A 70079-nucleotide genomic window follows, 5' to 3' on the forward strand; every position below is an offset into this window, starting at 1 on the left:
AAGATATGGAATTACTTGAGTTGGCAGCCTCTGGTCTTGCTTATCTGTCTTTTTGATGCACTTTTTTATTTGTAGCAGCGTCTCTGCAACAGCTGACAATAAATCTGGAGGAAAGCCTGACATGCGCAATCGCTCAGTTTGCATTTGGACACTTTCAAACATTTGATGATGACATGACTTTTTCAAAGCGGAATTGAGGCAATTCATGGCTATTGCTCTTTTGATTATTTTTGAATGAGCACTACTGTAAGAGAGGAGTGCCTTTTGTGAGCTAGGATTGTACATCCAGCATATATGCCCTTCCAAGAAATGAATTCTCAGGTCAAGGAACTGTATACTGTTTCCACTAGGGAGTTCAAAGGTAAAATTTAAGCCTTTTGCAACCGTTTTGAACGATGCGAGAACATCAGCAACAGCTTCGTCAATAGATAAAACATGAGGCTTGTCCATTATCACCAAATAATCGTCAACATATCTAAAAATGCGTAGGTTAGGAAGTAAGCTATGCAAGCTTTTGTCAATGCAGGAAAGAAAAATGTCAGAAAGAACGGGAGCTACGCAAGATTGTTCCGTGACTACAAGAAATTGGCTGCACAGAGTACGGAGTTCTTGTGGCATCGGGTCCGCCATTCCCTTCCAGCAAGGAGGAAAAACCAGACGGCACCTAGCAAGGTCGACGTCGTGGGTGACGTGGAGCTCTCGGGCGAAGTTCGCGGAATCCTTGAGAAAGGTCCAAAATTCTGCTTTGAGCCGAATGCCGGAAAGCTTGAACTACTGGCTATGGTGCGGCATATAGCCGGAAGAACCAAGGAGCGAGACAAAGACAAAGCCATTTCTGATGGAGCTCAATCCGTGGCAAACAAAGTGAGTCGAACTTCAAAGCGCGTTCCTCAACAGAAAAAGGTTGTCAGCTACCTAAAACGACACCGCTTAATGATAGTACAGTCCGACAAAGAGGGTGGTTTTGTTGTGCTGCCTAAAGGAATGTATGAACAGAAAGCTATTCAAGCAATCGAGAAAAATTTCAAAAAGACCAAATTTAAGAAGAGAATACAGAAGGCTACAGCGCTCAAGTTGCTGCAGGATCTTCACCTGGAATCACTTGCGAGTAGTGTCAAAAATTCGGATACTTGCACCCTGGAAGCATTCTTCTCTTGCAAAACGCACAAGCCCGATTTCCCGTTTAGGGCTATAGTTTCAGAAAAGGGTAGCTGGCAGTCAGCTATAGGAAAGTACCTCCAGAAGCAGCTGGCGACATTGACGATTGAAGACCCCTTCCTTGTTAGAAGCTCTCACAAGTTAGCCGAAGAACTGAAGCAAGGGCTCAGCATGACTTCACCAGCCACCTTCGGGTTCTCCATTGACATAGAAGATCTTTATTACTCCATACCCACAAAGAACTGTTTAAGGCGGTTAGATCCGTAATTGAGGATTCGGGAGAAGTGCCTTTTCAAAACAGGGCGGGTGTGAACATCGACCGTTTCTTAGCCCTTTTAGAGTTTTATCTACAGTCAACTGCCATTAATTTTAACAACCGGCTTTACACACAAAAAGCAGGAATATGCATCGGGTCGTGCGTAGCTCCCGTTCTTTCTGACATTTTTCTTTCCTGCATTGACAAAAGCTTGCATAGCTTACTTCCTAACCTCGGCATTTTTAGATATGTTGACGATTATTTGGTGATAATGGACAAGCCTCATGTTTTATCTATTGACGAAGCTGTTGCTGATGTTCTCGCATCGTTCAAAACGGTTGCAAAAGGCTTAAATTTTACCTTTGAACTCCCTAGTGGAAACAGTATACAGTTCCTTGACCTGAGAATTCATTTCTTGGAAGGGCATATATGCTGGATGTACAATCCTAGCTCACAAAAGGCACTCCTTCCTTACAGTAGTGCTCATTCAAAAATAATCAAAAGAGCAATAGCCATGAATTGCCTCAATTCCGCTTTGAAAAAGTCATGTCATCATCAAATGTTTGAAAGTGTCCAAATGCAAACTGAGCGATTGCGCATGTCAGGCTTTCCTCCAGATTTATTGTCAGCTGTTGCAGAGACGCTGCTACAAATAAAAAAGTGCATCAAAAAGACAGATAAGCAAGACCAGAGGCTGCCAACTCAAGTAATTCCATATCTTCACAGAGTTTCTCATAATCTTAAGAAAGTTGGAAACAGATACGGTGTTAACGTGCTCTTCTCCGCCCCAAGCAAGCTATCAAAAGTTTGCCCAATGATGATTAGTAATAAATGGCCGATTTGCACTATACACCACCAACTTGTATTCACCCGTTGCACTACTAAGGTAATGTACAGCATTCCGCTCACTTGCAATAGAGTGTACATTGGTCAAACGGGACGCTGTTTTAATGAGAGAGCTAGGGAGCATTATAATCTGGTGAAAGAAGGGAAAAGTGGCCATCTTGCTATCCACTGCCAGGATTGTAAGTGTAAACCCATATTTCGGAAAGCTAAAATTCTTGGGCGTGGAAGAGATCGGATGGAAAGAGAGATTATTATTGCATATCACATTAGAAAAGCAGGTGGTCAGCGTGTCAGCACCGCTTCCTTGTCTCTACTTGATAATGAAATGACGTTTTTGAATCATTGCCGTTGATTGCCACAAGGCGATAGCAGCGCTGCACTTAAGCTTGGTATTCTCAATACAAATCAGTTGGAAGTGCAGCATTCGTCCTATCGTATGTGTGTCTTTTTCGTCCCCGTTTTTTCGTGCTCCTTCGTTTTCTCAAGATCAATGTACTACCTAGGTGTGCTGACGACGTGTCTCAGCCGCACTGCTTCGTTCACCGTTGCCGTGGGCACCAAAGCAGCGAGGCTTGCATGCGGGCCTGTGGCGCAATGGATAACGCGTCTGACTACGGTCATTCTACTTCCGGCAACCGTTCGTTGCGGACGCAGAATCATGAGCTCCGGCGGAGCGGCGATAGCGGCCCTTGCTGGCCGCGGAAACAGGTTTGCTGCCGACGCAGATAAGGACTACGAGATTGTTCTGCCTACTCTGCCAACAACGTGTTGTTCTTAACACAGTGTTTCTGCGCGGTGACGTGCGAGCGAGGCCCTACAGGTTGGAAGATTTTCGGGACGCCCTCGCCAACGCTGGTGCGCTCCCAGACGTCTTGGCGTTGGGAGCGTATCAGATTAATCATGTGTGGCCGGTGACGCTCAGCAGTGCTGAAGCCATGAAAAAGCTTGCTGCGTTGAAGGAGCTTCAAGTGAAAGGACGCCGGTGCATCATTTTCGACCCGGAGGATCAGCAGGTAAAGCTGCGCCTGCATTGGATGCTGCACGGTGTGGCTGACGACGACATCCGGACTGCTTTCGCGGCGTTCGGAAACGTGACGGAGGTGACGCGGGAGCGTTGGCGCGTCCAAGGGATGAAGGAGAAAGGCTCAACGACCAGGACCGTGCTACTCAAGTTGAAGCCGGGAATGAAGGTGGATGATTTGCCACACCAGTTGCGAGTAGCCGGCGAGCTGGCCTTCGTGGTTGTGCCCGGGCGACCGATGCAGTGCTTGCGTTGTCACGGCACGGGAGACGTTCGCCGCGACTGCAAGGTGCCCAGGTGTTCCCAGTGCAGGCGCTATGGACACGCGGACGCGGACTGCGTCCGTACCTACGCGTCGGCTACCGGGCTCGGAAAGGCGAACGACACCACGGAAGTCATGGACGTCGCCGAGGCGGAGGAAGCAGCGACTGGCACGGACGAGGCGGGCAAGCCGGCTTCAACGCTTGCCACGTGTGTGAGCTCCGGGGACAGCACCAAGGCCGCCGACGAACTATCGAGCCAACCGCCGACGGCAGACTCCCTCCGCTTCGCTAACGAGACATCTGGGAACGGGGCGTGTCCAACAGAGCCCGAGGGCGTTGAGGCAAAAGAGCTGAACGAGGACAACCACGAGAAGAGCGGCGCCCGCACAACTAGCGTCACGTCCCCTCCACCACACCGGCGAAGCGTCCCCACGACCAGACCGGCCCCGATGGGGACAAGGTGGTAGCGCCTGGCGTCGAGGAACCCCCGGCAAAGACTGCTCAAGCCCGGCGTCCGAAGTTCCGGCCGCGCCCGAACCTTTCGGATGACAAGCGGGCCGGCGACAAGGTACTCCTCGAGCAGGCCGATGTTCTTCCGCTGGATGATACCGGTTGCAACATTGGCGTCTAGCCGCGCGCTAGACGTGGGAGGTAAGCACCATGCTGTTGGGTCCTTCCCCTTGAGTTAAAATGGTTCCCGCTCCCGCCTTTAAAGTCGCTACGCTAAATGTCAGGGGCCTGGCGACCAGGAAAAAACAAGGTCAGGTGTATCGACTTATTACGGAGCGCGAGATAGATGTATTGGCCGTGCAAGAGACGAAAGTGGACGGCAACGAAGGAACCGACAGCATGGGGCGACGTTTCACGACTAGATTTTTTGCTGTCTTCAGTCATGCAGTGGGGACATCAGCCGGTTGCGTGCTCTCTGTAAAGAAAATCCCAGGGCTATGGGTGCAAGCTTATTTTTCGTGCGTGTCTGGCCGGTGTATTGTCCTTGACATTTCACTGAACAGCATTGAGTGGCGCATTGTAGTCGTGTATACGCCGAATGTGGTTGAAGAAAGAGTTGCTTTTTCCCAAAGCCTCCAAGAGCGCGTTTGCACGGAGAGGCAGCTCATCATCTTAGGCGACTTCAATTGTGTCCTAAATGCGCGCGACAAGTCAAGCACCCGGGGGTTTCGAGACAGGAGCACTGAAGTGTTGATCAGAATGATTGAGAACGGAAACCTCGAGGATGTGGCTGAATGTCTTGAGGGTGCGCGGGCAGTGAAGTTCACCCATTTTCAGGGCTCAAGCCATGCATGGCTGGACCGCATTTATACATCAGTTGACCTTGCCCCTGAATGCAGCCAGTACGAAGTTGTGGGAGTGTCCTTCTCAGACCACTGTTTAGTTGAGTGCTGCCTGGGAAGTGTGAAGTGAAGCAAGGCATTTTCATGGGGAATGTTGAAGCTAAACAACAAGTCTTCACGACGATGTGTACTACCGAGCAGTAAAGGAGGAAATAGGAAAAATAAACCCGTGCAAGAACCTGAATATTTGGCAACAGTGGGAGCTAAGCAAAGAATCTTCAAAAATCAAAGCAATAGAAATGGCCACTTGTATCCGGTATAACGAAAAACAAGACGAAGCTGAGTTAAGGGCACTGCTGCAAACGTTGCTGAAGCAGGAATGCAAAGCGCCTGGGAAATGGATAGAAGATGTCAGGAAAACCAAGTAAAAGATAGAGCTTTTGGAAGAACGGCGTTATCGCGGAGCACTGATGAGGGCGAGGGCGGAAGACACAGCTGCTGGCGAAGCGCCATCAAAATGTGCTCTTGGTTTAGAAGAAGCCCATGCTGAAAGGAATCACATCGATAAAATAGAATGGGCAGGTATCTTATCGGCGGACACTAAACACATCGAAGCAGCTCCCCGCAGGGGGGCGTCTGCAACTTGCAGGCGTTGGTGAGTGGCGACACCACGGGTTCCCGAGCATCCGCAGGGACATCCCCGCAGGGGACGATGGTGAACAGTGCATCACCACGGACCCGAGCACCCGCGCCTCGCCGTGCGTGGCATCGCCGTGTCCGGGGAAAAGGGGATCCTGGTGGTTGAGCCGATGCCGAGCGTTTGAACCTTTAAGGCCCCTCGGCGGAGGCAACACACCACTTTGGCCCCAGCTTCCTGTAGACGGCACGTCCGGCCTGACCCAACCGGGGGAAATCGGCAGTCGCCTTTTCCTGTCCTCCTCTACATCTTTTACTTTCCTCTTCTTTCTGACTACTGTCCTGTCTCCTCGTCGTTTCTTGGTTTTTTCATTTCCTCATGGGCGGCTAGGGTTAACCTTGTGTGGCGAACTAGCCTGGGTTTCGTCATATTTGGTTATAGTTGAGGTGTACAGCTGGCGTGGGCAGGACTTGCGTGCAAGTTGCTGTCCCGTCCCCTTGTTGGGCTCCGTGGTTGGTGGCTGGCACCGTGGCTGAAAAACTAAATATTTTTATGGCTCCCCTCTATTCTCAACCTGATCGCTCTCTAAAAAGAGGGCGGAACGATGAAGATTTTTCTCAAAAAAGAAAAGTGTCATTCCCAAAATTTCATGTCATTCACAGCAAAGCTGAAGAACAACAAGCAAGACTGATTTCCCCATTCTTGGTAGCAAAGTGCCTGATAGATACCTTGGGGTTTGGGTATAAGGTATCAAAAATGGCTAGTGGCGACTTACTGCTCGAAATACCTGACACTGTCCAGCACTCGAAACTTGCAAACATTGTATCGATAGGGGAGATTCCTGTCTCCATCACGTCACACCGATTTTTGAACATAGTCCGAGGCGTCATATCAGAAATTGATTTTGTTCACCTCTCTGAAAAAGAAATGCTTGAAGGCCTTGCCGACCAAGATGTCATAAATGTTCCGCGGATAAAGATCCGGAAGGATAACAAGGAAATAGATACGAAACACATGATCCTCACTTTCAACACCAGCACACTACCTGAAAGCATTGAAGTCGGGTACCTGAAAATAAATGTAAGGCCATATATACCCAACCCACGCAGATGTTTCAATTGCCAGAGGTTCGGCCACGGCTCACAGAGTTCTCGCGGCCGCAAAACTTGCGCGAAATGCTCCTCGAAGGACCACCAGTCAGATTAATGTGTTGCTGCCCCGCGGTGCACAAATTGTGAGGGAGACCATGCTGCATACTCCAGGGCTTGTCCGTCCTGGAAAAAAGAAAAAGAAATAATTACTCTGAAACCACTGAAAACATTTCTTTCAAGGAAGCGAGAAGGCGATACGCCGAAACAAACCGATTCTCCTTCACTGCGAAAACAACCTTCGCCGATGTGGTGCGTGGGCGCGGCGCATCACACCAGGCTTCGGCACCTGTCCAGGCCGCACGCAGTGGGCCTATGGCAGGGCCATCCGCGCCCCCTGGTGGAGTAGCTGATACTACTCCGCCAACCCCAAAGCAGGCTGCGCAGACCCCCGGGTCAGCGGGCCTCAAGACCTCTTCCCACAGGTCGAGGTCTAACTCAAAATCAGCCTGCATCCTGCACGGTCGTCCAGCGCCTCTGCTGAGGCGATGGACACGACCCAGGGCAGCCCCGTGCCGTCCACATCGGACGGACGGCGGAGGTCATTGGATCGATCAAAAAAATGTGAGGCTCGGAGTCAAGGGGCCAAATCAAAGTTAATCTAAATTTTTCTGCACACACGCACGCTACATTGAGATGGCTTTCATAATACACTGGAACTGCAGAGGTCTCGTAAATAACTATAACGAGATAAAAGACATTTTAAACACAGTTTCTACTATTGCTTTATGTGTGCAGGAAACCAATCTAGGCCCTCAGCACACAAAGGTGCTAAAGAAGTATACTGTCTTCCGCCATGACCGAGAGGGGGCGAGCAGACTCTCGGGAGGCGTAGGCATCATTGTGCAACCTGGCGTAGCAGCTAGCGAGATCAAACTCAAAACTAGGTTCGAAGCCGTAGCAGCCACCGTGGTTGCTTACAAAACCATTACAATTTGCATCGTATATCTTCAACCACATCTCGAAGTAAGACAGCATGAATTAGAGAGCCTTTTACAACAGTTACCGGAGCCATACTTGATAGTTGGCGATTTTAATGGACACTCTTGTTTCTGGGGCAGTGAGAAAGCCGATAGCAGAGGTCAGGTTATTGAGAATTTTATACTATCCAACAATATTTGTTTATTGAACACCGGTAAACCTACTTATTGCTCCCCTAGTTCAGGAAAAATGAGTGTTTTAGATTTGTCTTTTAGCTCTCCTTCAGTTTTTAACGATTTTAAATGGGATGTCTTAGACAACCCGTACGGAAGCGATCATCTCCCTGTTAAAATCTGCCTGTCATTCCCACCATCAGTCACCCAGACAAAACCATGGTGTTGGAAGCTCAATTTAGCAGACTGGCAAGTGTTTAGAACAGCAGCCACGTTAGAAAATATTACGTTAGAAAATCTTAATGTAAATGAAATAAATGAAAAGTTCACAAATTGCATTCTTTCTGCCGCACGCTTGGCTATCCCCCAATCTTCAGGAATAGTACAACGCAACCATAAAATGTGGTGGACACGAGATTGCAAAGAAGGAAAAAAACAACAAAATAAAGCTTGGGGTATATTTCGCCGATACCCCACACAGGAGAGCCTTATAAACTTTAAAAAAGGAAGAGCAAAAGCGCGGTACATACGTCGAAATGCCGAAAAATCATCCTGGCAGCGTTTCATTTCCTCGATAAACAGCCAAGTCTCTTCGAAAAAAATGTGGGAGGCAGTACACACAAATGAATGGTCGCTACTCTCCATTCACAGTTCCTCTTCTGACCGCCCCTGGTGTACAGACAAATATAAAAGAACAAGCAGACATATTAGGCGAACATTTTTCCACTGTATCGAGTTCCTCAAACTATACAGAATCATTTTTAAAATATAAAGACACAGCCGAAAAAGAAAAACTGCCGATAAAGGGCAGTGCTCACGAAGCATATAATAGCCCATTTACACTACAAGAAATTAACAGTGTACTTTCTTCGGGTAAACAAACTGCACCAGGACCAGATGAAGTCCATTACGAAATGCTTGCCCACTTGTCCGAACATGCTGTAGACTCGCTTCTGAAATTTTTCAACAAAATATGGTTATCAGGAGAGATTCCAGAGGCATGAAAAAAAGCCATAATTGTACCGTTGTTGAAGCCGGGAAAAGTACCTACCTCCCCTGGCAATTACAGACCTATAGCCCTAACAAGCGTACTTGCCAAATCTTTCGAAAGCGTCCTTAACATTAGATTAATGTTTATATTACAATCTCGTGATCTTCTTGACATCCATCAGTGTGGGTTTAAAAAGGCGTGCTCTGCAACCGACCATCTAGTCCGCCTAGAGAACACAGTCCGAGAAGCATTTATACACAAGCAACACTGCCTTGCGGTCTTTTTCGATTTAGAGAAAGCCTATGACACCACATGGAGGTTTGGAATACTGCGGGACCTTGGAGACCTCGGAATCCATGGTAGAATGCTAAAATGCTTGAGTGACTTTTTGACCAATCCTTCATTTCAAGTACGCCTGGGTGCCACTCTTTCTAAACATTTCATTCAAGAGAACGGCGTGCCTCAGGGGTGCATTTTAAACACCACGATTTTTATAGTGAAAATGAATTCCCTAGCAAAAATAATCCCAAAGTCTATCATGTATTCTGTCTACGTCGACGATCTCCAGATTGCTTGCACATCCTCTAGCATTACATCGTGTGAGAGGCAAATACAGATGACAGTAAATAAACTAACATGGGCAGACAGAAACGGTTTCAAGTTTTCTACGCAAAAGTCAGTAGCTGTTTTTTTTTTCGCTTAGAAGAGGACTGCACACTGATCCCTCCCTGTATTTAAATGAAGTCCCACTACCAATTAAAGATGAGCACAAATTTCTAGAAATGACTTATGATGAAAAGCTCACATTTTTACGACACATAAACATACTCAAAAAGAAAGCTTCTAAATCTCTGTATATACTAAAAGTACTTTCACGAAAACATTGGGGTTCCGATAGGACTTGTCTTTTACGGATTCATCGCTCTGTAGTACGTTCTACATTAGATTACGGATGCATATTTATGGATCAGCGAGGCAATCGTACCTTAAACGGCTAGACCCAGTACACAATTTAGACTTGCGTCTTTCCACCGGTGCATACAGGACGTCACCGATAAACAGTCTTTATGTGGAAGCCAACGAGCCGTCGCTTACAGAGAGAAGAACCATGTTCACTTGATCGTACGTTTTAAAAATCCGTTCACTACCTAAACATATCTGTTACCAAATAGTCACAAAGTGCCCATCTCGAACACTATTTAACAACAAACCATTAGCTATAAGGCCACTTCTGCGTTTTGAAGATATGTGCAAAAACGTCGCCGTAATGGATGCATTACCTGGCGTTGCTCGAAGACGTGGTCCACTGCCTCCATGGTTAAATTTTCCTGTAATCTGTGACCTCACTCTTGCACATTTCCGTAAAAAGCGAACTCCACAGCAACATATATTACAAGAATTCCGTGCCCTTGAAGAAAAATACAGTAGTTTTACAGAATTTTATACTGATGGATCAAAAACAGATAGTTGCGTAGGAAGCTTAGTGGTGCGAGGAAATACGGAGCAAATAGTAAGACTACCACAGTGTTCCTCCATCCTCACCGCGGAGTGCTACGCAGTATGGATGACCATAGAAAAAATACTAAGTGAGAACCTCAAAAATGCTGTTATTTACACAGACTCTTTAAGTGTACTTAGAGCTCTCCATTCTAAAAATGCAAGCTCCCCTCTGCTCGGTGACATCATACACAACATAGTAACTGCCACAGCTCAAGGACAGAACATAAAACTGTGCTGAGTCGCGAGTCATGTGGGAATAAAAGGCAATGAGAGAGCAGATGTGTGTGCTGGTAAAGCTCGCGGCAAGGAAATAATGAAAGTAAATATGCCGTTTAATGATTGCATGAAATTAGTAGCAAGGAAACTAAGAAAGAAATGGCAGTCGGCTTGGAACAATGAGGTCAAATATAAACTACACTTGGTAAACCCAGTTTTAGGTGAATTTAAGTCGTGTGTGCACCAAGAACGTTTCAAGGAAGTGATCTTATGCCGTCTCCGAATAGGCCACATGCACCTTACGCACAACTTCCTACTAACAAAACAAGACAAACCTGTTTTCCAACAATGTGGAGATGAACTCACGGTTAACCACATTTTATTCTCTTGTGTGGAACTGCAAGAAATAAGAAAAACGTATTTTACTGAATTTTATAATAAATGCATTCCTTTTCATCCCGCACTGCTTTTAGGAGATGATGCAATTGTTAATATATCATGTGTTTTTAGCTTTCTTAACGAAACGGGATTTCTGAAGAGACTCTAAATTTTTACCCACTGGTTTCTTTGAATTTTAGTACACCTCAGCCAATTTCTCAGGCCTGAGAAGAAAGCTGAGGCTTTTATTTTGATTGGTTGGGAGCCTCGATGTCCTTCCGCAGCCAAGGAAGGCTACTGAGGTTACCCGGCCCTCTTTAAAGCTTTTACTTGTAGCCATTTATAAAATTTGTGTATGTGTTCACTGGGTAATATTAATGTTTGAGGGCCGCTAGAGCAAGGATTATTCTTGCACTTCTATAATATTCTACAAAAGACTTTTCCTATACCTTGTTCTTGGCGCATGATGGCCTCAGTTGCCTATGTGCCACAAAACAAAACACAACACAACATCGAAGCAGCCTTTAAAGAATTCTACGAGAGGCTTTTTTCCTGGCATCCGGTAGACGCAGCCGCATTTAAGCATCAGTTTCTTGGTGCAATGCCACGGCTGGACGAAGAAAAGAAAAAGAAAATGAAACTAGCAATAACTCAAAGCGAAGTAGAGCACGCGATAGATGAATTAAACCTCGGAAAATCATCAGGACCGGATGGATTCAGTGCGGCATTTTATAAAGAATTTATGCATGAAATTGCCCCGGTGCTGTGTACAATGTTTATTGAAGCCTATAGAATAAACTTTTTGCCTCCGTCTTTTGGGACTTCCCACACAGTACTCATACCGAAAACTGATGATATAGAGAAATTACAATCTGTTACCGCATATCGACCAATAGCACTCACTAATGTGGACTACAAAATCTTTCTGAAGGTATTGGCGCGAAGACTGCAGACAGTGATATCGGATATTGTTGGACCCCACCAGACATGTGGAATAAAAGGGCGATCGATTTTTTCCAACATTCACAAAGCGCGCAGCCTACTTGAAAGCTGCGATGACATTAATGGGCGAGTGGCCATGCTTCAGATTCATCTCGAAAAAGCTTTTGATTGTGTTTCTCGTGAAATCTTGTTTTCCGTTTTAGACCATGTGAATGTCGGTTCAGTTATCTGCGAGGGTGTAGCCCTGGCGTATCGAAACTGCACGACATCGTTAACAAATGTCTGGGGGCCCCCATCAGCGTGCAGCGTTCGGTGCATCAAGGCTGCCCCTCAGCCCTATCTTATTTTGTATTTACATCGAAACGCTGTGTAGGAAAGTAATAGAAAACAATAGCATTAATGGCTTTCGGTTACAGGCTGCTGAAGTTAAGCTGCTGGCGTATGCTGACGACGTTGCTGTATTCACGGTTGATCCGGGGAGCATAAGCTAAGCTGTCGGGTGTGTACGCGAGTCACCGGTACCGGGGTTAATTGGTCCAAATGCCTCGGACTCTGGCATGGATGGTGGCCATCCCACACGGACCATTTCGCCAACGTACCGTGGGCGACGACCCCGGGCAAGTATTTGGGCGTTCCGCTCGATGCTTATCGCGAAAGCGAGGAGTATTGGAAACAGCAAACAAAAGAAGCACGTGACAGAGCTGGGACATGGAAAGGCACCAATCTTTCAATTTTCGCCAGAGCTACAGTATGCAGCCTTTTTTTTATTAGCAAGCTCTGGTATGTGATGCAGGTTTTGCATTGCTATCTTGTGAACATTCAGAAGCTACACCGGATTTTTGCCGTCTTCATATGGGCTTCCGAATCGGAACGTTGCAGCCGAACGAACCTGTTCCGGCGGGTGAAAGACGGGGGCCTGGGGCTAGGGCACCTCTCTTTAAGGCAGCTGGTGAACCGTTTTTTGTCTTTTCGCGACGTCACAGACCCGTTCTTGCGCACCGTGTGCCAGGTGAGGCTGCGGCGATTGCTGCCCGAGCTTGTTGTTTCCATAGAAGAGGTCTCGGGTGGAATTTTTGGTTTCTACAAAGAGATTGTAGCAAGTGTTAGGTTTCTTTCAGCGCGTTTTTCCAGCGATTATTTGTATAAAACTAAAAGAAAAAAGTTGTACCATGATCTTTGTGATATTGTTTTCCCAGAGCCCATGTACAGGGCCTTATACAGTGGAGGACCGGGAGCTGGTTTTTTAAAAAGGGTGAAGAAAATGCAGTTGCCACCAGGAGTAAAGACCTTCTATTTTAACTTACACACCGGGACACTACCAGTTACAAAGTTTTTGGAGGGCAAGGATTTCTTTTTACCGTGGGGATCGAACTGCTTAATTTGTAAACAGCCCGAAACAATAAACCATGTTTTTTTTTGCATTGCTGGGAAGGGGTTTATGTTGTGGACATGTTACAAACGACAACAAAGAAAGAGCTACCACTTGACGCGCATGGAATTCCTTATTTAAGCACTGACAATGAGGATGGGGTACCATTTGATCTCATAATGCTCCTGGGCCTCCACTGTACATAGCGCTCCAGAATGGCAGGCTATTACTGTGAAAAAGACGCACGACCTGCCCGAATTTATTTTCGGGAAAGAATGGACTGCTTTCTGGCCATCCAGAAAGCCGCTGCGGAGCCTCCTTAGTGGCTCTCGAGGCTAGAGCCGCTCTGTATGCTTTGTGACATTCCTTGTGTGCTACGAGGTACATTCCCTGTGTGTGCATCGAGTTGGGGCTTAAGGCCGCCCCTCTTTTCCCAGAACGAAGGGACCCGCCGCCGTGACAGCGGCATCATCAATTACCCAGCCATGCTCTTTGAGTGACGACCAGAACAACCGGACCCGCCGCCGCCGCCGCGGGGAAACAGGCTTTATCCTCCCCAATTTCCGGGCACATTCCAGGACAAGGGAGCTGTCAGCGGGCCAGAGCGCGCCGTACCACAGCCGACGCTATGCGCTACCGCGAAGACAACATTCTTTCCCTCCTTCCCCTTTCGACGTGGGCTATCGCCGGGAAGGCACCCACAGCTTCCCGCCGTGCCTCGTGAACAAAAGCGCATTCCCAGAAGGGCCGTGACGGACACCTGTCATGGCGGACAGGCAGTACTCGCCAAGATTGTGGAAAGACAGGCGCTAGTGAATTAGCTCCGAAGAGAGAGCCTGTGTATACTCTCACTTGAGAGAGAGTGGTGGCGTTTTTGTTGTTTATTTAGTTTGTATTGTTAACAGACTCTGGGTTCGAGGCTAAGCCCAACCCAAGGGGTGGTCCCCATCTCGCATGTTATTTTGGATTGGAGAATTGATGCTTTGGGCGGGCCACTGGAAATGACCGCCCTTAGTCCTTTGTTAATCAATTGCTTAAAAGCACATGTAAACGGATGCAGTCCAGTCTGAGCTGGGGCTCCATGCTTAGCATGTAATGTGATGCTACTTAGGCACTAACCTGCCCGGTCGATGAGTGAAGTAGTGCAAAGTTTGTTCTTTTGTAAATTCAGTTCTGCTTTTCCCAGTTTAACTCTCTGTATATGTATGTTGTAAAATTATGCTCTGCTGTCATCATCTACAAGCTCGCCTCCTGTTCATCTTCCAAGCCGAACGACACTAGAGGAAGGGTTTGTGAACCATCCTCGAAGAAACGGACGACTATTGAAATTCTACTGCAAGCACGCTCAGGACGACATCGTTCGCCAAGAGGGCCTTCAGCGCCGAAGCCCGTCGGCGTGCAGCTTCTGCCAGCAACCGCTCGAGCCCAACTCCGGAGCCACTCCATCGCCCCCATGAAGTCGTCGGCACGTAAGCTCGGACGCCCCAGCCTCTGATGTATAATCTTAATCATGTGTAATTATTGAATATACCTGTTTGTTTAAACTGAGCCATACGGTGTCTCTTTGCCTCTCCGTCCCGTGTGGACCTGCGCATTATGGGGGTCATCACACTGGTGTCAGAAGTGGGGTCTCAAAAGCAAATGTCCTCTGAATGCTGTGACATTCATGACTTCAAAATTGTAATCAAAAGGGAATCACGGGACTGATTGTGGGACTTTTACCCCCATTTGAGAGGCTTGAGGCACTGGAGGGCTTGAAAAAAAAATGACTGTATCTGAGGGAGCTCCCACTCCACAGCCGTCGCTCGGAGCAAGCATGCTGGCATTAAGAAGCGTCATTCCGACGTTTACGGGAGATAAGACAGGGGTTCCAATCTGCGATTTCTTTTCCATGCTAGAAGAGATTGGGAAAATGGGGGGATGGTCCGATGCTCAAATGCTGGGAATGGCGAGGTGTAAGATGGCAGGAGCTGCTCATGATTTTGCATGGCGAGACGAAAAAGTAAAATCCACAAAATCATTTGCGGAATTTAAGAAGCTCGCGTTTGAGCATTTTGACACTGAACCACGTCACGTGCGAGTACAGAGGTTCCGTGACGCCGGACAGATGGTAGGGGAGGACGTGCGAACGTTTGCGTCGCGGCTTCAGCGCTTAGCGCGCGATACGTTAAGCAGGGAGGAGGAAGGAGACCAGCTTAAGAAGAAATACGCGGAGGATATACTTAAAGAGGAAATGACCGCTTTGTTCGTGGCTGGTCTGCAAGACCCCGTGCGCCGGTTCGTGCTCTCGCGCAAGCCGAGCAATTTCGACCAAGCCGTGGAGGCCGCATTGGATGAGGAACAAAATGAGGCGTTAACGACAGCCGCAGCGAGAGTACGCGTCATAGAGAGAGCGGTGCTCAACCCTGAGGTTGCTCTCTTGACAGAGCGGTTAGATCGCTTAGAACAGCTGCTATCTCAGCAGGTAGAATGCCAGGTTGAAGCGCGCGCTCAACAGCGCCCATTCGCTGGAAACCGGAGACCGCCACAAAGCTACAGGCGCGGTATGCGAGATTTTGAAGAAATCGTATGCTTCGCTTGCCAGGGTCGCGGACACATCGCCAGGTTCTGCCAAAACGTGCGCCGTGGGGAGCCACAAAGAGAAGCAGGCGAGACACGCCCTAAGCAAGCCTACAGCGGGGCTCCAGATACCGAGTCAAAAAACTAGTTAGTCCTCCCCAGCCTGAGGAGCGTGGGGAGGGAGCAGTAGATGATGAGGTGGTGGTAGTTTGTGTGGCCGACGAGGCATGCCCTGTTGTGCGTTGCAAGTTAAATGGTTGTTGTATGGAATTGTTGATAGATACGGGGTCAAAGGTGACATTGCTTAAGGAGAGCAGTTTTAACACGCTTCGAAGGAAGGGGGACCGCGAGGTGTTGGAAGCGTCTGGTGGTATGGCAACCAAATTTGTAGGCATAACGGGGGATCCTCTTGGCATAAGTGGACTCTACCGGTTACACTTCTCTCTCGGCGGAATTGCATTGGAGCACCCCTGCTACGTATGCCCGGACATGGTGTCTCTGCCAAACGGAGTGTCAGGTATATTAGGGCAGGATTTTTTGAGAAAAGGGAAGGTAGTAGTCTCATTCTCTGAGGAAGAGGTTAATGCGGGCGGCTCAAAAGTTCCGTTTTTGAACAGGAGAGGGGCTGAGATTCGCATTACCGATATTGACACCCGTCAAACAGTGGGATCATTGGAGAAGGTATATTCGCGGGTTGCCGTCCGGCTGGTCGAGGAGGCGGTCGTCCTTCCTTGGTCGGAGCACATTTTGTACGCGTTTGTGCCTTCAGATGTAGAGAGCGGCGCCGTGGGAGTGCTTGAGCCGGTCGACTCTCTCAGCAATGGCCTGAAGGCAGCCGCGTGCCTCGTGACAGTTAATGACGCCCACAGAGTGCCCCTACGGGTGGTTAACTGTAGCCAGCAGCCACTGAGCCTTCCCAAGAACAAAACATTGGCTTTCTTCACCTCTGCGATAGAGCAACGTAAGCCCACCGATACGGTACTCGCAACTGTAGAGCATGCTAGTCCTTCGGCTGCTCCAAAGGTGTCGTTCGATCTTTCTCACGTAAATTCCAGGGAGAGGGAGGCTCTGGCTGGTTTGCTGAACGACTACTCGGAGGTATTCGCCGCGTCCAACCTGGATTTGGGCTGCTGTGGCGTTATAAAGCACAGGATAGAAACCGGCACTTCATCGCCCGTTTACCAGCGTGCGTACAGGATTCCTTACTCCCAACGTGAGGAGATGGAGCGGCAGGTGCAGGACCTGATTGATCGCGGCATTGTCGAACACTCAAAGTCACCCTGGGGAGCACCAGCACTATTGGTGGAAAAGCCAGATGGCTCGTATCGATTGGTAGTGGACTACCGCAAACTAAATGCCGTAACTCGCATCGATCCATACCCCATCCCCAATATACAGGAGACGCTTTCTCAGCTGGGCTCTGCCAGGTACTTCACGGTAGTGGACATGGCGGCGGGATTCTGGCAGATAGCAATGGATCCGGCAGATGCCGAGAAAACGGCATTCAACACGCCCTCAGGGCACTATGAATGGAAAAGAATGCCGATGGGTCTGGCCAACAGCCCTGCTGTCTGGCAGAGAACCGCTGATGTTATCCTGGCAGGTCTTCTGGGGAGGCTGTGCTTCGTGTATATGGATGACATTATCATATACAGTGACAGTTTTGAGAACCATTTGCGCGATATTGAGCAGGTTTTGGTGCGACTAAGAGGAGCGGGTCTCAAGCTGAAGCCCTCTAAGTGCCAATTCCTCAAAAACGAGGTGAAGTACCTCGGGCACGTTGTTTCAGCTGACGGCGTGCGACCGGACCCTGAGAAACTAAGGTGTGTCTCGGATTTTTCATCCCCGACTAGCGTCCGCCAGGTCCGGCAGTTTCTCGGCCTGATCGGTTACTACCGAAGGCACATAGAGGAGTTCGCCAAGCTCGCTAAGCCGCTCACCGCCTTAACAGCCAAAAATGTCGCCTTTCGCTGGGACGAAAACAAGGAGAATTCTTTTGGGGCCCTGAAAAGGAAGCTAATGAGTGCACCGCTGTTGCGCCACCCGGATTTTAATTTGCCCTTCGTTATGGCCACAGATGCGTCAAAGTTCGCAGTTGGTGCCGTGCTATCTCAGGTTATCGAGGGCAAAGAACATCCCGTTGCTTTTGCTAGCCGACAGCTGAGCCCCACAGAGCAAAAGTACGGAGCTACGGAAAGGGAGTGCCTCGCCGTTGTCTGGGCAGTAAAGCACTTCAGATGCTACCTTTACGGCCGCAAATTCAAGCTAGTCACAGACTGCCATCCTCTGAAATGGGTGATGAGTGTCAGGGACCCTAGCTCGCGACTCGCTAGATGGAATCTACACCTGCAGGAATACTGCTTTGAAGTTGAGCACAAGTCAGGAAAGACACATCTGAATGCTGATGCACTCAGCCGCACAGCTGCCGTGGCAGCTATAGATGAGTTTGTCCCCGTAGTCGACCCCGCCGAATTACGCACAGAGCAGTGCAAAGATCCTGACCTGAAGCGAATAATCGAAAGCTTAGAGGGCGCACCGTCTCACCCCGAACAGCTAGGTTATTTCATTGACAAAGACGGCACCCTGTGTCGGCGCACGAGGCCAACCAGCAAAGGGAGACCAGAGAAAACCGCTTGGGAGAGAGTCGTCATACCTCGGTCGTGGACAGAAAGGGTTCTTCGCGAGTTTCACGATGCGCCATGCGCCGGTCATTTTGGCGTAGCAAAGACACGCAGGCGTGTGGAGCGTATGTACTTTTGGAGTGGCATGCGACAGGATGTTAGAGACTACTGTGCGAAGTGTCATTCCTGTCTCGAAAGAAAAACACCCAAGGGACGAAGACCAGCTCCAATTCAGCCGTTCTCTGAGGTTTCGGCTCCCTTCGAGCGGACAGGTATGGACATAATGGGCCCATTGCCCACGACCACTTCCGGAAACAAGTACATTTTAGTATTTGTCGATCACCTTTCAAAATACGCGGAAGCGGTAGCACTCCCAGATCAGAAGGCAGACACGGTTGCAAGGGCATTTGTCGAACAGATCGTGCTCCGACATGGACCCCCGAGGCAACTCTTGACAGATCGGGGAACGAACTTCGTGTCGCAGCTAATGAGGAGAGTTTGCGAGCTGCTTAAGATCGCTAAGAAGCAGACAACACCGTACCATCCGGCTTGCAATGGCGCGGTGGAGCGACTGAACCAAACCGTGGCCGGGTTCCTGTCGCATTTTGTTTCGCGCGACCAGCGGGACTGGGACTTGTGGCTCCCGTATGCAATGTTTGCCTACAATTCCGCAGCACACGAGAGCACGGGCGAATCGCCATTCTTTCTTCTCTACGGCCGAGACCCGGACCAGCGTAGTGAAGTGCCAGAGGGCCCCCGTCGTGTCCCATACGCTTCACTGGACGACTATAAGGTTGAGCTAGAATCGCGCTTGCAAGTGGCGAGGGACATCGCAAAGGAGTCCTTAAAGAAAGCGGCGAAGCGCAGGAAGGAGGTGCACGATCGCAGTGCTAGAGACGCGCCGTTTGATGTGGGGGACAGCGTGTACATTGAAAACTGCCAAAGGCAGATTGGGCTAGCTCGTAAGTTCCAGACGAAGTGGAGAGGACCGTGCGAGGTTGTCGAGAAGCTTTCTCCGGTAAACTTCAGAGTCCGAGACGTGAACCGGCGTTTGATAAGGATACACGCAAATCGCCTCAAGTCGGCACCGGTTCAGTATTCACGAAATGAGGAAAGGGAAAGCGCGGATTTTGATGGGGACAGAAGTGAAGCGGAGCGCGCAGATAGTTCGCAAGAAACGCCCTCTCCTGCATTTGTTCGGCAGGCGCCCGAGGTGGCGGCCGGAATGCCACCGGATTTACTTCATGCATTGCTAGAAGAAGAAGCGCGCGAGGTTGCCGCGCAGATAACGCCAGGAGAGGCTCCTGCCACGAGCCCTCGCGAGTCCCAAAGCAGACAAAGGGTCACAGACTTACTTAGTATGACTCATGAAGGCCGATATCCGCTGCGAAATCGGAAAGCTAAGTCGGACTAATGGCGTAAACAGAGCGGAGTTGTGAACTGGTTAGAATTGTGTAATGCCGCAGCTCATAACATTGCTATGTGCTTATGTGTTAAGTTATCGGAGTTGGTAGTTAAACCTTTCTGTCATTAAGTAACACCTTCACAGGAGAGCATGCGGAGCGCATGCAGAACCTGCCCTACTTCCTTTCGTTATCTATATTTTTGTCTGTGCCGTGATCGTGCTAGAAGTAGGAGCTCCTTTGTAACTGTGGTAAATTTATTTCGTCCAGTTTGGACTAGAAAGGAGAGGCTTGGGTGCTGAGTTTCATGTTTATCTGTAAAAGAAGATCAGTGCTGCCCCTGGAGACGCCAGTTATGACAGCGGAGGCATATGGTGTTGTGCAGTGGTGTTGAGTGCAGCGAAAAGTGTTTTGTCGGACGCACTGTGCGAGGCGATTCAGAAAGACAAGGGGAGCTGCAGGGACTCAAATGTTATGAGAACATTCTTCTGGAGGGTGAGCGAGTGTGACATTCCTTGTGTGCTACGAGGTACATTCCCTCTGTGTGCATCGAGTTGGGGCTTAAGGCCGCCCCTCTTTTCCCAGAACGAAGGGACCCGCCGCCGTGACAGCGGCATCATCAATTACCCAGCCATGCTCTTTGAGTGACGACCAGAACAACCGGACCCGCCGCCGCCGCCGCGGGGAAACAGGCTTTATCCTCCCCAATTTCCGGGCACATTCCAGGACAAGGGAGCTGTCAGCGGGCCAGAGCGCGCCGTACCACAGCCGACGCTATGCGCTACCGCGAAGACAACATTCTTTCCCTCCTTCCCCTTTCGACGTGGGCTATCGCCGGGAAGGCACCCACAGCTTCCCGCCGTGCCTCGTGAACAAAAGCGCATTCCCAGAAGGGCCGTGACGGACACCTGTCATGGCGGACAGGCAGTACTCGCCAAGAATGTGGAAAGACAGGCGCTAGTGAATTAGCTCCGAAGAGAGAGCCTGTGTATACTCTCACTTGAGAGAGAGTGGTGGCGTTTTTGTTGTTTATTTAGTTTGTATTGTTAACAGACTCTGGGTTCGAGGCTAAGCCCAACCCAAGGGGTGGTCCCCATCTCGCATGTTATTTTGGATTGGAGAATTGATGCTTTGGGCGGGCCACTGGAAATGACCGCCCTTAGTCCTTTGTTAATCGAGTGCTTAAAAGCACATGTAAACGGATGCAGTCCAGTCTGAGCTGGGGCTCCATGCTTAGCATGTAATGTGATGCTACTTAGGCACTAACCTGCCCGGTCGATGAGTGAAGTAGTGCAAAGTTTGTTCTTTTGTAAATTCAGTTCTGCTTTTCCCAGTTTAACTCTCTGTATATGTATGTTGTAAAATTATGCTCTGCTGTCATCATCTACAAGCTCGCCTCCTGTTCATCTTCCAAGCCGAACGACACTAGAGGAAGGGTTTGTGAACCATCCTCGAAGAAACGGACGACTATTGAAATTCTACTGCAAGCACGCTCAGGACGACATCGTTCGCCAAGAGGGCCTTCAGCGCCGAAGCCCGTCGGCGTGCAGCTTCTGCCAGCAACCGCTCGAGCCCAACTCCGGAGCCACTCCATCGCCCCCATGAAGTCGTCGGCACGTAAGCTCGGACGCCCCAGCCTCTGATGTATAATCTTAATCATGTGTAATTATTGAATATACCTGTTTGTTTAAACTGAGCCATACGGTGTCTCTTTGCCTCTCCGTCCCGTGTGGACCTGCGCATTATGGGGGTCATCACAGCTTCGTGAATTTTAGTATGACGAAGCCTGACTCATGCTGGCTGACCACGACAGTGCCGTATGTAGATAGCGTTTTGTGTGTTTTTTTTTTGTTGAGTGTTTTTTTTTGTTAAATGTTATGGGCTAAAGCCAGACAATAAAGAAAAAAAGGGAAAAAACGCGTCTGACTACGGATCAGAAGATTCCAGGTTCGACTCCTGGCAGGCTCGCTCTTTTTTCTTTACGTTCCTTTCTATTGACACAGACGTTGCTTCTGATACACAGAGATATAATGTAAAGCGCCCTCAGCGTTGAAGTCTCTGACCCATCGGCTCCTGGGTCCTCTCAACACTCGCGCATGGAATATTGTCCTCAATATCTGCCAATGTGTAGGAGCAAGTGCAATGTACCTAGGTGTGGTGACGACGTGTCTCAGCCGCTCTGCTTCGTTCACCGTTGCCGTGGGCACCAAAGCAGCGAGGCTTGCATGCGGGCCTGTGGCGCAATGGATAACGCGTCTGACTACGGTCATTCTACTTCCGGCAACCGTTCGTTGCGGACGCAGAATCATGAGCTCCGGCGGAGCGGCGATAGCGGCCCTTGCTGGCCGCGGAAACAGGTTTGCTGCCGACGCAGATAAGGACTACGAGATTGTTCTGCCTACTCTGCCAACAACGTGTTGTTCTTAACACAGTGTTTCTGCGCGGTGACGTGCGAGCGAGGCCCTACAGGTTTGGAAGATTTTCGGGACGCCCTCGCGAACGCTGGTGCGCTCCCAGACGTCTTGGCGTTGGGAGCGTATCAGATTAATCATGTGTGGCCGGTGACGCTCAGCAGTGCTGAAGCCATGAAAAAGCTTGCTGCGTTGAAGGAGCTTCAAGTGAAAGAACGCCGGTGCATCATTTTCGACCCGGAGGATCAGCAGGTAAAGCTGCGCCTGCATTGGATGCTGCACGGTGTGGCTGACGACGACATCCGGACTGCTTTCGCGGCGTTCGGAAACGTGACGGAGGTGACGCGGGAGCGTTGGCGCGTCCAAGGGATGAAGGAGAAAGGCTCAACGACCAGGACCGTGCTACTCAAGTTGAAGCCGGGAATGAAGGTGGATGATTTGCCACACCAGTTGCGAGTAGCCGGCGAGCTGGCCTTCGTGGTTGTGCCCGGGCGACCGATGCAGTGCTTGCGTTGTCACGGCACGGGAGACGTTCGCCGCGACTGCAAGGTGCCCAGGTGTTCCCAGTGCAGGCGCTATGGACACGCGGACGCGGACTGCGTCCGTACCTACGCGTCGGCTACCGGGCTCGGAAAGGCGAACGACACCACGGAAGTCATGGACGTCGCCGAGGCGGAGGAAGCAGCGACTGGCACGGACGAGGCGGGCAAGCCGGCTTCAACGCTTGCCACGTGTGTGAGCTCCGGGGACAGCACCAAGGCCGCCGACGAACTATCGAGCCAACCGCCGACGGCAGACTCCCTCCGCTTCGCTAACGAGACATCTGGGAACGGGGCGTGTCCAACAGAGCCCGAGGGCGTTGAGGCAAAAGAGCTGAACGAGGACAACCACGAGAAGAGCGGCGCCCGCACAACTAGCGTCACGCCCCCGTCACCACACCGGCGAAGCGTCCCCACGACCAGACCGGCCCCGAAGGGGACAAGGTGGTAGCGCCTGGCGTCGAGGAACCCCCGGCAAAGACTGCTCAAGCCCGGCGTCCGAAGTTCCGGCCGCGCCCGAACCTTTCGGATGACAAGCGGGCCGGCGACAAGGTACTCCTCGAGCAGGCCGATGTTCTTCCGCTGGATGATACCGGTTGCAACATTGGCGTCTAGCCGCGCGCTAGACGTGGGAGGTAAGCACCATGCTGTTGGGTCCTTCCCCTTGAGTTAAAATGGTTCCCGCTCCCGCCTTTAAAGTCGCTACGCTAAATGTCAGGGGCCTGGCGACCAGGAAAAAACAAGGTCAGGTGTATCGACTTATTACGGAGCGCGAGATAGATGTATTGGCCGTGCAAGAGACGAAAGTGGACGGCAACGAAGGAACCGACAGCATGGGGCGACGTTTCACGACTAGATTTTTTGCTGTCTTCAGTCATGCAGTGGGGACATCAGCCGGTTGCGTGCTCTCTGTAAAGAAAATCCCAGGGCTATGGGTGCAAGCTTATTTTTCGTGCGTGTCTGGCCGGTGTATTGTCCTTGACATTTCACTGAACAGCATTGAGTGGCGCATTGTAGTCGTGTATACGCCGAATGTGGTTGAAGAAAGAGTTGCTTTTTCCCAAAGCCTCCAAGAGCGCGTTTGCACGGAGAGGCAGCTCATCATCTTAGGCGACTTCAATTGTGTCCTAAATGCGCGCGACAAGTCAAGCACCCGGGGGTTTCGAGACAGGAGCACTGAAGTGTTGATCAGAATGATTGAGAACGGAAACCTCGAGGATGTGGCTGAATGTCTTGAGGGTGCGCGGGCAGTGAAGTTCACCCATTTTCAGGGCTCAAGCCATGCACGGCTGGACCGCATTTATACATCAGTTGACCTTGCCCCTGAATGCAGCCAGTACGAAGTTGTGGGAGTGTCCTTCTCAGACCACTGTTTAGTTGAGTGCTGCCTGGGAAGTGTGAAGCGAAGCAAGGCATTTTCATGGAGAATGTGGAAGCTAAACAACACGTCTTCACGACGATGTGTACTACCGAGCAGTAAAGGAGGAAATAGGAAAAATAAACCCGTGCAAGAACCTGAATATTTGGCAACAGTGGGAGCTAAGCAAAGAATCTTCAAAAATCAAAGCAATAGAAATGGCCACTTGTATCCGGTATAACGAAAAACAAGACGAAGCTGAGTTAAGGGCACTGCTGCAAACGTTGCTGAAGCAGGAATGCAAAGCGCCTGGGAAATGGATAGAAGATGTCAGGAAAACCAAGTAAAAGATAGAGCTTTTGGAAGAACGGCGTTATCGCGGAGCACTGATGAGGGCGAGGGCGGAAGACACAGCTGCTGGCGAAGCGCCATCAAAATGTGCTCTTGGTTTAGAAGAAGTCCATGCTGAAAGGAATCACATCGATAAAATAGAATGGGCAGGTATCTTATCGGCGGACACTAAACACATCGAAGCAGCTCCCCGCAGGGGGGCGTCTGCAACTTGCAGGCGTTGGTGAGTGGCGACACCACAGGTTCCCGAGCATCCGCAGGGACATCCCCGCAGGGGACGATGGTGAACAGTGCATCACCACGGACCCGAGCACCCGCGCCTCGCCGTGCGTGGCATCGCCGTGTCCGGGGAAAAGGGGATCCTGGTGGTTGAGCCGATGCCGAGCGTTTGAACCTTTAAGGCCCCTCGGCGGAGGCAACACACCACTTTGGCCCCAGCTTCCTGTAGACAGCACGTCCGGCCTGACCCAACCGGGGGAAATCGGCAGTCGCCTTTTCCTGTCCTCCTCTACATCTTTTACTTTCCTCTTCTTTCTGACTACTGTCCTGTCTCCTCGTCGTTTCTTGGTTTTTTCATTTCCTCATGGGCGGCTAGGGTTAACCTTGTGTGGCGAACTAGCCTGGGTTTCGTCATATTTGGTTATAGTTGAGGTGTACAGCTGGCGTGGGCAGGACTTGCGTGCAAGTTGCTGTCCCGTCCCCTTGTTGGGCTCCGTGGTTGGTGGCTGGCACCGTGGCTGAAAAACTAAATTTTTTTATGGCTCCCCTCCATTCCCAACCTGATCGCTCTCTAAAAAGAGGGCGGAACGATGAAGATTTTTCTCAAAAAAGAAAAGTGTCATTCCCAAAATTTCATGTCATTCACAGCAAAGCTGAAGAACAACAAGCAAGACTGATTTCCCCATTCTTGGTAGCAAAGTGCCTGATAGATACCTTGGGGTTATGGTATAAGGTATCAAAAACGGCTAGTGGCGACTTACTGCTCGAAATACCTGACACTGTCCAGCACTCGAAACTTGCAAACATTGTATCGATAGGGGAGATTCCTGTCTCCATCACGTCACACCGATTTTTGAACATAGTCCGAGGCGTCATATCAGAAATTGATTTTGTTCACCTCTCTGAAAAAGAAATGCTTGAAGGCCTTGCCGACCAAGATGTCATAAATGCTCAGCGGATAAAGATCCGGAAGGATAACAAGGAAATAGATACGAAACACATGATCCTCACTTTCAACACCAGCACACTACCTGAAAGCATTGAAGTCGAGTACCTGAAAATAAATGTAAGGCCATATATACCCAACCCACGCAGATGTTTCAATTGCCAGAGGTTCGGCCACGGCTCACAGAGTTCTCGCGGCCGCAAAACTTGCGCGAAATGCTCCTCGAAGGACCACCAGTCAGATTAATGTGTTGCTGCCCCGCGGTGCACAAATTGTGAGGGAGACCATGCTGCATACTCCAGGGCTTGTCCGTCCTGGAAAAAAGAAAAAGAAATAATTACTCTGAAAACCACTGAAAACATTTCTTTCAAGGAAGCGAGAAGGCGATACGCCGAAACAAAGCGATTCTCCTTCACTGCGAAAACAACCTTCGCCGATGTGGTGCGTGGGCGCGGCGCATCACACCAGGCTTCGGCACCTGTCCAGGCCGCACGCAGTGGGCCTATGGCAGGGCCATCCGCGCCCCCTGGTGGAGTAGCTGATACTACTCCGCCAACCCCAAAGCAGGCTGCGCAGACCCCCGGGTCAGCGGGCCTCAAGACCTCTTCCCACAGGTCGAGGTCTAACTCAAAATCAGCCTGCATCCTGCACGGTCGTCCAGCGCCTCTGCTGAGGCAATGGACACGACCCAGGGCAGCCCCGTGCCGTCCACATCGGACGGACGGCGGAGGTCATTGGATCGATCAAAAAAATGTGAGGCTCGGAGTCAAGGGGCCAAATCAAAGTTAATCTAATTTTATCTGCACACACGCACGCAACATTGAGATGGCTTTCATAATACACTGCAACTGCAGAGGTCTCGTAAATAACTATAACGAGATAAAAGACATTTTAAACACAATTTCTACTATTGCTTTATGTGTGCAGGAAACCAATCTAGGCCCTCAGCACACAAAGGTGCTAAAGAAGTATACTGTCTTCCGCCGTGACCGAGAGGGGGCGAGCAGACTCTCGGGAGGCGTAGGCATCATTGTGCAACCTGGCGTAGCAGCTAGCGAGATCAAACTCAAAACTAGGTTCGAAGCCGTAGCAGCCACCGTGGTTGCTTACAAAACCATTACAATTTGCAGCGTATATCTTCAACCACATCTCGAAGTAAGACAGCATGAATTAGAGAGCCTTTTACAACAGTTACCGGAGCCATACTTGATAGTTGGCGATTTTAATGCACACTCTTGTTTCTGGGGCAGTGAGAAAGCCGATAGCAGAGGTCAGGTTATTGAGAATTTTATACTATCCAACAATATTTGTTTATTGAAAACCGGTAAACCTACTTATTGCTCCCCTAGTTCACGAAAAATGAGTGTTTTAGATTTGTCTTTTAGATCTCCTTCAGTTTTTAACGATTTTAAATGGGATGTCTTAGACAACCCGTGCGGAAGCGATCATCTCCCTGTTAAAATCTGCCTGTCATCCCCACCATCAGTCACCCAGACAAAACCACGGTGTTGGAAGCTCAATTTAGCAGACTGGCAGCTGTTTAGAACAGCAGCCACGTTAGAAAATATTACGTTAGAAAATCTTAATGTAAATGAAATAAATGAAAAGTTCACAAATTGCATTCTTTCTGCCGCACGCTTGGCTATCCCCCAATCTTCAGGAATAGTACAAAGCAACCATAAAATGTGGTGGACACGAGATTGCAAAGAAGGAAAAAAACAACAAAATAAAGCTTGGGGTATATTTCGCCGATACCCCACACAGGAGAACCTTATAAACTTTAAAAAAGCAAGAGCAAAAGCGCGGTACATACGTCGAAATGCCGAAAAATCATCCTGGCAGCGTTTCATTTCCTCGATAAACAGCCAAGTCTCTTCGAAAAAAATGTGGGAGGCAGTACACACAAATGAATGGTCGCTACTCTCCATTCACAGTTCCTCTTCTGACCGCCCCTGGTGTACAGACAAATATAAAAGAACAAGCAGACATATTAGGCGAACATTTTTCCACTGTATCGAGTTCCTCAAACTATACAGAATCATTTTTAAAATATAAAGACACAGCCGAAAAAGAAAAACTGCCGATAAAGGGCAGTGCTCACGAAGCATATAATAGCCCATTTACACTACAAGAAATTAACAGTGTACTTTCTTCGGGTAAACAAACTGCACCAGGACCAGATGAAGTCCATTACGAAATGCTTGCCCACTTGTCCGAACATGCTGTAGACTCGCTTCTGAAATTTTTCAACAAAATATGGTTATCAGGAGAGATTCCAGAGGCATGAAAAAAAGCCATAATTGTACCGTTGTTGAAGCCGGGAAAAGTACCTACCTCCCCTGGCAATTACAGACCTATAGCCCTAACAAGCGTACTTGCCAAATCTTTCGAAAGCGTCCTTAACATTAGATTAATGTTTATATTACAATCTCGTGATCTTCTTGACATCCATCAGTGTGGGTTTAAAAAGGCGTGCTCTGCAACCGACCATCTAGTCCGCCTAGAGAACACAGTCCGAGAAGCATTTATACACAAGCAACACTGCCTTGCGGTCTTTTTCGATTTAGAGAAAGCCTATGACACCACATGGAGGTTTGGAATACTGCGGGACCTTGGAGACCTCGGAATCCATGGTAGAATGCTAAAATGCTTGAGTGACTTTTTGACCAATCCTTCATTTCAAGTACGCCTGGGTGCCACTCTTTCTAAACATTTCATTCAAGAGAACGGCGTGCCTCAGGGGTGCATTTTAAACACCACGATTTTTATAGTGAAAATGAATTCCCTAGCAAAAATAATCCCAAAGTCTATCATGTATTCTGTCTACGTCGACGATCTCCAGATTGCTTGCACATCCTCTAGCATTACATCGTGTGAGAGGCAAATACAGATGACAGTAAATAAACTAACATGGGCAGACAGAAACGGTTTCAAGTTTTCTACGCAAAAGTCAGTAGCTGTTTTTTTTTTCGCTTAGAAGAGGACTGCACACTGATCCCTCCCTGTATTTAAATGAAGTCCCACTACCAATTAAAGATGAGCACAAATTTCTAGAAATGACTTATGATGAAAAGCTCACATTTTTACGACACATAAACATACTCAAAAAGAAAGCTTCTAAATCTCTGTATATACTAAAAGTACTTTCACGAAAACATTGGGGTTCCGATAGGACTTGTCTTTTACGGATTCATCGCTCTGTAGTACGTTCTACATTAGATTACGGATGCATATTTATGGATCAGCGAGGCAATCGTACCTTAAACGGCTAGACCCAGTACACAATTTAGACTTGCGTCTTTCCACCGGTGCATACAGGACGTCACCGATAAACAGTCTTTATGTGGAAGCCAACGAGCCGTCGCTTACAGAGAGAAGAACCATGTTCACTTGATCGTACGTTTTAAAAATCCGTTCACTACCTAAACATATCTGTTACCAAATAGTCACAAAGTGCCCATCTCGAACACTATTTAACAACAAACCATTAGCTATAAGGCCACTTCTGCGTTTTGAAGATATGTGCAAAAACGTCGCCGTAATGGATGCATTACCTGGCGTTGCTCGAAGACGTGGTCCACTGCCTCCATGGTTCAATTTTCCTGTAATCTGTGACCTCACTCTTGCACATTTCCGTAAAAAGCGAACTCCACAGCAACATATATTACAAGAATTCCGTGCCCTTGAAGAAAAATACAGTAGTTTTACAGAATTTTATACTGATGGATCAAAAACAGATAGTTGCGTAGGAAGCGCAGTGGTGCGAGGAAATACGGAGCAAATAGTAAGACTACCACAGTGTTCCTCCATCTTCACCGCGGAGTGCTACGCAGTATGGATGACCATAGAAAAAATACTAAGTGAGAACCTCAAAAATGCTGTTATTTACACAGACTCTTTAAGTGTACTTAGAGCTCTCCATTCTAAAAATGCAAGCTCCCCTCTGCTCGGTGACATCATACACAACATAGTAACTGCCACAGCTCAAGGACAGAACATAAAACTGTGCTGAGTCGCGAGTCATGTGGGAATAAAAGGCAATGAGAGAGCAGATGTGTGTGCTGGTAAAGCTCGCGGCAAGGAAATAATGAAAGTAAATATGCCGTTTAATGATTGCATGAAATTAGTAGCAAGGAAACTAAGAAAGAAATGGCAGTCGGCTTGGAACAATGAGGTCAAAAATAAACTACACTTGGTAAACCCAGTTTTAGGTGAATTTAAGTCGTGTGTGCACCAAGAACGTTTCAAGGAAGTGATCTTATGCCGTCTCCGAATAGGCCACATGCACCTTACGCACAACTTCCTACTAACAAAACAAGACAAACCTGTTTTCCAACAATGTGGAGATGAACTCACGGTTAACCACATTTTATTCTCTTGTGTGGAACTGCAAGAAATAAGAAAAACGTATTTTACTGAATTTTATAATAAATGCATTCCTTTTCATCCCGCACTGCTTTTAGGAGATGATGCAATTGTTAATATATCATGTGTTTTTAGCTTTCTTAACGAAATGGGATTTCTCAAGAGACTCTAAATTTTTACCCACTGGTTTGTTTGAATTTTAGTACACCTCAGCCAATTTCGCAGGCCTGAGAAGAAAGCTGAGGCTTTTATTTTGATTGGTTGGGAGCCTCGATGTCCTTCCGCAGCCAAGGAAGGCTACTGAGGTTACCCGGCCCTCTTTAAAGCTTTTACTTGTAGCCATTTATAAAATTTGTGTATGTGTTCACTGGGTAATATTAATGTTTGAGGGCCGCTAGAGCAAGGATTATTCTTGCACTTCTATAATATTCAACAAAAGACTTTTCCTATACCTTGTTCTTGGCGCATGATGGCCTCAGTTGCCTATGTGCCACAAAACAAAACACAACACAACATCGAAGCAGCCTCTAAAGAATTCTACGAGAGGCTTTTTTCCTGGCATCCGGTAGACGCAGCCGCATTTAAGCATCAGTTTCTTGGTGCAATGCCACGGCTGGACGAAGAAAAGAAAAAGAAAATGAAACTAGCAATAACTCAAAGCGAAGTAGAGCACGCGATAGATGAATTAAACCTCGGAAAATCATCAGGACCGGATGGATTCAGTGCGGCATTTTATAAAGAATTTATGCATGAAATTGCCCCGGTGCTGTGTACAATGTTTAATGAAGCCTATAGAATAAACTTTTTGCCTCCGTCTTTTGGGACTTCCCACACAGTACTCATACCGAAAACTGATGATATAGAGAAATTACAATCTGTTACCGCATATCGACCAATAGCACTCACTAATGTGGACTACAAAATCTTTCTGAAGGTATTGGCGCGAGGACTGCAGACAGTGATATCGGATATTGTTGGACCCCACCAAACATGTGGAATAAAAGGGCGATCGATTTTTTCCAACATTCACAAAGCGCGCAGCCTACATGAAAGCTGCGATGACATTAATGGGCGAGCGGCCATGCTTCAGATTGATCTCGAAAAAGCATTTGATTGTGTTTCTCGTGAAATCTTGTTTTCCGTTTTAAACCATGTGAATGTCGGTTCAGTTATCTGCGAGGGTGTAGCCCTGGCGTATCGAAACTGCACGACATCGTTAACAAATGTCTGGGGGCCCCCATCAGCGTGCAGCGTTCGGTGCATCAAGGCTGCCCCTCAGCCCTATCTTATTTTGTATTTACATCGAAACGCTGTGTAGGAAAGTAATAGAAAACAATAGCATTAATGGCTTTCGGTTACAGGCTGCTGAAGTTAAGCTGCTGGCGTATGCTGACGACGTTGCTGTATTCACGGTTGATCCGGGGAGCATAAGCTAAGCTGTCGGGTGTGTACGCGAGTCGGGTGTGTACGCGAGTCACCGGTACCGGGGTTAATTGGTCCAAATGCCTCGGACTCTGGCATGGATGGTGGCCATCCCACACGGACCATTTCGCCAACGTACCGTGGGCGACGACCCCGGGCAAGTATTTGGGCGTTCCGCTCGATGCTTATCGCGAAAGCGAGGAGTATTGGAAACAGCAAACAAAAGAAGCACGTGACAGAGCTGGGACATGGAAAGGCACCAATCTTTCAATTTTCGCCAGAGCTACAGTATGCAGCCTTTTTTTTTATTAGCAAGCTCTGGTATGTGATGCAGGTTTTGCATTGCTATCTTGTGAACATTCAGAAGCTACACCGGATTTTTGCCGTCTTCATATGGGCTTCCGAATGGGAACGTTGCAGCCGAACGAACCTGTTCCGGCGGGTGAAAGACGGGGGCCTGGGGCTAGGGCACCTCTCTTTAAGGCAGCTGGTGAACCGTTTTTTGTCTTTTCGCGACGTCACAGACCCGTTCTTGCGCACCGTGTGCCAGGTGAGGCTGCGGCGATTGCTGCCCGAGTTTGTTGTTTCCATAGAAGAGGTCTCGGGTGGAATTTTTGGTTTCTACAAAGAGATTGTAGCAAGTGTTAGGTTTCTTTCAGCGCGTTATTCCAGCGATTATTTGTATAAAACTAAAAGAAAAAAGTTGTACCATGATCTTTGTGATATTGTTTTCCCAGAGCCCATGTACAGGGCCTTGTACAGTGGAGGACCGGGAGCTGGTTTTTTAAAAAGGGTGAAGAAAATGCAGTTGCCACCAGGAGTAAAGACCTTCTATTTTAACTTACACACCGGGACACTACCAGTTACAAAGTTTTTGGAGGGCAAGGATTTCTTTTTACCGTGGGGATCGAACTGCTTAATTTGTAAACAGCCCGAAATAATAAACCATGTTTTTTTGCATTGCTGGGAAGGGGTTTATTTTTGGCACATGTTACAAACGACAATAAAGAAAAAGCTACCACTTGACGCGCATGGAATTCGTTATTTAAGCACTGACAATGAGGATGGGGTACCATTTGATCTCATAATGCTCCTGGGCCTCCACTGTACATAGCGCTCCAGAATGGCAGGCTATTACTGTGAAAAAGACGCACGACCTGCCCGAATTTATTTTCGGGAAAGAATGGACTGCTTTCTGGCCATTCAGAAAGCCGCTGCGGAGCCTCCTTAGTGGCTCTCGAGGCTAGAGCCGCTCTGTATGCTTCGTGAATTTTAGTATGACGAAGCCTGACTCATGCTGGCTGACCACGACAGTGCCGTATGTACATAGCGTTTTGTGTGTGTTTTTTTTTGTTGAGTGTTTTTTTTGTGTGAATGTTATGGGCTAAAGCCAGACAATAAAGAAAAAAAGGGGGAAAAACGCGTCTGACTACGGATCAGGAGATTCCAGGTTCGACTCCTGGCAGGCTCGCTCTTTTTTCTTTACGTTCCTTTCTTTTTGACACAGGCGTTGCTTCTGAAACACAGAGATATAATGCAAAGCACCCTCAGCGTTGAAGTCTCTGACCCATCGTCTTCTGGGTCCTCTCAACACTCGCGCATGGAATATTGTCCTCAATATCTGCCAATGTGTAGGAGCAAGTGCAATGTACCTAGGTGTGGTGACAACGTGTCTCAGCCGCTCTGCTTCGTTCACCGTTGCCGTGGGCACCAAAGCAGCGAGGCTTGCATGCGGGCCTGTGGCGCAATGGATAACGCGTCTGACTACGGATCAGAAGATTCCAGGTTCGACTCCTGGCAGGCTCGCTCTTTTTTCTTTACGTTCCTTTCTTTTCGACACAGACGTTGCTTCTGAAACACAGAGATATAATGCAAAGCGCCCTCAGCGTTGAAGTCTCTGACCCATCGGCTCCTGGGTCCTCTCAACACTCGCGCATGGAATATTGTCCTCAATATCTGCCAATGTGTAGGGGCAAGTGCATTGTACCTAGGTGTGGTGAGGACGTGTCTCAGCCGCTCTGCTTCGTTCACCGTTGCCGTGGGCACCAAAGCAGCGAGGCTTGCATGCGGGCCTGTGGCGCAATGGATAACGCGTCTGACTACGGATCAGGAGATTCCAGGTTCGACACCTGGCAGGCTCGCTCTTTTTTCTTTACGTTCCTTTCTTTTTGACACAGACGTTGCTTCTGAAACACAGAGATATAATGCAAAGCACCCTCAGCATTGAAGTCTCTGACCCATCGTCTTCTGGGTCCTCTCAACACTCGCGCATGGAATATTGTCCTCAATATCTGCCAATGTGTAGGAGCAAGTGCAATGTACCTAGGTGTGGTGACAACGTGTCTCAGCCGCTCTGCTTCGTTCACCGTTGCCGTGGGCACCAAAGCAGCGAGGCTTGCATGCGGGCCTGTGGCGCAATGGATAACGCGTCTGACTACGGATCAGGAGATTCCAGGTTCGACTCCTGGCAGGCTCGCTCTTTTTTCTTTACGTTCCTTTCTTTTTGACACAGACGTTGCTTCTGAAACACAGAGATATAATGCAAAGCACCCTCAGCGTTGAAGTCTCTGACCCATCGTCTTCTGGGTCCTCTCAACACTCGCGCATGGAATATTGTCCTCAATATCTGCCAATGTGTAGGAGCAAGTGCAATGTACCTAGGTGTGGTGACAACGTGTCTCAGCCGCTCTGCTTCGTTCACCGTTGCCGTGGGCACCAAAGCAGCGAGGCTTGCATGCGGGCCTGTGGCGCAATGGATAACGCGTCTGACTACGGATCAGGAGATTCCAGGCTCGACTCCTGGCAGGCTCGCTCTTTTTTCTTTACGTTCCTTTCTTTTTGACACAGACGTTGCTTCTGAAACACAGAGATATAATGCAAAGCACCCTCAGCGTTGAAGTCTCTGACCCATCGTCTTCAGGGTCCTCTCAACACTCGCGCATGGAATATTGTCCTCAATATCTGCCAATGTGTAGGAGCAAGTGCAATGTACCTAGGTGTGGTGAGGACGTGTCTCAGCCGCTCTGCTTCGTTCACCGTTGCCGTGGGCACCAAAGCAGCGAGGCTTGCATGCGGGCCTGTGGCGCAATGGATAACGCGTCTGACTACGGATCAGAAGATTCCAGGTTCGACTCCTGGCAGGCTCGCTCTTTTTTCTTTACGTTCCTTTCTTTTCGACACAGACGTTGCTTCTGAAACACAGAGATATAATGCAAAGCGCCCTCAGCGTTGAAGTCTCTGACCCATCGGCTCCTGGGTCCTCTCAACACTCGCGCATGGAATACTGTCCTCAATATCTGCCAATGTGTAGGAGCAAGTGCAATGTACCTAGGTGTGGTGAGGACGTGTCTCAGCCGCTCTGCTTCGTTCACCGTTGCCGTGGGCACCAAAGCAGCGAGGCTTGCATGCGGGCCTGTGGCGCAATGGATAACGCGTCTGACTACGGATCAGAAGATTCCAGGTTCGACTCCTGGCAGGCTCGCTCTTTTTTCTTTACGTTCCTTTCTTTTCGACACAGACGTTGCTTCTGAAACACAGAGATATAATGCAAAGCGCCCTCAGCGTTGAAGTCTCTGACCCATCGGCTCCTGGGTCCTCTCAACACTCGCGCATGGAATATTGTCCTCAATATCTGCCAATGTGTAGGAGCAAGTGCAATGTACCTAGGTGTGGTGAGGACGTGTCTCAGCCGCTCCGCTTCGTTCACCGTTGCCGTGGGCACCAAAGCAGCGAGGCTTGCATGCGGGCCTGTGGCGCAATGGATAACGCGTCTGACTACGGATCAGGAGATTCCAGGTTCGACTCCTGGCAGGCTCGCTCTTTTTTCTTTACGTTCATTTCTTTTTGACACAGACGTTGCTTCTGAAACACAGAGATATACTGCAAAGCGCCCTCAGCGTTGAAGTCTCTGACCCATCGGCTCCTGGGTCCTCTCAACACTCGCGCATGGAATATTGTCCTCAATATCTGCCAATGTGTAGGAGCAAGTGCAATGTACCTAGGTGTGGCGAGGACGTGCCTCAGCCGCTCCGCTTCGTTCACCGTTGCCGTGGGCACCAAAGCAGCGAGGCTTGCATGCGGGCCTGTGGCGCAATGGATAACGCGTCTGACCACGGATCACGAGATTCCAGGTTCGACTCCTGGCAGGCTCGCTCTTTTTTCTTTACGTTCCTTTCTTTTTGCCACAGACGTTGCTTCTGAAACACAGATATCATGCAATGCGCCCTCAGCGTTGAAGTCTCTGACCCATCGGCTCCTGGGTCCTCTCAACACTCGCGCATGGAATATTGTCCTCAATATCTGCCAATGTGTAGGAGCAAGTGCAATGTACCTAGGTGTGGCGAGGACGTGCCTCAGCCGCTCCGCTTCGTTCACCGTTGCCGTGGGCACCAAAGCAGCGAGGCTTGCATGCGGGCCTGTGGCGCAATGGATAACGCGTCTGACCACGGATCACGAGATTCCAGGTTCGACTCCTGGCAGGCTCGCTCTTTTTTCTTTACGTTCATTTCTTTTTGACACAGACGTTGCTTCTGAAACACAGAGATATAATGCAAAGCGCCCTCAGCGTTGAAGTCTCGGACCCATCGTCTCCTGGGTCCTCTCAACACTCGCGCATGGAATATTGTCCTCAATATCTGCCAATGTGTTGGAGCAAGTGCAATGTACCTAGGTGTGGTGAGCACGTGTATCAGCCGCTCTGCTTCGTTCACCGTTGCCGTGGGCACCAAAGCAGCTAGGCTTGCATGCGGGCCTGTGGCGCAATGGATAACGCGTCTGACTACGGATCAGGAGATTCCAGGTTCGACTCCTGGCAGGCTCGCTCTTTTTTTTCTCTCCGCTCCTTTCTTTTTGACACAGACGTTGCTTCTGAAACACAGAGATATAATGCAAAGCGCCCTCAGCGTTGAAGGCTTTGACCCATCGTCTCCTGGTTCCTCTCAACACTCGCGCATGGAATATTGTCCTCAATATCTGCCAATGTGTATGAGCAAGTGCAATCTACCTAGGTGTGGTGACGACGTGTCTCAGCCGCTCTGCTTCGTTCACCGTTGCCGTGGGCACCAAAGCAGCGAGGCTTGCATGCGGGCCTGTGGCGCAATGGATAACGCGTCTGACTACGGATCAGGAGATTCCAGGTTCGACTCCTGGCAGGCTCGCTCTTTTTTCTTTACGTTCCTTTCTTTTTGACACAGACGTTGCTTCTGAAACACAGATATAATGCAAAGCGCCCTCAGCGTTGAAGGCTTTGACCCATCGTCTCCTGGTTCCTCTCAACACTCGCGCATGGAATATTGTCCTCAATATCTGCCAATGTGTAGGAGCAAGTGCAATGTACCTAGGTGTGGTGACGACGTGTCTCAGCCGCTCTGCTTCGTTCACCGTTGCCGTGGGCACCAAAGCAGCGAGGCTTGCATGCGGGCCTGTGGCGCAATGGATAACGCGTCTGACTACGGATCAGGAGATTCCAGGTTCGACTCCTGGCAGGCTCGCTCTTTTTTCTTTACGTTCCCTTCTATTTGACACAGACGTTGCTTCTGAAACACAGAGATATAATGCAAAGCGCCCTCAGCGTTGAAAGCTTTGAACCATCGTCTCCTGGTTCCTCTCAACACTCGCGCATGGCATATTGTCCTCAATAGCTGCCAATGTGTAGGAGCAAGTGCAATCTACCTAGGTGTGGTGACGACGTGTCTCAGCCGCTCTGCTTCGTTCACCGTTGCCGTGGGCACCAAAGCAGCGAGACTTGCATGCGGGCCTGTGGCGCAATGGATAACGCGTCTGACTACGGATCAGGAGATTCCAGGTTCGACTCCTGGCAGGCTCGCTCTTTTTTCTTTACGTTCCTTTCTTTTTGACACAGACGTTGCTTCTGAAACACAGAGATATAATGCAAAGCGCCCTCAGCGTTGAAGTCTCTGACCCATCGTCTTCTGGGTCCTCTCAACACTCGCGCATGGAATATTGTCCTCAATATTTGCCAATGTGTAGGAGCAAGTGCAATGTACCTAGGTGTGGTGAGGACGTGTCTCAGCCGCTCTGCTTCGTTCACCGTTGCCGTGGGCACCAAAGCAGCTAGGCTTGCATGCGGGCCTGTGGCGCAATGGATAACGCGTCTGACTACGGATCAGGAGATTCCAGGTTCTACTCCTGGCAGGCTCGCTCTTTTTTCTTTACGTTCCTTTCTTTTTGACACAGACGTTGCTTCTGAAACACAGAGATATAATGCAAAGCGCCCTCAGCGTTGAAGGCTTTGACCCATCGTCTCCTGGTTCCTCTCAACACTCGCGCATGGAATATTGTCCTCAATATCTGCCAATGTGTAGGAGCAAGTGCAATCTACCTAGGCGTGGTGACGACGTGTCTCAGCCGCTCTGCTTCGTTCACCGTTGCCGTGGGCACCAAAGCAGCGAGGCTTGCATGCGGGCCTGTGGCGCAATGGGCTTCCGGCCGCGCTAGCGAACGGACGCGTTATCATGAGCTCCGTCGGAGCGGCGTCAGCGGCCCAGCAGGGCCGCGGAAACAGGTCTTTTGGTGCTTTTTCTTCGACAGGTGCTAAATACCAGGTAGTTCTACCGAGTTGGCCTACAGGGCGTTTCGTTGCCAACACAGTTTTTTTTGCACTGTGATATCAGGGCACGCCCATACCGTGTGGAAGATTTTCGCGATGTTCTGGCTGAGTTATCGCTCCTGCCGGAAGTAATCGCCATCGGAGCCTACAGGATGAGCCACGTGTGGGCGGTTACGTTTAAGGATGAAGACGCCGTGAAAAAAATTGTGAGTGCTGGTGAGCTGGTTGTGAAAAAGTGCCGGTGTCTCGTCATCGACCCAGCTAACCAAGACGTGCGCATGAAAGTCCACTGGCTTTTGCACAGTGTTCCTGACGACGACGTGAAGCTCGCCTTCGCGGCATTTGGCAAGGTGACTGACGTTGCCCGCCAGCGGTGGCGAGTGCAGGGTATGGCAGACAAAGGCTCCACTACAAGGCTCGTCACCCTGAAGCTGAAACCGGGAGTGAAGCTCGACGACATTCCGCACCAGGTGAGCGTCGCCGGTGAGCTGGCTCTCGTGGTCGTGCCGGGCAGGGCTCCGCTCTGCCTTCGCTGCCGTGGCACGGGCCACATACGCCGGGAGTGCCGCATACCGCGGTGCGGTGCTTGTCGACGGTTCGGCCACGAGGACAGCCAGTGCGAGCGTACCTACGCAAAAGTCACCGTGTCCGTTAACACTCAGGACGCTTCAGCCTTGCTCATGGACGCGGCGGATATGGAAGAGACGTCTGCCGCTACGACTGCGACAGCGGCGGGCGAGACGAATGCCGTGGAGACATCGCAACAGGACAAAATTGTTGCTGAGGGGGGCGTAACCATACGTGAACCAGCGCCTCGCCAGGACGCAGGGCCGAGGTCGGAGGGCGAGGTGAAACCCCCAGTCGCTACTGGGGCTCCTTCCATTCCTCCTGACCCTGTGAGCATGGACATGTCTTCCGAGGCGGCTAACCTAGCGGCGGGAAGCGCCCGCACGACGACGGTGAGAGCACGGCGCTTCAACAGGACGGCAATGGCGGAGACGAGCCGCCGCCCAAAGCCGCAGGTATGAGGCGGCCGACCTTGAAGCCGCGGCCGAACACTTCGTCCGAAACACGGCAGGCGGGGAAACCGCCTCCGTAGTTTCATGCCTAGAGCCCGTTCTGGGGTCTGGGGATTTTTGTTTTTTTTTAGGCGTGGCGCGAAGGCAGACACCATAAAATAAGGCGTTTTTTTTTCTCGATATGGCTCTCATTTTAACTGAAGCGCTGCGTGTAGCCACTTTAAACGTGCGAGGCCTTGCAGCAAGAAGGCGACAATGCCAGCTCAGTCGCCTTCTTCTAGACAAAGATCTTCACGTAGTTTCAATACAAGAAACAAAAATTGAAAGCCAAGAAGCTACAGAACGTATGGTGTCCGTTTTCCGTACGCACTTTGAAGTATGTGTGTGTCATTCTGTAGGTGCCTCTGGCGGCTGCGTACTTTTTCTTCGCAATAATTTCGGTATTACGGTGCAGTCACTTTTCTCGTGTGATAGCGGCCGTCTTCTTGTCGTTGATTTTTTGTACTCTGGCGTTGAGTTCCGAGTTATTTGTGTGTATGCACCAAATGCGGAGTCCGAGCGAAGAGTGTTTTTTGACCGCTTTGAGACATACCTAAACTGTGACAAAGTACTAATCCTACTGGGCGATTTCAACTGCGTGTGTCAGGCTAGCGATCGTGCAAGAAGTGCGTTTGTGAGAGATAGGAGTGCTGATGTCTTGAACGAATTGGTCCATGGCCATAATTTAGAAGATATTGGAAGTGTTTTCACCAATGGCCCTTGTACACGGTATACCCATTTTCAGGGCAATAGCCATGCCCGATTGGACAGAGTGTATGTGTCGGCAGAACTTTTTTCACTATGCACATTGTATGATGTCAGACCTGTGGCTTTCAGTGACCACGCCCTAGTGATTACAACCTTTGGCAGGCAGCAAGGCAAAAAGCGGTTTAATTGGCATTTTTGGAAATTAAATAATAAGTTGTTGGAGGACGAAGGATTCGCCAAGGAAGTAAAGCAAGAACTAGAGAAGCTAATTACAGCGCAACCGTCGAACTTCGCTGCAGAGTGGAGGAGTTTAAGCAAAGGGTAAAAATAAGAGCGATTGAAAAAGGTACGCAGTTGAAATATGCCGAGAAACAAAAGGAAGCAGAGCTTCGTGAACAGCTTGAATACCTCACGTGTATAGAAAGCGCACAACCAGGCACATGCTTTAATGAAATCAGGGATGTCAAAGCCCAGCTGGAAAAAATGGACGCCGATAAGTATACTGCGGCAGTTATTTGGGCGCGAACTGAGCAGCTATGGGCAGGGGAAACACCAACAAAACGAGCGATATCCGATGAAAAACGATACTCGTGCCGAAAGCAAATACGACAAATAAACACTGGGGCAGGGGTTTCGGCAGACAGTGGCGTAATCAAGGAAACAATCTGTGATCACTTCAAAGATATGCTGGGTCATTCGCGGAAAGCGGAAAGGGGCTTCCATTGCGAATTTCTACCACTTATGCCGAAACTTGACGAAGAAATCAAAATACGGCTCGAACAGACGATTTCCTTGCAAGAAATAGAGGACGCGATAGATGCATTGCCAACCGGTAACGCTCCTGGCCCCGACGGCCTGGAAGCAGCTTTCTACAAAGCTTTCAAAACAGCAATAGCCCAGATACTGCAAGTCATTGTCGTTGAAAGTTATGAGAAAAAACGTGTTCCGCTGTCCCTCACAACATCGCACATAGTGCTCATTCCTAAAACCGATGATGCTGAAAAGCTCCTGATGGTGGGGTCTTATCGCCCGATAAGCCTCACAAACGTCGACTACAAGATTTTCATGAAGGTGTTGGCGAAGAGACTGCAGAGTGTTATAACATCGATTGTAGGCACGCACCAAACGTGTGGCATAAAAGGTCGAAGTATCGCTACGAACATACACGTGGCGCGGTCCATACTAGAATGCTGTGACTCTTTTGATGACCGAGTGGCGATGATACAACTAGATCTGGCAAAAGCCTTTGACCGGGTGTCTCATGACGTCCTGTTTGCCGTACTAGAGCATGCGAATGTTGGCCGAATATTAACAGAAGGTGTTAGAATGGCATACGCAAACTGTACGACTCAGATTGTTGTGAACGGCGAACTCACTGGCAGCCTGCAAGTGCGATCTTCTGTAAGACAGGGTTGTCCCCTGTCGCCATTGCTGTTCGTGGCGTACCTTGAGCCACTTTGCTTGGCCATCCGGAATAATGAATGCATAACGGGCTTCAGGCTGCAATCAGCGCACGTAAAAATCTTGGCTTATGCTGATGACATCGCTGTATTTTGTGCAAATACAGAAAGTATTTCTGAGGTAACGAACGTAGTGCACAATTTTTGTAGCTGCACTGGAGCCCCGATCAACTGGGAAAAAAGCATCGGGTTCTGGCACGGTGGCTGGGACGTCACGCCTGAACACTATTCTCGGATGCGCTGGTCCACCACTCCAGCGTTGTATTTAGGAGTACCCCTTGACAGTTACCGGGACCCAGATCCGTACTGGCTTGACCAAGCATCGAGGGCCAAGGAAAGAAGTGATGCATGGCAAGGGAGACAGTTATCGATGTTTTCGCGTGCCATTATCTGCAACCTGTTCCTTACTGCTAAAGTGTGGTATGTGATGAATGTGCTCAGTGCTTCCCGGGCAAGCATTCAAAAACTTCATCGTGTATTTGCGGTTTTTGTTTGGGCTTCGACCTGGGAAAGGACGAGTCAAACAAACTTCTTTCTTTCTGTGAAGAAAGGTGGGCTTGGCCTGGCGCATTTATTTTTGAGACAAGTTGTCTCGCGTTTCATGTACCTACGGGATGAAAATGTCTTCCCCCGGACCGTAATGCAAGTACGGCTTTGTCGACTTCTTCCTGACCTTCTTGTAAGTTAGGTACATGTAAATGGTGCAATAAGAGGGTACCTTAAAGAAGTTGTGCTCGCGTACAGAATGCTGCATGTTCGGTTTTTCATGGAGTATTTGTGTAATGTCAAGAAAAAAAAATTGTACGTGGACTTAGTGGACACAATGCTTCCTCTGCCGATATATCGTTTGCCACACATTGCAGGCCCAGGAGCTGATGTACTTAAAAGAGTTAAGAAGATGCCAATATTGCCAGCGATCAAATCCTTTTTCTTTAAACTCCACACTAATACCTTATCAGTGAAAACGTGGATGCACGATAAAGGTCTTTTCGTCCCTTGGTCAACAAACTGTTTCCTGTGCCACAAACCGGAAACCATTGAACATGTGTTTTTGGACTGTTGGGATCCCATTTTTTTCTGGGATGTCCTTCAGAGAACTTTAAAGAAAGACCTACCATTAGATGCATATGGCATAAGATTTCTACCTTTTCACAAAACAGATGATTTTCCATTTGATGCAGTAATGCTCCTGGGACTTCACAGCTTGTGGAAAACCAGAATGGAGTTTAACAATGCAGATGAACAAGTGAAACCTGTACGGGAACATTTCATTCAAAATGTTGTGCGATTTAGGGAGGCGTATAAGGCCCTCCCTGAACAGCCAAAATGGATCGATGTGCTTGATGATTTGGCAAGACTGAAAAAATTTTAACATGCCGTGTCAGGAAAAGGTCTGCCGACACGTTTTAATCGTTCATCTTGTGTGTTTTGAATGTCAAAGTCGGCAATAAAAAAAAAGCCTGTGGCGCAATGGATAACGCGTCTGACTACGGATCAGGAGATTCCAGGTTCGACTCCTGGCAGGCTCGCTCTTTTTTCTTTACGTTCCTTTCTTTTTGACACAGACGTTGCTTCTGAAACACAGAGATATAATGCAAAGCGCCCTCAGCGTTGAAGTCTCGGACCCATCGTGTCCTGGTTCCTCTCAACACTCGCGCATGGAATATTGTCCTCAATATCTGCCAATGTGTAGGAGCAAGTGCAATGTACCTAGGTGTGGCGACGACGTGTCTCAGCCCTCTGCTTCGTTCACCGTTGCCGTGGGCACCAAAGCAGCGAGGCTTGCATGCGGGCCTGTGGCGCAATGGATAACGCGTCTGACTACGGATCAGGAGATTCCAGGTTCGACTTCTGCCAGGCTCGCTCTTTTTTCATTACGTTCCTTTCTTTTTGCCACAGACGTTGCTTCTGAAACACAGATATAATGCAAAGCGCCCTCAGCGTTGAAGTCTCGGACCCATCGTGTCCTGGTTCCTCTCAACACTCGCGCATGGAATATTGTCCTCAATATCTGCCAATGTGTAGGAGCAAGTGCAATGTACCTAGGTGTGGTGACGACGTGTCTCAGCCCTCTGCTTCGTTCACCGTTGCCGTGGGCACCAAAGCAGCGAGGCTTGCATGCGGGCCTGTGGCGCAATGGATAACGCGATTCTACTTCCGGCCACCGAGCGTGACGGACGCAGTATCATGAGCTCCGGCGGAGCGGCGACAGCGGCCCTTGCTGGCCGCGGAAACAGGATCGAGGGAAACGACGATACGGATTATCAGGTGATCTTGCCGCAGCTGCCTACCGGACGTGTGGTTTTAAACACACTTTTTCTGCACGGCGATGTTCGTGTTAGGCCCTTTCGGGTCGAGAATTTTCGTGATGCGCTGGCCCAGGCTGGTACGCTCCCTGACGTGGTGGCTTTGGGGGCGCACCAAATCAACCACGTTTGGGCTGTGACTTTCAAGACCGCTGAAGGAGCCAAGAGGCTTCTCGCCTTCAAGGAACTAAAAGTGAAAGGACGGCGATGTCTTATCATCGATCCGGAAGACCAACAAGTCAAGCTACGGCTCCACAGGATGCTGGAAGGCGTGGCCGACGAAGACATCTGGACGGCTTTTGCTGCGTTCGGGAAGGTAACCGAAGTTACACGGGAACGGTGGCGCGTCCAAGGCGTCCACGACAAGGGATCTACAACACGAACTGTGCTCCTAAAACTGAAACCTGGTTTGAAGGTCGACGATCTGCCTCACCAGATACGTGTTGCCGGGGGGTTCACCCTTGTTGTGGCGCCGGGGCGACCGATGCAGTGCTTTTGCTGTCATCTCACGGGCCACGTTCGGCGAGAGTGTAAAGTGCCCCGGTGTTCGAAATGCAGGCGTTATGGCCACGCCGACAGCGACTGCGTCCGCACATACGCAGTGGCAACCGGGCTGGCAATGGGGGTCGACACGACGGAGCACATTATGGACGTCGCCGAGGCAGAAGAGGCGGCAAAGGGGACCGACGTGACGACGCAGTCTTCGGGGCACCCGAGCGGCGACGGAAACACGGCCAGCGGCGGTGGGAAGGAACCGGGGACGGTAATTCCTGCTGGGACAAATGAAGGGTCGTCCAGCGACGGGATCAGTCATCCGGCTAAAAATGTCGACCAACCACCGACCAGCGAGGAACAGATGGACCGTCGCCGCCCCAGCCAAGCGACCTCACGACCCGACCGACAACGAAGGGGACAAGCCCGCAGATGGCGGCGTTGAGGAGCCGCCAGCGAAAACAGGCCAGTCCAGGCGACCAACACTCAGGCCAACGCCCAACCTTGCGGCAGGCAAGCGGGTCGCCGAGAAGGCGCCTCCACTGCCTCCGCAGCAAAACCAGGCATCCGCTCCTGACGGCTCCGGTGGTGGCAACGGCGTCTAGCTTCGTGCTAGACGTGAAAGGTGAGCACGGTGCTCTCGGCGTCTTCACACGTTTTTAAATATGGCTTCTGCAACCTCCTTGACTTTTGCAACGCTCAATGTCAGAGGTTTTGCCGCTAAGAGGAAGCAGAGCCAAGTGCACCGCATTTTAACAGATCATAATATCGATCTGCTTGCTATTCAGGAAACGAAAGTGGAAGGGGAACAAGGCACCGAGAGCATCGTGCAACGTTTTACGTCAAGATTCTATGCGGTCGTGAGCCATGCCGTCGGCACATCTGCCGGATGCATTGTGTTTATAAAAAAGCTGCCTAGCCTCGAGGTGCAGGCGTACACACCGTGCCCTTCGGGTCGTAGCGTGGTAGTGGATTTTGCTTTCGCCTGCTCTGAATGGCGACTAATTTGCGTTTACGCACCTAACGTGGGCGAGGATAGGGTAGCTTTTTTTGAGAGCACTCAGCGTTTCTTACGCACAGAAAAACACCTGATATTGTTCGGAGATTTTAATTGTGTCTTGAGCGCGGCTTACAAAACCAGCACGCGGTCCCACCGCGATGAAAGCACCGAACTTCTCCGTCACTTGATCGATAAGTTTGCATTGGAGGACGTGACTGGATGTGTGGTATACAAGCGCGGCATGATGTTCACGCACTTCCAACGAAGTAGCCATGCCCGCCTTGATAGAATATATGTATCGGTCGGCCTGTCGCCAAAGTTTCACAGCTACGATGTTGTTCCTGCAATTTTCTCGGACCACTGCTTGGTGAAATGTAGTATAGGCGCGGTAAAACGTAAAAACTCTTTCCAGTGGGACCTCTGGAAATTCAACAGTAAGCTTCTGAAAGACGAAATTTTCACCGGGTTTGCAGCACAGGAAATTAAAAAAATAACCGTTAATGGCAATCGGGCAGCTGGAGAAGAATGGGAAAGTTGCAAACAGCAGATAAAAGTGTATGCAATAGAAAGGGCCAGCTGCATACGTTTTCAAGAAAGGTTAAGCGAGGCGCATTTGAAGTCCTTACTGGACAAGTTATTAGCTCAGGAATGCAAGGCACCGGGTGTTTTCAGTGAAGACGTCCGAAAAATCATACAAAAGATAGAAACAATAGAGGAAGTGCGATATCGCGGCGCACTTGTGCGCGCGAGAGCTGAGCAATTCGCCGCGAGCGAGACACCCACAAAACGGGCGTTAGGAATGGAAAGGGCGCACGCTCGGCGAAACCATGTCGCGGGAATTCAATGGGGCGGTGCCACTGCATCTGACGATGACAGCATTGCAAAGGCTTTTTTTTATTACTATCAAGCGCTTTTCGCTTCGAGGCATGTTGACATGGGAAGATTTAAGGAGATATTTTAGGGGCCATGCCACGTATTGATGACGCAGACAGAATAAGATTAGAGCTGCCAATTAGCGAACAAGAAGTGGAACAGGCTATTTATAAATTAAACTCAGGAAAGTCGCCGGGGCCCGACGGCCTGAGCGCGGCTTTTTATAAAGCTTTCATGAAGGAACTAGCACCGCTCCTCTCAGTGGTATTTAATGAAGCGTATGTGTTGCATGCTCTGCCTACATCATATGCATCCTCGCATACTGTGCTCATACCAAAAACCGATCAAACAGAAAAACTCAGACAGGTAACATCGTACAGGCCCATAGCCCTCACAAATGTAGGCTACAAAATTTATATGAAGGTTCTTGCAGGCAGGCTACAGACCGTAATGCATAAAATAGTCGGACCTCACCAAACGTGTGGGATCAAGGGGCGTTCCATTGTTGAGAATATTCACAAGGCTAGGTGCGTGCTTGAGTGTTGTGACGCAATATATGCTCGGGTCGTAGTTCTTCAGATTGACCTTGAGAAGGCGTTTGACTGTGTGGCGCACGAATTGCTGCTTTGCATCCTACATTACATTAACGTTGGTTCTGTTATAAGAGAGGGTGTGGCCATGGCTTACCGTAACTGCACTACGAGGTTAATAGTAAACAAGACCTTGGGGGCCTCCATTAGTGTGCAGAGATCGGTACGCCAGGGCTGTCCCCTCAGCCCCATGCTGTTTTGTATTTATATAGAAACCCTCTGCCTAAACATTATAGGAAACGAGGCTATTCATGGTTTTCGTGTACAGGAATCAGAAGTGAAGCTCTTAGCATACGCAGATGACGTTGCTGTTTTCTGCGTTAACCAAGATAGCATAAGCAGGACAATCGAAGCAGTAAAGGGTTTCAGTGAGGTCACCGGAAGTTTGGTGAATTGGGGCAAGTGCCTGGGATTCTGGCACGGAGAATGGCCGTCAACTCCAGCTGTTTTCGCCACCGTTTCTAGGGTGACAACACCCGTGAAATACCTAGGTGTTCCACTCGAATTTTACAGGGACACTGAGCCTTTTTGGAAAACACAGGTTGAAGAAACGCGTGAGAAAGCCGAAAAATGGAAAAGTGCTAATTTGTCTGTATTTGCAAGAGCAACTGTGGTCAACTTGTTTTTGATAAGCAAGCTCTGGTACGTGATGCAAGTACTCCACTGCTCACGGTTAAATGTGCAAAAGCTGCACCGTATTTTCGCTTTGTTTATATGGGCCTCAAAATGGGAGAGGTGCAGCCGGACAAATTTGTTCAGGAGCGTCAAGGTAGGGGGACTTGGTCTGGGGCACTTGTTCATACGGCAGATAGTAAACAGATTTTTGTTTCTCCGAGACGTTAAAGATCCCTTTCTACGTACCGTATGCCAAGTCAGGCTCGGGCGTGCTGTGCCAGATTTCACTGTTGGAACGGAGACTATGACTGGAGGTATTTTTGGTTTTCTTAAAGAGGTTGTGTTTAGCGTCAGGTTTTTGACGGCGAGATTTTCAAAAAATTATTTAAGTGGTGTTCAGCGGAAAACATTGTACAAGGATGTATGTGACGTGTTATTGCCGGAACCAATGTACAGGGCAATATGCTCCGGAGGCCCAGGCAGAGATGTCCTGAAACGGGTGAAAAAAATGCAGGTACCACCGGGAACAAAAAATTTCTTCTTCAAGCTTCACACCGGGACTCTGTCTGTAAAATTTTTCCAAGAAAAAAAAAGGGGGTTTTACCTACCTTGGGAATCCCACTGCCTTATATGTAAACAACCAGAAACAATCGACCACGTTTTCTTGCACTGTTGGGAAGGGGTATATTTTTGGGACGTCCTTCAAAGGACCATCAAAAAAGAATTACCATTGGATCCGTATGGAATCCGATTCCTGCCTACAGCAAAAGAAAATGGCATGCCGTTGGATTTAGTAATGCTCGCGGGCCTCCATAGCATATGGCGCTCCCGAATGGCAGGCTTTCATTGTGACCCGGATGCGCGGCCTGAGCGATTGTATTTCCGTGAGACAATGCACAAGTTCATCGAGGTGCTGAAAACACAAGCATCTACCCCTGAGTGGCTTTCAAAGCTCGAACCTTTCACGGAACTCAGGGAATTTTAAACTGACAAGGCCTGGCCCTCTGGGGGCTGTAGGCTACCTTTTTGTAGTTTGGGTGTCTACCCGTGTATGCTTTTTGTTGTATTCTGTCGAAGCCCGGAAATAAAAAAAAAGCGGGCCTGTGGCGCAATGGATAACGCGTCTGACTACGGATCAGAAGATTCCAGGTTCGACTCCTGGCAGGCTCGCTCTTTTTTCTTTACGTTCCTTTCTTTTTGCCACAGTCGTTGCTTCTGAAACACAGAGATATAATGCAAAGCGCCCTCAGCGTTGAAGTCTCTGACCCATCGTCTCCTGGTTCCTCTCAACACTCGCGCATGGAATATTGTCCTCAATATCTGCCAATGTGTAGGAGCAAGTGCAATGTACCTAGGTGTGGTGACGACGTGTCTCAGCCCTCTGCTTCGTTCACCGTTGCCGTGGGCACCAAAGCAGTGAGGTTTGCATGCGGGCTTGTGGCGCAATGAATAACGCGTCTGACTACTGATCAGGAGATTCCAGGTTCGACTCCTGGCAGGCTCGCTCTTTTTTCTTTACGTTCCTTTCTTTTTGCCACAGACGTTGCTTCTGAAACACAGATATCATGCAATGCGCCCTCAGCGTTGAAGTCTCGGACCCATCGTCTCCTGGTTTCTCTCAACACTCGCGCATGGAATATTGTCATCAATATCTGCCAATGTGTAGGAGCAAGTGCAATGTAAGTACCTAGGTGTGGTGACGACGTGTCTCAGCCCTCTGCTTCATTCACCGTTGCCGTGGGCACCAAAGCAGCGAGGTTTTCATGCGGGCTTGTGGCGCAATGGATAACGCCTCTGACATTCTACTTCCGGCAACCGTTCGGTGCGGACGCAGAATCATGAGCTCCGGCGGAGCGGCGATAGCGGCCCTTGCTGGCCGCGGAAACAGGCTTGCTGCCGACGCAGATAAGGAATACGAGATTGTTCTGCCTACTCTGCCAACAGGACGTGTTGTGCTTAGCACGGTGTTTCTGCACGGGGACGTGCGAGCGAGGCCCTACAGGGTGGAAGATTTTCGGGACGCCCTCGCCAACGCTGGTGCGCTCCCAGACGTCTTGGCGTTGGGAGCGTATCAGATAAATCATGTGTGGGCGGTGACGCTCAGCAGTGCTGAAGCCACGAAAAAGCTTGCTGCGTTGAAGGAGCTACAAGTGAAAGGACACCGGTGCATCATTTTCGACCCGGAGGATCAACAGGTAAAGCTGCGCCTGCATTGGATGCTGCACGGTGTGGCTGACGACGACATCCGGACTGCTTTCGCGGCGTTCGGAAACGTGACGGAGGTGACGCGGGAGCGTTGGCGCGTCCAAGGGATGAAGGAGAAAGGCTCAACGACCAGGACCGTGCTACTCAAGTTGAAGCCGGGAATGAAGGTGGATGATTTGCCACACCAGTTGCGAGTAGCCGGTGAGCTGGCCCTCGTGGTTGTGCCCGGGCGACCGATGCAGTGCTTGCGTTGTCACGGCACGGGCCACGTTCGCCGCGACTGCAAGGTGCCCAGGTGTTCCCAGTGCCGGCGCTATGGACACGCGGACGCGGACTGCGTCCGTACCTACGCGTCGGCTACCGGTCTCGGAAAGGCGAACGACACCGCGGAACTCATGGACGTCGCCGAGGCGGAGGAAGCAGCGACTGGCACGGACGAGGCGGGCAAGTCGGCTTCGACGCTTGCCACGTGTGTGAGCTCCGGGGATAGCAGCAAGGCGGCCGACGAACCAGCGAGCCAACCGCCGACGGCAGACTCCCTCGGTGCCGATAACGTGACAGCTGGGAACGGGGCTAGCCCAACAGAGCCCGAGGCCGTCCAGTCAAACGACCCGAACAAGGACGACCACGGGAAGAGCGGCGCCCGCACAACTAGCGTCACGCCCCCCGTCACCACCCGGGCGAAGCGTCCCCACGACCAGACCAGCCCCGAAGGGGACAAGGTGGTAGCGCCCGGCGTCGAGGAACCCCCTGCGAAGACCTCTCAATCCCGGCGTCCGAAGTTCCGGCCGCGCCCGAACCTTTCGGATGACAAGCGGGCCGGCGACAAGGTACTCCTCGAGCAGGCCGATGTTCTTCCGCCGGATGATACCGGCGGCAACAGTGGCGTCTAGCCGCGCGCTAGACGTGGGAGGTAAGCACCATGCTGTTGGGTCCTGCCTTTTGAGTTAAAATGGCTCCCGCCTCCGCCTTTAAAGTCGCTACGCTAAATGTCCGGTGCCTGGCGACCAGGAAAAAACAAGGCCAGGTGTATCGACTTATTACGGAGCGCAAGATAGATGTATTGACCGTGCAAGAGACGAAAGTGGACGGCAACGAAGGAACCGACAGCATGGTGCGACGTTTCACGGCTAGATTTTTTGCTGTCGTCAGTCATGCAGTGGGGACATCGGCTGGTTGCGTGCTCTTTGTAAAGAAGATCCCGGGGCTAAAGGTGCAAGCTTATTTTTCGTGTGTGTCTGGCCGATGTATTGTCCTTGACTATTCACTGAATAGCATTGAGTGGCGCATTGTTGTGTATGCACCGAATGTGGTAGAGGAAAGAGTTGCTTTTTTCCAAAGCCTCCAAGAGCGCGTTCACACGGAGAGGCAGCTCATCGTCTTAGGCGACTTCAATTGTGTCCTAAATGCGCGCGATAAGTCAAGCATCCGTGGGTTCCGAGACAGGAGCACTGAAGTGTTGATCAGAATTATTGATAACGGGAACCTCGAGGATGTGGTTGAATGGCTTGAGGGTGCGCGGACAGTGAAGTTCACCCATTTTCAGGGCTCAAGCCATGCACGGCTGGACCGCATTTATACATCAGTTGACCTTGCCCCTGTATGCAGCCAGTACAAATTTGTGGGAGTGTCCTTCTCAGACCACTGTTTAGTTGAGTGCTGCCTCGGAAGTGTCAAGCGAAGCAAGGCATTTTCATGGGATATGTGGAAGCTAAACAACACGCTTCTTCGCGACGATGTGTACTACCGAGCAGTAAAGGATGAAATAGGGAAAATAAACCCGTGCAAGAACCTGAAAATTTGGCAATAGTGGGAGCTAAGCAAAGAATCTTTAAAAATCAAAGCAATAGAAAGGGCCACTTGTATCCGGTATAAGGAAAAACAAGACGAAGCTGAGTTAAGGGCACTGCTGCAAATGTTGCTGAAGCAGGAATGCAAAGCGCCTGGGCAATGGATAGAAGATGTCAGGAAAACCAAGCAAAAGATAGAGCTCATGGATGAACGGCGTTATCGCGGAGCACTGGTGAGGGCGAGGGTGGAAGACACAGCTGCTGGCGAAGCGCCATCAAAACGTGCTCTCGGTCTAGAAAAAACCCACGCTGAAAGTAATCACATTGATAAAATAGAATGGGGGGGTATCTTATCGGCAGACACTGACCACATCGAAGCAGCCTTTAAAGAATTCTACGAGAAGCTTTTTTCATGGCATCCGGTAGACGCAGTCGCATTTAAGCATCAGTTTCTTGGTGCAATGCCACGGCTGGACGAAGAAAAGAAAACGAAAATGGAACTAGCAATAACTGAAAACGAAGTAGCGCAAGCGATAGGTGAATTAAACCTCGGGAAATCACCAGGACCAGATGGATTCAGTGCGGCATTTTATAAAGAATTTAAGCATGAAATTTCCCGGGTGCTGTGTACAATGTTTAATGAAGCCTACAGAATAAACTTTTTGCCTCCGTCTTTTTGGACTTCCCATACAGTACTCATTCCGAAAACAGATGATATAGAAAAATTGCAATCTGTTTCCGCATATCGACCAATAGCACTCACTAATGTCGACTACAAAATCTTTATGAAGGTATTGGCGCGAAGACTGCAAACAGTGATATCGGATATTGTTGGACCTCACCAGACATGCGGAATAAAAGGGCGATCGATTTTTTCCAACATTCACAAAGCGCGCAGTGTACTTGAAAGCTGCGATGATATTAATGGGCGAGTGGCCATGCTTCAGATTGATCTCGAAAAAGCTTTTGATTGTGTTCCTCATGAAATCTTGTTTTTCGTTTTACACCATGTGAATGTCGGTTCAGTTATTCGCGAGGGTGTAGCCCTGGCGTATCGAAACTGCACGACAAGATTGATCGTTAACAAGTGTCTGGGGGCTCCCATTAGCGTGCAGCGTTCGGTGCGTCAGGGCTGCCCCCTCAGCCCTCTCTTATTTTGTATTTACATCGAAACACTGTGTAGGAAAATAATAGAAAACAATAGCATTAATGGGTTTCGGTTGCAAGCTGCTGAAGTTAAGCTGCTGGCGTATGCTGACGACGTTGCTGTATTCACGGTTGATCAGGGGAGCATAAGCGAAGCTGGCGGCTGTGTACGCGAGTTCAGCGAAGTCACCGGTAGCGGGGTTAATTGGTCCAAATGCCTCGGACTCTGGCATGGATGGTGGCCATCTTACCCGGACCATTTCGCCAACGTACCGTGGGCGACGACCCCTGGCAAGTATTTGGGCGTTCCGCTCGATGCTTATCGCGAAAGCGAGCTGTATTGGAAACAGCAAACGAAAGAAGCACGTGACAGAGCTGAAAAATGGAAAGGCACCAATCTCTCAATTTTCGCCAAAGCTACAGTCTGCAATCTTTTTTTTATTAGCAAGCTCTGGTATGTCATGCAGGTTTTGCATTGCTCTCGGGTGAACATTCAAAAGCTACACCGGATTTTTGCCGTCTTTATATGGGCTTCCGAATGGGAACGTTGCAGCCGAACGAACCTTTTCCGGCGGGTAAAAGACGGGGGACTGGGGCTAGGGCACCTCTTTTTAAGGCAGCTGGTGAGCTGTTTTTTGTTTTTTCGCGATGTCTCAGACCCGTTCCTGCGCACCGTGTGCCAGGTGAGGCTGCGGCGATTGCTGCCCGAGTTTGTTGTTTCCACAGAAGAGGTCGCGGGTGGAATTTTTGGTTACTACAAAGAGATTGTAGCAAGTGTTAGGTTTCTTTCAGCGCGGTTTTCCAGCGATTATTTGTATAAAACTAAAAGAAAAAAGTTGTACCACGATCTTTGTGATATTGTTTTTCCAGAGCCCATGTACAGGGCCTTGTACAGTGGTGGTCCGGGAGCTGATGTTTTAAAAAGGGTCAAGAAAATGCAGGTGCCACCAGGAGTAAAGACCTTCTTTTTTAAGTTACACACCGGGACACTGCCAGTTAAAAAGTTTTTGGAGGGAAAGGATTTCTTTTTACCGTTGGGATCGAACTGCTTAATTTGTAAACAGCCCGAAACAATAGACCATGTTTTTTTGCATTGCTGGGAAGGGGTTTATTTCTGGGATGTGCTACAAAGGACAATAAAGAAAGAGCTACCACTTGTCGCGCAGGGAATTCGTTATTTAAGCACTGACAATGAGGATGGGGTACCATTTGATCTCATAATGCTCTTGGGCCTCCACTGTATATGGCGCTCCAGAATGGCAGGCTATTATTGTGACAAAGACGCACGACCTGCCCGAATTTATTTTCGGGAAAAAATGGAATGCTTTCTGGCCATCCAGAAAGCCGCTGCGGAGCCTCCAGAGTGGCTCTCGAAGCTGGAGCCGCTCTGTATGCTTCGTGAATTTTAGTATGACGAAGCCAGACTCATGATGGCTGACCACGACAGTGTCTTATGTACATAGCGTTTTGTGTGTTTTTTGTTGAGTGTTTTTTGTGTAAATGTTATGGGTCAAAGCCAGGCAATAAAGAAAAAAAAATGGATAACGCGTCTGACTACGGATCAGGAGATTCCAGGTTCGACTCCTGGCAGGCTCGCTCTTTTTTCTCTACGTTCCTTTCTTTTTGACACAGACGTTGCTTCTGAAACACAGAGATATAATGCAAAGCGCCCTCAGCGTTGAAGTCTCTGACCCATCGTGTCCTGGTTTCTCTCAACACTCGCGCATGGAATATTGTCATCAATATCTGCCAATGTGTAGGAGCAAGTGCAATGTACCTAGGTGTGGTGACGACGTGTCTCAGCCCTCTGCTTCGTTCACCGTTGCCGTGGGCACCAAAGCAGCGAGGTTTGCATGCGGGCTTGTGGCGCAATGGATAGCGCGTCTCTCTGGATTCGACTTCCGGCCACCGAGCGTGACGGACGTGCGATGACGGGCTCCGTTGGAGCAGCTACAGCGACCATGTCTGGCCGCGGAAACAGGGCTTTTGCCTCGGATGAAGAGTATCAGGTGATTCTGCCTACCCTTCCTACAGGACGTGTTGTGTTAAACACAGTTTTTTTGCACGCTGACGTGCGGGCCCGTCCTTATCGGGTCGAAGATTTCAGGGATGCGCTGGCTCAGCTGATGCTGCTCCCCGAGGTTATCGCCTTGGGGGCGTATCGCATGAGCCATGTATGGGCTGTTACTTTCGCGAGTGCTGAGGCGGTGACGAAAATTCTTTCTGCCGGCGAACTGAAAGTCAAGGACCGCCGCTGTCTCGTCATCGACCCGGCAAACCAGGACGTCCGCGTTAAGCTGCACTGGCTGCTGCACAACGTGCCCGACGAAGACGTGAGGGTAGCCTTTGCTCCGTACGGCAAGGTGAGCGAAGTCACCAAGGAGCGGTGGCGCGTCCAGGGTGTCGCCAGCAAGGGGTCGACGACACGCTTGGTTTCATTGAAAATGAACCCTGGTGTGAAGCTGGAAGACCTCCCTCACGAAGTCAGGGTTGGCGGTGAGCTGGCTCTCGTGGTTGTACCGGGCAGAGCTCCGCCGTGTCTGCGCTGCCACGGTACTGGGCACATTCGCCGTGAGTGCAAGGTTCCACGATGCGGCGCCTGTCGTCGCTACGGGCACGAAGAAAGCAGCTGCGTACGCACGTACGCGAGTGCTGCCGTCCCGGTCAACACTGGCATCTCGTCCGAACTTGTCATGGACGAGGCTGACGCGGAAGATGCTGCAGCAGAGGCAGGGGACAGCGTGGAGAAGAAGGCCCCAGCTGTGCCCCCTCCGGAAATATCCACAAGCGTAGAGGAGCCCAGCAGTAAGCGGCAGCAACAGGTAGAGCAGCCTGCAGAAGTTAAGGCGCCAACGGACAAAGTCTTGAGCAGTGGGCCGTCAGCTCCCGTCGTTCCCCAGCATGGTGACAGCATGGAAGTGTCACATGCATCAACCAGCAACCAAGCAGGGAAGCGACCGCACGAGCACAGTGCGAATGGAGAGCCCAAAGTGAGCCAAGGCGACGAGCCACCGCAGAAGACTGCTGGTGTCAGGCGACCGACGTTGAAACCGCGGCCGAATGTACAGGCAGATCAACGAGCGGCGGCTAAGCCGCCGCCTTAGTTGGAGTGACTGCCCTGTGAGTGGTTTCTGTGGGCGTGAAATGGCCTTTTTCGGTGCCGGACTGCATGGGCTGATTTTCCAGTCCATACGCAAGAGGCACTTGTGTAAAAGATGTTGGATTACCGCCACCGCACCCATCGAACACCTTAGACTCGGCAAGTCACCCGCACCGTCGCCTTGTGTCCCGAGGTATGCACCATATGGCTCCTGTACCTAAACTAGATGGCTCTACACCTCTTAGAGCGTTGCGCATTGCAACAATTAATGTCAGGGGACTGGCTTCCAAGAAGCGTCAGTACCAACTAAGGCGACTGTTCGTTGATAATGACCTAGACATAATAGCCGTACAGGAGACGAAAGTCGAAAGACAGGAACAGGCGGACCTTATGGTGCAGCCTTTTACGGCACGCTACAATGTTTGTGCGTGCCATTCCTCTGGCACATCGGGCGGTTCTGCTGTATTTATTAGGAATTCTCTGGGGATTGTGGAGCAGAATTTAACTGTGTGTCAAACTGGCCGTTTGGTTGTAGTGGATTTTTTTTATTGCAATTTGCTATGGAGAGTCATATGCGTGTATGCCCCTAACAGGGAGAACGAGCGCAAGGAATTTTTTGAGCGCCTTGAACAATATGTGTGCTGTGAGCGGTTAATTGTGCTGTTGGGCGACTTTAACTGCGTTTGTAAAGCAGAGGATATAATTACAAAAAGACTCCTTCGTGACAAAAGTGCGGAATTGTTGAATTCGATTGTGCAAGAAAATGGTTTAGATGTTGCTGAATTTCTTTCGGTAGCGCCGCATTTTACTCACTTCCAGGGCGAAAGTCACGCGAGACTTGACAGAGCGTATGTGTCGCTTGATCTGATTCCTTTGTGCAATAGTTACGAGGTGAAACACATGTCTTTTACCGATTACAGCTTAGTTACTTCTACCCTGGGGAAAAAGGACAAGAAATCTCGTTTCTCGTGGTACCTGTGGAAGTTTAACGCACAGTTACTCGAGGATGAACGCTTCGGCATTAAAGTTAATGAATGCATTAAAGTATTGCTATCAGCAGAGCCTGGGAACTGGGTAATTAGGTGGAAAAATTTCAAACAGCAAGTGAAAATAAACGCGATTGAAAGGGCAAGCATTATATGCCACGATAAACGTGTTAAAGAAAAAGAACTACATTGCCAACTTGACTTGCTCGTAAGCCTGGAAAGTTCCCAGCCGGGAAGATATAAGAAAGAAATAAGAGATACAAAAAGTAAACTTGAGATTATCGAAAAAGACAAGTATACAACTGCCATGATACGGGCCCGTGCTGAACGTCTCTGGCTTGACCAAGCACCTACTAAACGGTCGCTTAGTGACGAAAAGAAGTACGCGACTCAGAATGAAGTAAGACAAATCAGGTACAGAAACGAGGTAACGAATGATAGCAAAGTGATTCAGTTGGCGTTTGTTGAGCAGTATCGGGAATTGCTTGGGCGGCGACGGCTTGAAGAAGAGGGGTTTGCAAACACGTTCTGGTCCCGTATGCCAAAACTAGGAGACGAAATAAAACAAGGGCTGGAGGTACCAATCGGCGTAAGTGAAGTGGGAAGAGCAATCGAAGAGTTGAGTGTCGCAAAAACTCCCGGTCCTGACGGCCTAGGTAGTGATTTTTATAAGTTCAAAGCCGAACTCACTTAAGCTCTCCACTGCGTCTTCACTGAAATTTATGAAACAAAAATGCCACCATCATTTAAAACAGCACACGTGGTTTTAATACCCAAGAGTGAGGACCAGGCTGAACTTCTGTCCGTTGGGGCTTATCGGCCGATAAGCCTAACCAACGTTGTATATAAAGTGTTTATGAAGATTCTTTCCAACAGACTGCAAAAGGTCATAAAGGACCTTGTAGGGCCCCACCAAACGTGCGGTATTAAAGGTCGCACCATTGGAACAAATGTTCACATTGCTAGAACTGTTCTTGAATGCTGCGATGCATTCGGGGGCCGAGTTGCCATGATACAGCTTGACCTTGCAAAGGCCTTCGATCGAGTGTCGCACGACATTCTTTTCGCCATTCTAGAATATGCCAACGTCGACTCTGTGATAATACAAGGTGTACAGATGGCGTACGACAACTGCGTTACCCGAATTATAGTGAACAAACAGCTGACTGAACCTGTATCTGTGGGTTCTTCAGTCAGGCAGGGTTGCCCGCTCCCGCCTTTGCTCTTTGCGATCTACCTTGAGCCTTTTCTGTTATCACTGTTACACAATGATGGAATCTGCGGTTTCACTCTTCTGTCGGCGCAAGTAAAAGTGCTTGCTTACGCTGTTGATATTGCTGTTTTTTGCGCGGATCAAGAAAGCGTTAAAGAAGTTGTGAAAGTTGCGGGGGAATATTGCAAAAATACTGGGTCCGAAATTAACTGGGATAAGTGCATAGGTTTTTGGCACGGTGATTGGGACAGCACACCTGCCGTGTTTGCTAACATGAAATGGACGACCTCCCCTGCGAAGTACTTGGGGGTACCCTTAGAGCACTATAAAAGCAGTACGTAGTTGTGGGGTGAGATAACGCAGAGTGCAAGGGAAAAAGCGGATGGCTGGAAAGGACGTGACCTGTCTGTTTTCGCGCGCGCAAGTGTGTGCAATGTAATTTTAATAGCCAGAATTTGGTATTTATTGCAGTTCGTGCTCATTACCCGAGCAAACCTGCAGAAGCTGCATAGAGTGTTTGCTGTCTTTATTTGGAGCTCAAATTGGGAGCGAACAAGTCGAGTTACTCTGTTCCTTCCGGTCAAAAGGGGCGGCCTTGGTCTTTCTAATTTGTTTCTGAAGCAAGTTGTCTCAAGATTTTTGTTTCTACGTGATCAAACCGATCCTTTGTTGCGCACAATGTTGCACGTGCGCTTAGGCAACGTGTTGCCGGAATTTGTTGTGTCCAGTTACCCGGCCACGAATCGTGCTGTAACAGGTTTTTTGCCTGAAGTTGTGGCAGCCTTTCGCACTTTGAGCGCTCACTTTTCTGCACAGTATCTATCTGCTGTACCCAGGAAAAAACTGTACAAAGATTTGCTAGATATCTTTATACCTGCTCCCTTATACCGTTCCTTTTACTGCGGAGGCCCAGGCAAAGATGTGCTAAAGTGAGTTAAGAAGATGCCGGTAAGACCGACTGTCAAATCCTTTTTCTTTAAACTTCATACTGGTACCCTTCCGGTGAAAACATGGCTAAACGATAAAGGCATTTTTGTGCCCTGGACCACCGACTGCATACTCTGCAAAAAACCCGAGACCATCGAACATGTGTTTATCGACTGCTGGGACCCGGTTTTTCACTGGGACATCTTGCAAAGAACATTAAAGAAAGAACTACCTGTAACTCCTTATGGCATCCGGTTTCTACCTATAGAAAGTGATGAAGTTCCTTACGACATGTTTATGCTACTGGGCCTCCACAGCATCTGGAAAACGAGAATGGCGGCCAGGCACGCCGACGCAAATGTGCGACCAGTGAGAGAAAACTTTATAGAAAGTGCAGTTTTCCTGAGAGATGTTCTCCGCAGTCAACCCCAGCCGCCGGACTGGGTGGCAGTTATGGATGAACTGATTAATATGAAAATGTTTTAACCCATTGTCTCGGCCAAAGTGTGGCTGGAGATTTTTATTTCTGCGTATGTATTGTTTACCGGCAATAAAGAAAAAAAAATGGATAACGCGTCTGACTACGGATCAGGAGATTCCAGGTTCGACTCCTGGCAGGCTCGCTTTTTTTTCTTTACGTTCCTTTCTTTATTTTGCCACAGACGTTGCTTCTGAAACACAGATATCATGCAAAGCGCCCTCAGCGTTGAAGTCTCGGACCCATCGTCTCCTGGTTTCTCTCAACACTCTCGCATGGAATATTGTCATCAATATCTGCCAATGTGTAGGAGCAAGGGCAATGTACCTAGGTGTGGTGAGGACGTGCCTCAGCCGCTCTGCTTCGTTCACCGTTGCTGTGGGCACCAAAGCAGCGAGGCTTGCATGCGGGCCTGTGGCACAATGGATAACTAGACGAACCGCATGGTGGAACCTTTTAGAGCGCGGTATAAGGTGGGCATTTCTCACGCTATTGGCACAGCGGGTGGGTGTGCTTTATTTGTTAAAAATTCCCTTGAAGTGTTTATAGAAAGTGCTTACACTAGTGACAGTGGCCGCCTCATGGTGTGTGACTTTGTTCTACATGCAAATAAGTTCCGAGTTATTTGTTTATATGCTCCAAATAGCGCAAGTGAACGAAAAATGTATTTTTGAAGTGTTTATCGACACCTAAACAGTGATGAAAGGATCATTGTCATGTTGGGGGAATTTAACTCTGTGTGCAGATCAGAAGATCGAGCGAGACAGGCACCGGTTCGAGACGCGAGTTCAGTGTTTCTGAGCGAGTGTGTAGAAGACCGAGCACTAGCAAATGTGGGTTACTTTATGTCAAATCCAACGTTGCAATATTTTACCCATCAGAAGCAAGGCAGCCTCGCCTGATTAGACCGAATATACGTTTCGGCAACACTGGTGCCTGCGTGTACCAATTATGATGTTAAAAAATTTAGGCAGTGGCTTGGCTCTGGTTAAGCCAGGATATACAAGCGAAAAGCTTCAGTTCTGCTTGGCTTGACGCCATGGTTATGCTTCGTAGCTTGGCTGGTATTGTATACATTGTTTATCTATAGGCGTAGACTTGGTTACTCAACGGCATATGTAACCATGACGTCAAACCAAGCATAACTCGGCTCTTGATACGACTGAGTACAAATCCTTTGCTGAAATGTTTCAGCATCATGGTGTTAGAAACTCCCAAGCGAGTACTTCTGGATCGGACTAATTTAGTTTATCAGCTTTTCTGCATAGTTTAGCAGCAGCCACACTCGTTCCCTTCCATGTCGATCGAGTGCGCACGCCTATTCTCTGGCAAGCGCATTATATAGCCTCCTTGCGCATGCACATGACGCACATGTGCAGTAGCCCGCAACTGTGCCGAAAGGTCAGGCGACGGTTGCGGCGAGGAGCGACCACCTGCGCAGCGCGTGACGTCACTCGTTTTCGCACATGCGCATAGCTTACCAGTTCGGCTCACGCGAAGCTCGGCTCTGACTCGCGTAGTGAAGCCTTTCGCTTCAAAACCTTTCTTTTAGTGATCACAGTTACGTCACTGTGACGTTGGATCCGAAGAAAACAGCGGAATTCAACAGGGATCTGTGGAAGTTCAATGTTCCGATTCTTGGTGATGGTTATTTTATACAGAAAATGCAAGATAAAATGAACGGCGTGTTTGCATGCAAGACGCAAAGCTACACTGAGGCGTGGGAACTATTCAAAAAAGAAGCGAAAGCAATCGCCATAGAAAGCGCCAGCGTATTGCGTAAGAATAAGGGGTAAAAAAAATGAACTGAAAAAAAAGGTTGGACTGTTATTTTAGCGAAGAAGCTTCGTCGCCGGATCGGTTGGTTACAGAAATAAAAGAAGTGAAAGCGAACTTGAGATAATCGATGTAGACAGATACCGAGGAGCGGTAATGCGCGCGCGTGCTGAAAGGTTGTACATGGGGGAAGCCCTATACTCGACGGTCCATGTCAGACGAAAGGAGCTGTGCTGCACGCAACGAAATAAGAGCGATAACGTTCATAGATACAGTTGTGCGAGACAGCGAGTCGATTAAGTGCGCTTTCGTAGATTATTACTGTGAACTGATTGGCCGGGAACCAGAACTCGTAGAAGGATTTGAAACAGAGTTCTTAAATCTCATGCCAAAGCTGGAAGAAGTGAAAGAAAGCTTAGAGGCACCAATTACCATAACAGAAATAGAAAGTGTTATTGATGAACTAAGCACCGGAAAAGCACCAGGACGGGACGGGTTCGGTTCGGAATTTTATAAAGCTTTTACAGACAAGGTGGCAATGATCCTACAATGTGTGATAGACGAAGCATACAACACAAAAGAATTGCCTCCGTCTTTTAGACATAGCCATGTGGCGCTGATTCCCAAATCTGATGACCCTACTGCACTGTTGTCTGTGCGTGCGTGCCGAACGATAAAGCTGGCTAACAAAGATTACAAGATTTTTGCGAAAGTGTTAGGTAAAAGACTGCAACGGGTAGTACAACAGCTAGTGGGACCGCACAAAACATGTGGCACTAGAGGACGTTCTATCCAAACGAACACACACGTGACAAGAACTGCTCTAGAGTGCTGTGATGCGCACTGTGGGAAGGTAGCAAGGGTTCAGTTGAATTTAGAAAAAAGCTTTCGATAAAGTCGCCCACAAAGTCCTTTTTAGTATCTTGAAACACGTCAACAGCCGCCGCGGTGGCTGAGTGGTCATGGCGATCGACTGCTGGCCCGAAAGACGCGGGTTCGATCCCGGCCGCGGCGGTCGAATTTCGATGGAGGCGAAATTCTAGAGGCCCGTGTACTGTGCGATGTCAGTGCACGTTAAAGAACCCCAGGTGGTCGAAATTTCCGGAGCCCTTCACTACGGCGTCCCTCATAGCCTCAGTCGCTTTGGGACGTTAAACCCCCATAAACCATAAACCAAACCAAACACGACAACGTCGGCAAGGTACTTTTAGAGAGGATACAGCTATGTTACGCTTATAATTTTACCAGAATTATAATAAATAAGACAACGACTTCAATCCAAGTGAAATCGTATGTTAGGCAAGGGTTCCTCTTGTCACCTTTATTATTCGCTTTGTTTCTCAAGCCATTCTGTTTAAGCATTATAACGAACAAGGCTATTACCGGTGTTAGTTTTTCTTCAAGCGAAGTTAAGCTTTTGTCATGCGCGGATGACATTGTGATTTTCTGCGCCGACAAACCCAGTGCCAACAACGCAGTAAATGTGGCAACCAATTTGTGCAAGATGACGGGGAGTAGTATCGATTGGAGCAAATCAGTCGGTATCTGGCACAGTGAATGGGGCCTCATGCCAGCTGTGTTTGAAAATATGCAATGGTCGCTCTCGCCAACGAAGCATCTCGGAGTGCCTCTGTAGCACTATAAAGACACCGTAGAATACTGGAAGCACGAGGCGGAACGCATTATGGAAAAAACAGCGAAGTTCGGAGCGCGGGACCTCTCTATATTTGCGAGATCAACTGTCTGCAATCTATTTCTTGTAGCAAAGATTTGGTATGTTCTGCAAGTCATGTGTGCGTCGAGAGGTAGCATACAAAAACTGCACCGAGTGTTTGCTGTGTATATATGGCGTTCAACATGGGAGCGCACGAGTCGCACCAATCTGTTTCGCGCAGTGAAGAGTGGAAGGCTGGGATTAGCCCACCTGTGTTTGAAGCAAGTGGTTTCCAGGTTTCTGTTTGTGCGAGACCAAACTGATGGATTTTTCAGACAGTAATTCAAACCAGACTGCGTGATCATTTGCCGTTTTTGGTTGTCTCATTTACTCTGGCCACCGGGCCAAGTGTGCGCGGATTTTTACGGGAGGTCGTTTTGTCTTCCCGCTTCCTTCAGGCACGCTTTTCGGTACAGTACTTGAGCAATGTCACGCGGAAGGAACTGTACAAAAATATCGTTTATGGGTGTATGCCAGTGCCACTGTATCGTTCATTGTATCCATATGGAGGTGGTAAAGATGTTTTGAAGAGGGTAAAGCGGATGCCACTTAGGCCGTCTGTGAAAAGCGTCTTTTTTCAAGTACACACTGCTACGCTCCCGGTCAAGCCGTGACTTGAAAAAAAGGGCCTCTTCGTCCCGTGGACTGTAAACTGTTTGCACTGTAGAAGACCTGAGACTATTGACCATATATTTCTTCACCGTTCAGACGCGGTTTTTTATGGGACATACTGCAACGCACCATAAAAAAGGACTTGCCAATCACGCCGTATGACGTCCGCTTTATCCTCACCGCTAATTAAGGAGGGGTGCCACATGATATGATTATGGCCCTATGCCTCCTTAGCATATGGCGCCAGGATGGCTGTGCATCATGCCGATCTGAACCCAAGGCCTGCTAGAGAGTACTTCATTGAAAGTGTTGCTTTCATACGCGAAGTGTGTAAGGCAAGCAGTGAGCAGCCAGTCTGGCTGCCGGTGTTAGACGGTCTTGTCAATTTGAAGCGCTGTTAAACACCGGCGCATGCCAAAGAGCGGCAAGCACCTTTAAAATTATTTCATTTGCGTATGTGTAAACATGTATTGTTGCTGGTCGCAGAACAGGCAATAAAGAAAAAAAAAGCCTGTGGCGCAATGGATAAAGCGTCTAACTACGGATCAGACGATTCCAGGTTCGACTCCTGGCAGGCTCGCTCTTTTATGTTCCTTTCTTCCTTTTGCCTCAGCCATCGCTTCTGACTCATAGAGATGTCATGCAAAGCAGCCTCCGCGTTGAAGTCTCGGACGCATCCTCGCTGGTTCCTCTCAACACTCGCACGTGGTATATTTTCAACAATATCTGCCAATGTGCAGGGGCAATTGTTATGTATCTGTCTTTGGTGAGGCCGTTTCACAGCCATTGCTTTGTTGACGGTTGTGGTCAGCACCAAAGCAGTGAGGCTTGCTTGCGGGCCTGTGGCGCAGGATTCGATTTCCGGCCACCGAGCGTGACGGACGTGCGATGACGGGCTCCGTTGGAGCAGCTACAGCGGCCATGTCTGGCCGCGGAAACAGGGCTTTTGCCTCGGATGAAGAATAACAGGTGTGTAGTAAAGTCAGCGCGAACCGCGCAGCATCTCGAACAATGGTCGGCAGTGAACAACAACGTTTATTGCCCAGAACCGCGATTATATACCCTCTCGTACTGAGAGGGTTACAGAAGAGGGAGAGAAGCATGAACGATAGGAACTCAGGCCAATAGGGGGGCGTGCGGCTGCCTTCGCTGGTCAGCACAAACCAAACAATTACAACATTTCTCCTCCCTTAAAAGTGAAACCGCTGTACCGGTTTTCTTATTCTGGTCGATCGTCTGAGCGTGGGCTGCAGGGGGTCAGTCAATCCCGCCGGAACCACTGGACGCTCCGTGATTGCTGGAGATGGTACTTCACTCTGGTCGGCTGCTAGCGGCTGAGGGCTTTGTTCTTGTTCCGACCCAGTGGTACTGGGCGTATGCACAGGTGAGAGATCCGCACTGGTCACCTGGTCAGGACCGCCTTCTAACTGCGCTCTTGCAGTGGCCTCTACAGACGCAGTCCCTGGCGTAAACTCTTGACGACGGCGGACTTGGTCGACGTGGCGCTGCACTGCTCCGGTTGGCGTGTTCACTGTTACCATTCTCGCCCCCGAAGTGGTCTGTACCCTCCCAGGCACCCATCTTTTGCCGGTGCCGTAATTTCGCACGTATGCGCTGCTGCCTGGCGAGATGGTCCAGTCGTGAGCGTCCGACGACGAGTCCACAGCTCTGGGTGGGAGACATGCGTCTAGTCGGGAACGCAGCTGATAGCCGAGAAGCATCTCGGAAGGTGACCTTCCTTCTCTTTGGGCGGTCCGCCTGTAATTGAATAACAACCGCATGAGGTTATCTTCCAGCTGTCCGTCTCCCATTTTCCGCAACCCGTCCTTCACGGTCCGAACCGCTCTTTCTGCTGCTCCGTTAGATTGGGGATGGAAAGGCGCAGTGCGCAGGTGCACGATATTGTTTTTCGATATGAAAGTGGCGAATTCTTGACTTGTGAATTGTGTGCCATTATCGGACACGATTGTGCGTGGCACGCCAAACCGGCAAAACATGCTCCTTAAGCATCGGATTGTACTAGCTGTATTTGCGTGCTGCAAGGGTACTGCTTCAATCCACTTCGTGTGGGCATCAACCACTATTAGTATCATCTTGCCTGCTAACGGGCCTGCAAAATCGATGTGTATACGAGACCACCGGACCGCTGTCTTTGGCCAACTCACTGGTGGGGCTGCCGTAGGCATTGGCAGGCTTTGCACGCAGTTGCGGCACTGCGCAGACAAGTTTTGAATGTCCCTGTCCAGGCCTGGGCACCAAAATAATGACCGCGCGACTGATTTCATTGACGAGGAGCCCTGATGCGTTTCATGTAGCAGCTGCAGCATCCGTTCCCGCGCTTTCCGCGGTATCACCACTCTGTTGCCCCAGTAGATCAGACGGTGAGCCAACGATAGCTCCAGCTTACGATCAAAAAACGGCAACAAGTCTGGCGCCATTCCTTTAGTGGTTTGAGGCCATCCATGCAAAATGAAGTGCGTGACACTGGCTAACATCGGGTCCTTGGCCGTCAGCTCCTGCAATTCGTGCGTCGTCACTATACCTTCTTCCAGGGATTCCAATGAAAGGACATATTCCGGCGGTTCACCATCGGTCCCCGGTTCCATAGTCGGCGCTGGTAGCCTGCTGAGGGCATCTGCTGTCAGCAGCTGTTTCCCTGGCACGTACTGTAGCTTGTACTGGTAGCCACCCAAGAATAGCGCCCACCGTTGAATTCGCGCGGCAGCCATCGGTGGCGTCTGGCGGTCAGGTCTGAGCAGTCCCAGCAGTGGTTGATGGTCGGTCACCAGGGTAAACTGCCGACCTAGAAGATAGTCACGAAAGCGAGAAACGCCAAAGATGAGGGCTAGTGCTTCTCGCTCCAGCTGCGAGTAGTTTTGTTCTGCTTTTGTAAGTGTTCTGGAACGGAACCCAATTGGCCTGTGCTCATTTCCTATCGAATGAAACAGCACTGCGCCCACACCATACGGAGATGCGTCACACTCTAGTTTCAGCTCCTTGTTAGGATCAAAATGCACGAGAATTTGTGCATTTTTGAGGCTTTGTTTAGCTCGCTCGAACGCCAACTGCTGCGGCTGTAGCCACTCCCAACGGCTTCCTTTTTCCATGAGCCGATATAACGGGCTGAGCACAGTCGACATATTCGGCAGAAACCGTGCGTAGTACGTGAGCATACCAAGGAACGAACGTAGCTCGCTCACGTTACTCGGGCGCGGGGCTTGCATGATGGCGTCTACGTTCTTTTCCATAGGGTGTAGGCCTTGCCGATCGATACGATGCCCGAGGTAAGTCACTGAAGGCTGCCGGAACTTGCATTTGTCGGCCCTAAGCTTGACACCATGCTCTCGGAATCGTTCCAACACTTTCTTGAGCCGCGCTTCCTTGTCCCCTTTGCCTTCTGACTCTAACACGTCGTCACGGTAAGCTTGGACGCCTGGTAGCCCGCCGAGTACAGCGTCCATCTTCCTTTGAAATATAGCTGGGGCAGAAGCTATACCAAACGGGAGTCTGTTGTAACGAAAAAGTCCGCGATGTGTGTTAATGATACAAAGTCCGCGTGACGCTTCGTCAAGGGGCACTTGGTTGTACGCGTCCTTCAAATCCAAGGTGCTAAAGTATTCACCTCCATTTAAGTTTGCGAACATGTCCTCGATCACTGGAAGAGGGTAATGCTCGATATCACAGGCAGGGTTAAGCGTGACTTTGAAGTCTCCGCATATTCTTACGGTGCCATCTTTCTTCAAGACAACTACGATGGGCGTAGCCCATTCTGAACGTTGCACAGGAGATAAGACACCAAGGGACAATAACCGATCAATTTCACGAGAGACCTTATCACGGAAAGCGTAAGGAAGTGATCTGGCCTTACAGAATTTCGGTGTCGCCGTTTCCTTTAGTTTTAGGCTGGCTGGCGGTCCCTTGATGAGCCCCTGGTCTATCGAAAAAAACATCCTTATACTCAGCGAGCAGTCTGTTCACCATGTGGTCACTCGGCGTGTTTCCTGTTGTCGAATCCGGCGCAGTGAGTTCTTCCATCGTAACACCCGTCTTGCCAAGTGCCGCAATCAGATCGCGGCCGCATAGACTCGGTCCTGAACAGTCAAGCACCACGAGTGGACAGGTTACAGACACGTTCTTGAATTGCACCGGAAGTTCAAGTTCGCCAAGCACCGGCAGTCGTCCCGCGTAACATGACAACTTCACATGCGGCGATTTCAAGCGTGGCCACTGCGCTCTGTGTCGGTCGTAAACGTTCCGTGATATGACGCACACCGGGGATCCTGTGTCCACTTCCATGTCTAGATCTATTTCCCCCCACCGAAATGTGCGGCGTAACGGTGGTTCCAGGCCGTTTTTCCTACCAGAAATTAGCGTCCAGATGTGTGCCTCATCCTTGTTCTCGTTTCTAGACGCGGTTTCAACTGTCAGTGTCTTGACACTCGCGGTTCGCCTAGCAGCATTTTCATCTGTTCTCGCCCTGTAGCATTTCTTCGCCAAATGACCACGTTGCCTGCAGCGGAAACACCGTGCGTTAGCCCAGCGGCAGGCGTTATCATCGTGCTTCGTGCTTCCACATCGTCCGCACTCTTGCGCTGCCCCGCTGGTATCTCGCGACGAAGAGCGATGACTGGCTTGCATTCTTAGCACCGTTGGTGGTGCTCCACTGATATCGTTTGCATCGTTCTCGGCTGTTTCTGCTGCTATTGCCAGCGCTTCGGCCTCCTCCAGCGTCAAGTCTTTCTTCGCCAGTAACTGCTTGCGTAGGTTAGTTGAGCGTACACCGCAAACAATTCTATCCCGCAGCATTCGGTCTAGCGCACTCCCAAAGTTGCAGCCGTCTGCTATGCGCCGTATTTCGACCAGAAATGCGCGCACTGCCTCACCCTCTTGCTGGCAACGGTTGAAAAATTTATAGCTCTCCGCTATCTCGTGACGCTTCGGGTCGTAGTAGCTGTTTAAAGCTGCGACTGCTTCATCATAGGTGAGGGAATTCGGTGTCCGGGGTGCAATCCGTCCCGCTAACACTTGCACCGTCTGCGTGCTGAGTGCTGCCACAAGCAAGGCTCGCTGCTGCTTTGAGTCAGTAATAGCATTGGCTTCAAAATATGCTTCTGCCCTTATAAGGTACGCTTTCCACTTATCTGACGTGTCGTCGAAGGTCGGGAGCTGCAGGCTGGTCATAGTTCTCGTCGGTGCTTCAAGTTGCGACAGGCTGTCGGCTTCAACTTTTACCGCATGGGTAGTTTCCGCACTCGTCGCCACTGTAGTAAAGTCAGCGCGAACCGCGCAGCATCTCGAACAATGGTCGGCAGTGAACAACAACGTTTATTGCCCAGAACCGCGATTATATACCCTCTCGTACTGAGAGGGTTACAGAAGAGGGAGAGAAGCATGAACGATAGGAACTCAGGCCAATAGGGGGGCGTGCGGCTGCCTTCGCTGGTCAGCACAAACCAAACAATTACAACAAGGTGATTCTCCCTACCCTTCCTACAGGACGTGTTGTGTTAAACACAGTTTTTTTTTTTGCACGCTGACGTGCGGGCCCGTCCTTACCGGGTCGAAGATTTCAGGGATGCGCTGGCTCAGCTGATGCTGCTCCCCGAGGTTATCGCCTTGGGGGCGTATCGCATGAGCCATGTATGGGCTGTTACTTTCGCGAGTGCTGAGGCGGTGACGAAAATTCTTTCTGCCGGCGAACTGAAAGTCAAGGACAGCTGCTGTCTCGTCATCAACCTGGCAAACCAGGACGTCCACGTCAAGCTGCACTGGCTGCTGCACAACGTGCCCGACGAAGACGTGTGGGTAGCCTTTGCTCCGTACGGCAAGGTGAGCGAAGTCACCAAGGAGCGGTGGCGCGTCCAGGGTGTCGCCAGCAAGGGGTCCACGACACGCTTGGTTTCATTTAAAATGAATCCTGGCGTGAAGCTGGAAGACCTCCCTCACGAAGTCAGGGTTGGCGGTGAGCTAGCTCTCGTGGTTGTACCGGGCAGAGCTCCGCTGTGTCTGCGCTGCCACGGTACTGGGCACATTCGCCGTGAGTGCAAGGTTCCACGATGCGGCGCCTGTCGTCGCTACGGGCACGAAGAAAGCAGCTGCGTACGCACGTACGCGAGTGCTGCCGTCCCAGTCAACACTGACATTTCGTCCGAACTTGTCATGGACGAGGCTGACGCGGAAGATGCTGCAGCAGAGGCAGGGGGCAGGGTGGAGAAGAAGACCCCAGCTGTGCCCCCTCCGGAAATATCCACAAGCGTAGAGGAGCCCAGCAGTAAGCGGCAGCAACAGGTAGAGCAGCCTGCAGAAGTTAAGGCGCCAACGGACAAAGTCTTGAGCAGTGGGCCGTCAGCTCCCGTCGTTCCCCAGCATGGTGACAGCATGGAAGTGTCACATGCATCAACCAGCAACCAAGCAGGGAAGCGACCGCACGAGCACAGTGCGAATGGAGAGCCCAAAGTGAGCCAAGGCGACGAGCCACCGCAGAAGGCTGTTGGTGTCAGGCTACCGACGTTGAAACCGCGGCCGAATGTACAGGCCGATCAACGAGCGGCGGCTACGCCGCCTTAGTTGGAGTGAGTGCCCTGTGAGTGGTTTCTGTGGGCTTGAGATGGCCTTTTTCGGTGACGGACTGCATGGGTTGATTTTCCAGTGCATACGCATGAGGCACTTGTGCAAAAGACGTTGGATTACCGCCACCGCACCCATCGAACACCTTAGACTAGGCAAGTCACCCGCACCGTCGCCTTGTGTCCCGAGGTATGCACCATATGGCTCCTGTACCTAAACTAGATGGCTTCTACACCTCTTAGAGCGTTGCGCATTGCAACAATTAATGTCAAGCGACTGGCTTCCAAGAAGCGTCAGTACCAACTAAGCCGGCTGTTCGTTGATAATGACCTAGACATAATAGCCGTACAGGAGACGAAAGTCGAAAGACAGGAACAGGCGGACCGTATGGTGCAGCCTTTTACGGCACGCTACAATGTTTGTGTGTGCCATTCTTCTGGCACATCGGGCGGTTGTGCTGTATTTATTAGGAATTCTCTGGGGATTGTCGAGCAGAATTTAACTGTGTGTCAAACTGGCCGTTTGGTTGTAGTGGATTTTTTTTATTGCAATTTGGTATGGAGGGTCATACGCGTGTATGCCCCTAAAAGC

At 49.8% G+C, this 70079-nt stretch overlaps 1 protein-coding gene, 14 non-coding genes and 1 pseudogene across 15 annotated transcripts; 15 read left to right on the forward strand and 1 right to left on the reverse strand.

The window, feature by feature from the left end:
* Positions 1-33037: 33037 nt before the first annotated feature.
* TRNAR-ACG (transfer RNA arginine (anticodon ACG)) lies at positions 33038-33110 on the forward strand. Its single transcript has one exon. It is a non-coding gene; the product is annotated as a tRNA-Arg (tRNA).
* A 262-nt stretch (positions 33111-33372) lies between these two features.
* Positions 33373-33445, forward strand: TRNAR-ACG (transfer RNA arginine (anticodon ACG)). The gene has a single exon. It is a non-coding gene; the product is annotated as a tRNA-Arg (tRNA).
* Positions 33446-33707: 262 nt separating this feature from the next.
* On the forward strand, positions 33708-33780 carry TRNAR-ACG (transfer RNA arginine (anticodon ACG)). Its single transcript has one exon. It is a non-coding gene; the product is annotated as a tRNA-Arg (tRNA).
* Positions 33781-34042: 262 nt separating this feature from the next.
* TRNAR-ACG (transfer RNA arginine (anticodon ACG)) lies at positions 34043-34115 on the forward strand. Its single transcript has one exon. It is a non-coding gene; the product is annotated as a tRNA-Arg (tRNA).
* A 262-nt stretch (positions 34116-34377) lies between these two features.
* TRNAR-ACG (transfer RNA arginine (anticodon ACG)) lies at positions 34378-34450 on the forward strand. The gene has a single exon. It is a non-coding gene; the product is annotated as a tRNA-Arg (tRNA).
* A 262-nt stretch (positions 34451-34712) lies between these two features.
* On the forward strand, positions 34713-34785 carry TRNAR-ACG (transfer RNA arginine (anticodon ACG)). The gene has a single exon. It is a non-coding gene; the product is annotated as a tRNA-Arg (tRNA).
* A 262-nt stretch (positions 34786-35047) lies between these two features.
* On the forward strand, positions 35048-35120 carry TRNAR-ACG (transfer RNA arginine (anticodon ACG)). Its single transcript has one exon. It is a non-coding gene; the product is annotated as a tRNA-Arg (tRNA).
* Positions 35121-36050: 930 nt separating this feature from the next.
* TRNAR-ACG (transfer RNA arginine (anticodon ACG)) lies at positions 36051-36123 on the forward strand. Its single transcript has one exon. It is a non-coding gene; the product is annotated as a tRNA-Arg (tRNA).
* A 264-nt stretch (positions 36124-36387) lies between these two features.
* TRNAR-ACG (transfer RNA arginine (anticodon ACG)) lies at positions 36388-36460 on the forward strand. The gene has a single exon. It is a non-coding gene; the product is annotated as a tRNA-Arg (tRNA).
* Positions 36461-36720: 260 nt separating this feature from the next.
* TRNAR-ACG (transfer RNA arginine (anticodon ACG)) lies at positions 36721-36793 on the forward strand. The gene has a single exon. It is a non-coding gene; the product is annotated as a tRNA-Arg (tRNA).
* Positions 36794-37055: 262 nt separating this feature from the next.
* On the forward strand, positions 37056-37128 carry TRNAR-ACG (transfer RNA arginine (anticodon ACG)). The gene has a single exon. It is a non-coding gene; the product is annotated as a tRNA-Arg (tRNA).
* Positions 37129-37390: 262 nt separating this feature from the next.
* On the forward strand, positions 37391-37463 carry TRNAR-ACG (transfer RNA arginine (anticodon ACG)). Its single transcript has one exon. It is a non-coding gene; the product is annotated as a tRNA-Arg (tRNA).
* A 5091-nt stretch (positions 37464-42554) lies between these two features.
* TRNAR-ACG (transfer RNA arginine (anticodon ACG)) lies at positions 42555-42627 on the forward strand. The gene has a single exon. It is a non-coding gene; the product is annotated as a tRNA-Arg (tRNA).
* A 5444-nt stretch (positions 42628-48071) lies between these two features.
* TRNAR-ACG (transfer RNA arginine (anticodon ACG)) lies at positions 48072-48144 on the forward strand. The gene has a single exon. It is a non-coding gene; the product is annotated as a tRNA-Arg (tRNA).
* A 668-nt stretch (positions 48145-48812) lies between these two features.
* Positions 48813-50194, forward strand: LOC144103054 (uncharacterized). The gene has a single exon (XM_077635977.1). It carries the CDS (start codon positions 48813-48815, stop codon positions 50070-50072), a length of 1260 nt encoding a protein of 419 aa, XP_077492103.1. The 3' UTR covers positions 50073-50194.
* A 15005-nt stretch (positions 50195-65199) lies between these two features.
* On the reverse strand, positions 65200-68375 carry LOC144115813 (uncharacterized; annotated as a pseudogene).
* Positions 68376-70079: the final 1704 nt, after the last annotated feature.

The sequence above is a fragment of the Amblyomma americanum genome, chromosome 1, assembly GCF_052857255.1.
Source record: "Amblyomma americanum isolate KBUSLIRL-KWMA chromosome 1, ASM5285725v1, whole genome shotgun sequence".
NCBI lineage: Eukaryota > Metazoa > Arthropoda > Arachnida > Ixodida > Ixodidae > Amblyomma > Amblyomma americanum.

Coding starts and splice junctions, on each gene's coding strand:
- LOC144103054 (XM_077635977.1), top strand. CDS start 48,813: ATGAGCTCCGGCGGAGCGGCGATAGCGGCCCTTGCTGGCCGCGGAAAC.